Source organism: Coffea arabica, chromosome 2e, assembly GCF_036785885.1.
Source record: "Coffea arabica cultivar ET-39 chromosome 2e, Coffea Arabica ET-39 HiFi, whole genome shotgun sequence".
Taxonomy (NCBI): domain Eukaryota; kingdom Viridiplantae; phylum Streptophyta; class Magnoliopsida; order Gentianales; family Rubiaceae; genus Coffea; species Coffea arabica.
Genome location: NC_092313.1, coordinates 57498513 through 57570162, shown reverse-complemented (window position 1 = coordinate 57570162; position 71650 = coordinate 57498513). Strand labels below are relative to the sequence as shown.

The following is a 71650-nucleotide window of genomic DNA, read 5'->3' as shown; positions in this document are numbered from 1 at the left end:
AGGTTTATGGAGAACCCTTGAGATCAGGGTTTGAAGCTGCCATTTTGATATAAAAGGAAAAAAAGGGGAGAACCGAGGGTTTTAGAAAAAAAAGAGGAGAGAAAAGGGTGGCGGCTGAGTGAAAAGAAATCTAGCAAGAAAAGGGGCTGAAAAACGGGAAAACGAAGTGGAGGAACAAGAAAACATAGAAAACCGAGAGCTGAGAGAAAAAAAAAAAGGGTGACAGCTAGGAAGGAACAAAACAGATAGAAAAAGAGGTTGGCGGTGGAGTTAGAGAGAAAAACCAAAGGGAAAAGAGGAAACGAGATTGAAAGAAAAAACTGAGAAAAAGTGAAACGATAGACCGAGAGAACGAGAGAAAGAAGAGCTACGGGTTGGAGAGAAACATCAAAGGTTTTGGAAGGGAAGATAAGGAGAGAAGCTGCGAAAAGGAGGAGGCTGAAGGGAAGAAACAGCATTGGAAAGGCACTGCTTTGGGCGTCAACTTAGTCTGCTGCCAGTTTTTTCCTTTCTTTCGGTAAAAGTTCTTACCTTTCCCTGGTATTTATGCCTTAATATTGAGATGTGATTTGTGATTTCTGTTTTGGTGAGAGGAGCTTCGATCAGCCTCAAGCTGTTCGAAGTCCGTGAATGTATCCTCCATCATCCCGTGGCTTGCTGTTTGCTGTTATCTTTGCGTTGGTTTGTGTTTTACAGCCCCAAAGTCGTTGCCTTTTGCTGTTTTGCATGTTAGGTATGTTAAGGCTTGGAATTTGTTTGGTGAATTTGTTATTAGGCTGTGGTTTAGTAGTAAGATACTTTCTGTGAAAAGGGAAGTGATGTTTACATGGGCCGCCTGTTTGACAATGCATGTGAGTTTATGTGTTGGATAAGATTGAAGAAATTTTCTATCTTTGCATGTTTTGTTTTATTCTGAATGATTGGCATGTGTAAGTGTAGAGTTGGCTTTGTTCAAACTGGAGTTGTTTCAACTAGAGTTGTTTTTCACCAATCATACGAACCCGTTCCCCTCCCCTGTCGGTTATCCTCGTTTTGTTGTGGTTCGAGCAATATGTGTCTTCATCAGTGAAGTTGGGTTAAGATTTTCTGGTTTTTGAAGGGAGGGATTTTGAATTTTTAATTCTGTATCATTACATGGTATCTTGTTGGGTTGAGTCTTGTGAAATTAGTTTTATTGGAGTTCATGCATGCCGAATTGTAGAAATGAAGTTGCCACAGGGTTGATTAGTCATTTTGGGTTGCTCAAGTTCTTAGTTTGTTTAAAACACTTGGTTTCATTGCTGTTTTATCCTTTGTTCGTTAATTTTGGGTATGAGATTTTAGAAATGAAAAGCATAAGTTCATCAGTTGGGAATGGATGAAGGAAACCTTGGATTCTGAGTTGTTTCCTTTTCATTTTTTTGTTGCCTTATGTATCTTCTCATAGTTTAATACATGCTTGAGGTTGTTCAAAACGCAAGGTTTTAGAAAATTGTTAGATTTGCATGGTTTTTCTCCAGATTCTTTCAAAACGCATTTGGTATTCATTTTCCTGTCTAGGTTTGATGTCTTGAAGAGCTGAAGTTTTTATTTATAGGCAATAGCTTTGGGGTCATTGGTTAGTTGAAGTGTTCAGTGTTGTTAAGAGGTGTTGAGCAACGGTTTTAATTGGATTTGGTTCAAAGTCTTGTATGAAATTTGTTGTCGAAAGCTTGTATACAATTGCAGAAAGCTTCATCAGCTGGCTGCCGAAAGTTTTTCTTGTTGCAGAAATGTTTCGTAGAATTTGCATGAAATTTGCATGAAAATCTTCCAAGAATTTCATTTCAGCCCCTTAGCTTTTGGATAATGCTACTTTAGCCCAAATAATTGAATAATTTAATCAATTGTATCCCCTTAACATGTCTTTTTTCTGTAATATGTTTTAACATAATTGTTGGACAGATTTTAGTGGGATTTTAGGATAAAATTTGAAACTTTAATAAATTTTGATGAATTTATAGTTTTGATTTCAATTTTCCTTAAAATTTTTAGCTAGTTTTGTTATTTAATTATAATAAATGGGTTTTCATTCATTTTGTGAAGTTTAGCATTTAATTTTGATATGTTTCATCTTAAGTCATTAATTTTAATTTCCTTTTTTTTCTAGACCCCTAGTATTTTAATAATAATAAATTGATCTCTCGAACTTCTTTAATTCTTTCAAATGGATCCTTGTTTGTTTCAATTTGATGAATAGGGGTTGTTTAGTTCATTTGAATGCTTTGAATGATTCAATTTGGTGTTTATTTCCATTTCATGTGATTATTTATTAATTAAAGTGATGCCTTGACCTTTTCTTGGTTTTTGGAGGGTAAATAAGTAACTTCACTTCATTAGGGCACCAATTCAAGGGAGGTACACTCTACCCCTTATTTTGATTTTTACTTGACCCTATGTGCCCCTATGTGACTTTATGTGCTTAATTACATGCCTTTTGAATGTTTTCATTTCATTTATTTATTTAGTCGCTTTATTTTTTTAAATTTTATATATTTATTTTAGGTCAATTTTAATTATTTGGAAGGCATTTAAATGCCAAGTTGTAATAGTTAGGTTTTTATGCTGTTTTATTTTATTTTTCCCCTTAGATTGTAGTAGGCCCCCCTAATGTAATAGTTAGGTTCCTATTGCTTTTATTTACATTGTGTGCCTTGCATGCTTGTGTGTTACGTGTTATTCGCTTTCCTAGGGTCTTTCATCTAGATATCATGCTTATGTGTTATGTGTTTTATATGATTTATGTGTTTATTTACTTTATTATGTTTTACATGATTTATTTGATTATAATAAATGTGTGACATCACCACACTAGTCCAATGTTAGTTGTGGCCCCTTTTTCGATTCCACACTAGTCCAACGCTAGTTGTGGACTTTTGTTCCGATTTCCCACTAGTCCAACGCTAGTGAGGATTCATAAATGTGGGCTAGTCCAACGCTAGACCCTTAGGGACCATCTATGCGTTAGAACATGTTTGTGTGACAATCACTACACTTTCATGCATATTTGCTACATTTTAGGGTTTTTATCATTTTTGCATGACATTTCCCATGTATGCACATCCCTTATCCCATATTTCCTGTGAGACCCCGTAAATTTGCCTATTTTTTTTTTAGGGTTTAATTTATTTAATTGCATGCTTTTCTGCATTTTCTTTATTAGGAAAATTTTCTAAATAATTTTTATGAGTAAATATAGTTTTTAGATAATTTTTCTAGTATCGGTTAGTTTTTGAGAAATTAAGAGCGTATACCGGACGTGGGACCGCTAGTGCGGAAAGTTCGGAAAAATTCGGCCAGTTAGGTTAAGTTTTGGATACAGGGTTTCCTTTAGCAGGTGTTAAGAGATAACTAGAGGTTACTAAATGGATTGGTGTGAGAGGACAAAAGGATAGCCATGTATTAATTATAGTGACAAGTGTCACTTGGAGAATTGTTCTTACTTTTTGACCACTATTCATTACTTTACCAATTAAATCAAAAAATTGCCCAAAAATCATCCAAAATTGCAAGTTCTTGGCTGGCCATCTTTCAAGAGAAAAGAAGAAAAACCTCTCCACTTTCTTACTTCTAATCTTGCTCAATCTTTCATTCCAACCGATTAATCTTCAAATTACTCCATAAAATCTCTTAGTTTAGTGGTATTAAGGTTGGTTGTGAAGTGGTTTGGAGGAGCAAGGTGCTAAATTGGGTCTTTTCTTGGGTTTGCAAGGTATGTGACCAAGGAACCTTCCCTTTGATCCTAATAATGTTCCATTTGTACCTTATGTGAGTTAAAGAGATAATTTTAGGTGTTATTTTGTGACTTTTGGTTGAATTGGTGAAGTTTTATATTTATTTGTGATTTTTCTGTTTTCATATGATTAATATTGTGTGACCATGGATGACGGTTGGGAATGGTTTAGAATGAACCCTTAGTGTGTAAATTGTAGCTATTTGCGGAAAATTTCCGCTTTGAACCGAAATTTCCAGGTTAGGGTTCCAATTTCTCACTATTCTGCCCGGCACTGTTGGACCTATTTAGAGGCCGAATTAGCCTTGGATTAAAACATGAAAGTTGTAGGGAATGATATTTTATAGATGCCTACAAAATTTCAGGCCAATCGGAGCAACGTAGCATGTGAAAAGACTGAAATACCCCTGCTGCCCTGTTTCTGTCCGAAACTGATAATCCGCTTCTGTAATTGGTTAGTTTGACTGGGAATACTACTGATTTCGTTGTTGATGTCTTCTTAATAAATATAGCTTGGTATCTTAGCTTTCGGATGGCTTTGGAATCACTTGAATTGGACTTTGGTAGCCTGAATTATGGTTATTTAACCAGAATGCGGTTCGCTAACCTGCTTATGCGGTTCTGGGTTGGTACATTGCAATTTTGACTTAGTTTCACTACAAACTGGACTGAGTGTCCTTCTTCAACATTATAGCCCTTTCTGTTAGCTTCGAAACAGTATATATTACACCTCCATCCGATAATCGTAGTGCCGGTTGTGTCCAATACGCTAAACAACATCAAAACTGTTTTTGGGTTTTAGGGCTTAACTTTCATTTCCGGATTTTCCCTAGCTTACTTTGGTACTTATACGTTCTAATGGAGCCTTATTTTTGGTAGTATGTGGATTTGGTTTATGACTCGTATTCGAGTCTCATTGTGCTTGTTTGGATGTTTTAGGGCGTGACGGTGGTTCAAGACGCTCTTTCGGCGGCAGTGTATGAAATATCATTTACTTGCTTGGTGAGTGTACTACTCACTTGTTTGCTACTATGTGGCTTGGTTACACTTGAAATTGATGTCTTGAATGTTATGTATACCGTTGACATTGATTGAAGTGAGAGTGTACTTGATCACTCTCACCTTTATGTTCAATATGACTGTTTCCTGTGATACTTAAATGGTACATGAAATACTAGTTTTGGTGTCGTTTGGACGAGTATCCAACGGCCATTACTGTTACTACTGAGCTCAACCCCATTGGTAGTTGTTTGAATCGAGCCGGCAAGGGCTTGGTCGTGAAAATCGACGAGCCATGGGGACTGTTATATGGAATCTTGTAGTATGAGACTCTCGATTCCGGTATACTCGAGTATTACCAATTTTAAACTGTTTGCAGTTCGGATCCGGTAGGGGTATGTTGGGTGGAAGGAATGGAAGTAAAGTGGAGCCTACGGTTGGTTACTCTTTAAACATTGACGGAGGGTCAATGAGGTCCGATCAAGTATACAAGCGAGGAAAGGGGCTCTTGAGAGCCGTCCGTATCCTTTTACCAATTTTATTAATGTGTGATCTTGGTTTACTTCTTTATTGAATGAATTGGGGTGAAAAGTCTTATGCTTATATGCACTTGGTTGCTTGAGTGATAGTATCTCACTGGGCGTAAGCTCACTCTATTCCTTTTGTTTTCCTTACAGGAATTTGAATACTTTTGGAATGGCTTTGATAGTTGGTTGCCGAGTTGAGCTAGATGTAGATACATTTTTTGTAGCTCCTCAATGAATGAAACCCTAAATGTATTTTCATCCGTTTCCTCTTTTGACTTGTAATTTGCAAACCGTACATGTATAAACTGGTAGGATCCCGTTTGTAAGCTATTTTGGCTTGTAAATGCTTAATGCAAGATGTACATGTTTGATTGATGTTTGGATGGTTCTTGGACAGATTCGGCTTTCATGTCGACTCCGATTTTCATGTTTTCTTATTTTGTGATTTTGGCTTGTCTGAGCGCGCTTATATATTCCGAACCGTTTTAGACCGCATTAAACTGTCTCGTTAGTCCTGGCGAGAGCTGGGCAGGCAGTCCGTTAACCCCTTTGGTTCGCCTTAAGGGAAGGTGGGGCTGTCACAGGTGGTATCAGAGCCTAGGTTTGAATTGGCCTGGGTGTATTAGAAATGCTCGACTTGAGGATTATTTTGCTTTTGTCCCTTAAGGTTATTTACGTTTACTTACCCTTTTGGTGTAGGATGGACGGACACAGTGGGCCTAGTGGTAGCCCTGCTGGTGAGCGACCCCGGGGACCGCTTCCAGTGATTAAGTATCAGATCCGGTCGAGAGGGGCCGTTGTGCGTTGGAGCCCGGCTAACCGCCTCCGACGGTGTGAGTGTCGCCACACCTACGCCTACCCTAATGCCGTCGTGTTGGTCGTGGTCGAGGAGCGAAAGGAGTTAGCAAAAGATAACGCTAGGCTCGAGGCTGAGGTGAACCAATTGAGGGCGGCTAACGAGAAACAAGCCAAGCAAATCAAGGATTTAGAGTACGATGTGATCGAGTGTGAAGATAGGGTAGACGACCTCTGCGCTCAGCTTAGGGAGGCACGCGAGCGTTTGGCTAAGCGAGCTCGGAAAGTTAGGGTTCGAGCCGATTCGATCCTGAACCTCTGCGACGACTTTTTCGAGGAGGAGAGCGACGAGGCGTCGTGCACAGGGGCCGGGGCAGGAGGTGAATCCACCCCGTCGGGTGGGTCCACTAGCCCGACGGCGGATTAGGTCGTACTTTTAGGGTCTCTTGGAGGTTTTTGACTATTGTATATAGGGCGGATAGGGACGGGTAGACCTGGGAAAGACCGTTAGCTAGCCGTTTTTGTATGCTTGGACTAGCGATGTGTCTATTACTTTTGATGATGTCTTTCCCTTGTGGACTGTTTTGTTGTACCTGACTTGACTGCTTGATGATATGTGCTTTGTTTGACTTGCTTGGAATGTATATATATGCTTTGTTATTAAAATTTTGGGTTCTTATTTACCGGTATGGTTACTTAGTGCTCTAGTTACGTTTGCCTAGATTAATAGATTTCATGGAAGGCACACGTAGTGGACGGGGACGTGGGCGTGGGAGTAAGCAACCTACGTCAGCCCGGGATGCTGGGGAAACCTCATCTGGACCTAATCCTGAACCGAGGGTTGACCCCAACGTGCAAATAGCTGCCGCTATGCAGCAAATGACCAACCTGCTGGCACAAGTGGTGCAGCAACAGGGCCAAAACCCGAACCCTAATCCTGGAAACCCTGGCAATCACGTCGAGAGCGACGATAGGGCTCTTGAGAGATTCCAAAAGTTTGCCCCACCGAAGTTCATTGGGGGGCCCGACCCGGATGTCGCCGAAAGGTGGCTCGAGAAAATGGTAGATATTTTTGCTGCCTTGCACTATACCGAGGAGAGGCAGGTAACCTTTGCCGTCTTTTAGCTAGAAGGGGCGACCCGTTCCTGGTGGAATGTTATTCCGCAAAAATGGGAACGGGAACAAACGCCCAGGATTTGGGTGAATTTTATGCGAGAGTTCAACGCTAAATTCTTTCCTCCTCTAGTCCAGGAGAGGAAGGAAGACGAGTTTATCCGACTCCGTCAAGGGGCCCAGTCTGTAATGGAGTACGAGAGCCAATTCACCCGCCTATCCAAGTTTGCCCCTGAGCTGATAATGACCGAGCAACGGCGGATCAGGCGTTTTATCCAAGGCCTGAACGTAGAAATTCAGAAGGACCTCGCGGTGGCTTAGATTAATGCTTTTAGCGAGGCCGTGGAAAAGGCCCAATGGGTAGAGAGTGCTAGGGTACAAGTACGGAACTTCCAGGCAAAGAAGCAAGGCTTTCCTGGAAGCAGTTCAGGGCAAGGGGATACCCCTCCAAGTTCGGACGGGGAGCTGGAGGTGGACGACAGTCGGGTTTCGGCAGAGGGGCTCAGTCCAGGGGCGGCTCGGCCGGGAGAGGCCAAGACGGAAATTTCCAGAGGGGTGCAGGTTCGGCGTCCCGTGGGCCTTGTGGGTACTGCGGAAAGCCGAATCACTCCGAAGATAATTACTGGAAGAAAGAAGGCAAATGTCTGCGTTGCGGAAGCGCAGACCACCAGCTTGCTACCTGCCCAATCTTAAAGCAAGATGGAAAAGGAGCTCAACCAGCACCAAAGACCAATGTGGGACCAGCTAAGGGAGATGGGATGAAACCTAAGGTCGCGACTCGCGTATACTCATTGGAGCCACAGCAGGTCCCAGACTCCTCTGAGGTCGTAGAAGGTACGATCCCTGTATTCCACCGCTTTGTAAAAGTTTTAGTAGATCCTGGTGCCACTCATTCCTTTGTTAACCCTAATTTCATGTGTGGCATTGACCTCAAACCTGCTAGTTTACCTTACGACCAAGAAGTTAGTACGCCTACGGGAAATCATTGTCTGGTTACTAGTTTGGTTTATAAGGATTGCGAAGTTTGGGTAGGAGAGAGAAAATTGTTAGAGGACTTGATTAGCCTGTCCATCAAGGGGTATAACGTGATCTTGGGCATGGACTGGTTAGCCAGTTATAACGCCCAACTAGATTGTAAGAAGAAGGTGGTAGAATTCTGCATTCCTGGGGAGGCGACCCTAAGGTTAGATATAAGGGGAAGGTTAGCCTCATCCGTCCTGATTTCGGGCATTCGGGCTAGAAAACTGTTAAATAGAGGGGCGCAAGGATTTTTAGCCTTTCTAATCAACACCCCTACGGATAAATGGAAGGTGAAGGACGTGCCTATAGTAAGGGAATATCCGGATGTGTTTCCTGACGAGTTGGTATCCTTGCCTCCGGAGAGAGAAATAGAATTTAAGATCGACTTGCTACCGGGAATCTCGCCTATCTCAAAAACTCCGTATCGAATGGCCCCTGCTGAACTTAAGGAACTGAAATTGCAATTACAAGATCTTTTGGATCGGGGTTTCATTCATGAGAGTGGGTCTCCGTGGGGAGCTCCTGTACTGTTCGTGAAGAAAAAGGACGGCAGTTTGCGAATGTGTATTGATTATCGGAGCCTGAACAATATTACGGTTAAAAATAAGTATCCATTGCCCCATATTGATGAGTTGTTCTACCAGTTGCAAGGAGCGGTGGTCTTCTCGAAATTGGACCTCCGCCAAGGGTATTACCAGTTATTAATCAGGAAGGAGGATATCCCGAAAACCGTTTTCAATTCGAGATACGAGCATTATGAGTTCGCAGTTATGCCTTTTGGACTAACCAATGCTCCTGCCGCCTTCATGGATTTAATGCATAGGGTTTTTAAGCCCTACCTGGATCGATTTGTCGTAGTCTTCATCGACGACATTCTGGTCTATTCCAAGACACGTGAAGAGCATGAGCAGCACCTGAAGGTTGTCTTACAAACCTTAAGGGACCATCAACTGTACGCCAAGTTCAGCAAGTGTGAATTTTGGTTGGAGAAAATGTCCTTTCTAGGGCACGTGATTTCTCAAGAAGGCATCTCGATTGACCCGGCGAAAGTAGAGGCCGTGACCAATTGGAAGAGGCCCAAAATCCCCACCGAGATCCGCAGCTTTCTAGGGCTGGCTGGGTACTACTGGCGATTCATTAAAAACTTTTCTAAGTTAGCCGGTCCTTTAACTGACTTGACAAAGAAACATGGTCGTTTCGTATGGAATGCCCGATGTGAGACAAGTTTCCAAGAGTTAAAGAAAAGATTGACCATGGCTCCAGTTCTAGTCTTGCCTAATGGAGTAGACGGGTTTACCGTTTATACCGATGCGTCGCGAGAAGACCTGGGATGCGTTTTAATGCAAGATCGGAAGGTGATATCTTTTGCCTCTAGAAAGTTAAAACTCCACGAGCAGAATTACCCGACCCACGATCTGGAGTTAGCCGCCGTTGTTTTCGCTCTGAAAAAGTGGAGACACTACCTATATGGAGTGACTTTCGAGGTTTATTCGGACCACAAGAGTCTTAGATACCTTTTCTCGCAAAAGGAATTGAATATGAGGCAGCGACGGTGGATGGAATTTCTGGAGGATTACGACTGCACTATCAATTACCATCCGGGAAAGGCGAATGTAGTGGCCGATGCTTTAAGTCGCAAGGCTCAGGTAGCAGGGTTAATGATTAAAGAGTGGGATTTGTTAGAATCCGTTTGCGAGTGGAAACCCTGCCTTGGGAGTCATAAGGTGATTTTTGGCAACATTAAGGTAACTTCCACCCTCTTGGAGCGGATTAAAGGAGCTCAAAAGGAGGATTCAATGGTGCGAAAATGGGGAGAGAAAGTGGAAAAGGGGGAATCAACTGACTTCAACTTTAGTCCTGCGGGTATTTTAAGATACCGGAACAGAGTGGTGGTACCCAAAGATGAAGCGTTAAGGACTGAGATCTTAGAGGAGGCTCATCGATCCAAGTATACAATCCATCCGGGTAGTAGCAAGATGTATCGGGATCTAAAAGGAGCCTACTTGTGGGACAATATGAAGAAGGAAATCGCCCTGTACGTGCAGAAATGTCTCATTTGCCAACAAGTTAAGGCGGATCATCAAAAACCATCGGGGTTACTACAACCTCTTGAGATACCTGAATGGAAATGGGAAAACATCACAATGGACTTCGTTTCTGGTTTGCCGCGACCGCAACGAGGACACGATGCCGTTTGGGTAATCGTCGATCGATTAACCAAGTCGGCCCATTTCTTGCCGGTAAACATGAAGTATTCCATAGACAAGTTGGCTCAAATGTATATGGACGAGATCGTAAGGTTATATGGCGTTCCTGTGAGCATCGTCTCCGATAGAGATCCCCGTTTCGTATCTAGGTTTTGGCAGAAATTCCAAGAAACTCTGGGGACTAAACTCAACTTGAGCACGACCTATCACCCTCAGACGGATGGACAATCGGAGCGAACAATCCAAACTCTCGAGGACATGCTACGAACCTGCATTCTGGATTTTGGAGGTAACTGGGGTCAACTCATGACCTTAGTGGAGTTTGCGTACAATAATAGCTACCATTCGTCCATTCAAATGGCTCCATACGAGGCACTATATGGACAGAAGTGCCGGTCACCAATCTACTGGGATGAAGTTGGCGAGAGGAAGGCGCTAGATCCAGCGACTATTCCATGGATGGAAGAGGCGCGAGAAAAGGTCAAATTGATACGACAACAACTCCAAACCGCTCAAAGCTGACAAAAGAGTTACGCGGACAATCGAAGGAAAGATTTGGAGTTTGAAGTTGGGGACCATGTATTCCTCAAAATCACACCATTACGGAGTATCACAACAGGTAAAGGAATGAAGCTTCAACCAAGGTTCGTTGGACCTTACAAGATTCTCCAAAGGGTTGGTAAGGTAGCATATCGCTTGGAACTACCGTCCAGTCTCTCCCGAATTCACGATGTCTTCCACGTTTCAATGCTTAAGAAGTACTATCCTGATCCATCCCATATCGTACAGCCAGAGGAAATCGAAATAGATGAATCACTCGCTTACGAAGAGAAACCTGTACAATTGCTTGACCGGAAAGTTAAAGAACTGAGAAACAAGCAGATTCCGTTGGTTAAGATCCTGTGGAGAAACCAGGGGATAGAGGAAGCTACCTGGGAAGTGGAAGAACAAATGCAAAAGAAATACCCTGACCTTTTCGTGAGTTAAAGTGAGAAATTTCGAGGGCGAAATTCTTTTAAGGGGGAGAAGGTGTGAGACCCCGTAAATTTGCCTATTTTTTTTTAGGGTTTAATTTATTTAATTGCATGCTTTTCTGCATTTTCTTTATTAGAAAAATTTTCTAAATAATTTTTATGAGTAAATATAGTTTTTAGATGATTTTTCTAGTATCGGTTAGTTTTTGAGAAATTAAGAGCGTATACCGGACGTGGGACCGCTAGTGCGGAAAGTTCGGAAAAATTCGGCCAGTTAGGTTAAGTTTTGGATACAGGGTTTCCTTTAGCAGGTGTTAAGAGATAACTAGAGGTTACTAAATGGATTGGTGCGAGAGGACAAAAGGATAGCCATGTATTAATTATAGTGACAAGTGTCACTTGGAGAATTGTTCTTACTTTTTGACCACTATTCATTACTTTACCAATTAAATCAAAAAATTGCCCAAAAATCATCCAAAATTGCAAGTTCTTGGCTGGCCATCTTTCAAGAGAAAAGAAGAAAAACCTCTCCACTTTCTTACTTCTAATCTTGCTCAATCTTTCATTCCAACCGATTAATCTTCAAATTACTCCATAAAATCTCTTAGTTTAGTGGTATTAAGGTTGGTTGTGAAGTGGTTTGGAGGAGCAAGGTGCTAAATTGGGTCTTTTCTTGGGTTTGCAAGGTATGTGACCAAGGAACCTTCCCTTTGATCCTAATAATGTTCCATTTGTACCTTATGTGAGTTAAAGAGATAATTTTAGGTGTTATTTTGTGACTTTTGGTTGAATTGGTGAAGTTTTATATTTATTTGTGATTTTTCTGTTTTCATATGATTAATATTGTGTGACCATGGATGACGGTTGGGAATGGTTTAGAATGAACCCTTAGTGTGTAAATTGTAGCTATTTGCGGAAAATTTCCGCTTTGAACCAAAATTTCCAGGTTAGGGTTCCAATTTCTCACTATTCTGCCCGGCACTGTTGGACCTAGTTAGAGGCCGAATTAGCCTTGGATTAAAACATAAAAGTTGTAGGGAATGATATTTTATAGATGCCTACAAAATTTCAGGCCAATCGGAGCAACGTAGCATGTGAAAAAACTGAAATACCCCCGCTGCCCTGTTTCTGTCCGAAACTGATAATCCGCTTCTGTAATTGGTTAGTTTGACCGGGAATACTACTGATTTGGTTGTTGATGTTCTTAATAAATATAGCTTGGTATCTTAGCTTTCGGATGGCTTTGGAATCACTTGAATTGGACTTTGGTAGCCTGAATTATGGTTATTTAACCAGAATGCGGTTCGCTAACCTGCTTATGCGGTTCTGGGTTGGTACATTGCAATTTTGACTTAGTTGCACTACAAACTGGACTGAGTGTCCTTCTTCAACATTGTAGCCCTTTCTGTTAGCTTAGAAACAGTGTATATTACACCTCCATCCGATAATCGTAGTGCCGGTTGTGTCCAATACGCTAAACAACGTCAAAACTGTTTTTGGATTTTAGGGCTTAACTTTCATTTCCGGATTTTCCCTAGCTTACTTTGGTACTTATACGTTCTAATGGAGCCTTATTTTTGGTAGTATGTGGATTTGGTTTATGACTCGTATTCGAGTCTCATTGTGCTTGTTTGGATGTTTTAGGGCGTGACGGTGGTTCAAGACGCTCTTTGGGCGGCAGTGTATGAAATATCATTTACTTGCTTGGTGAGTGTACTACTCACTTGTTTGCTACTATGTGGCTTGGTTACACTTGAAATTGATGCCTTGAATGTTATGTGCACCGTTGACATTGATTGAAGTGAGAGTGTACTTGATCACTCTCACATTTATGTTCAATATGACTGTTTCCTGTGATACTTAAATGGTACATGAAATACTGGTTTTGGTGTCGTTTGGACGAGTATCCAACGGCCATTACTGTTACTACTGAGCTCAACCCCATTGGTAGTTGATTGAATCGAGCCGACAAGGGCTTGGTCGTGAAAATCGACGAGCCATGGGGACTGTTATATGGAATCTTGTAGTATGAGACTCTCGATTCCGGTATACTCGAGTATTACCAATTTTAAACTGTTTGGAGTTCGGATCCGGTAGGGGTATGTTGGGTGGAAGGAATGGAAGTAAAGTGGATCCTACGGTTGGTTACTCTTTAAACATTGACGGAGGGTCAATGAGATCCGATCAAGTATACAAGCGAGGAAAGGGGCTCTTGAGAGCCGTCTGTATCCTTTTACCAATTTTATTAATGTGTGATCTTGGTTTACTTCTTTATTGAATGAATTGGGGTGAAAAGTCTTATGCTTATATGCACTTGGTTGCTTGAGTGATAGTATCTCACTGGGCGTAAGCTCACTCTATTCCTTTTGTTTTCCTTACAGGAATTTGAATACTTTTGGAATGGCTTTGATAGTTGGTTGCCGAGTTGAGCTAGATGTAGATACATTTTGTGTAGCTCCTCAATGAATGAAACCCTAAATGTATTTTGATCTGTTTCCTCTTTTGACTTGTAATTTGCAAACCGTACATGTATAAACTGGTAGGATCCCGTTTGTATGCTATTTTGGCTTGTAAATGCTTAATGCAAGATGTACATGTTTGATTGATGTTTGGATGGTTCTTGGACAGATTCGGTTTTCATGTCGACTCTGATTTTCATGTTTTCTTATTTTGTGATTTTGGCTTGTCTGAGCGCGCTTATATATTCCGAACCGTTTTAGACCGCATTAAACTGTCTCGTTAGTCCTGGCGAGAGCTGGGCAGGCAGTCCGCTAATCCCTTTGATTCGCCTTAGGGGAAGGTGGGACTGTCACATTTCCCCTATATATACCCCTTATCCCATATTTCCCTCTATATAACCCCATGTGTGGCACATGACATTAGACTTACATTTCATATAAGAAAAATTAGAGATAGGCTAGTACACTTGCTTGCTTAGATTAGGAAATACCCCTCGAATATGGGATATGGACGAGTTTGGCTTTCTAACCTTAGCACGCTCGTATTCCCTCTATAAAAGGGAAAATTGAAGTCACGAATCTTAGTTCCCCGCACTCGTTATGATGCATTCCTTTAGGTCATGTATATTTGTATATTTATATATTATTATTTTCTTTTCTTTTCTTAGAGTCTCATATTTTTGCATATTCGTGACCTCTTCAAAAAGTCAGTCTTGGGCATCACAATTAATGTGATTGGCACCAATTAAGTTTTGAAGAGATATTCTGACCCCCCGATACCCTCTTAGGTCTAGGTTTTGCATCCATATAGTAACTTCCAAATGTGATAAATTTTTAGGTTAAAATAAGAAAATTTTTGACTAAATCACGCAACTAGCCTTGGTTAGATTGAAGGGGTGCCTTGGATTTTTATCCTTGCCTTCCCTTTTTTCAAATGTGACTCCCGAACACTTTTCTTTGATTTGCTTAGATTTAGAGTCGTTTAAAAAGGGTTTTCTCTATTTTTTTCTTTAAAAATTCATTTTTAGGCGACTTGGTACACTTTAACTCAATACCAAGTGGCGACTCCTATTTTATTAAAAAACCCTTTTTAAACTATTTTGGGTCAAAATCGTCGCAATTTTAAGTCCCATTTAGACCCATATTTCTTTACTTTATTCTCTAATAAATAAAAATTCATTTTTATTCAAAAATTAATCAAAATTCACTTTTCATTGAATAAACTTGTTAATTTTATTTTTCATTTAAAAATGGGGCGCGACAGTTTGGCAACTCCACTGGGGATTTTGAGAGTCCGAGCATTTGATTTAGTCAATCTTTTTCTTTTTCTAACCTTCTTATATATCACATTAGGAGGTTTTAGATTGCATTCTTCTTTTTATTTTTCTTTTCTTACCCTTTTTCCTCATTTTTTAGGGTTCTTACATTTTCACGCGCGCGTAATCACCCCTCGTGCACCGTGTATGTGATGAATGGATGGTTTATTTATTTATTTGCTTTTTACTTGTATCGCGCTTGCATCCTGGGGGGCGTAGCTACCTTAGAACCATCGATCGCATTTGTTGGCATTATAATCCCTCCCCTCAAAAGAAAAGCACTCCATACGTGCATGCATTACTTTTTACCCTATTTTTTTCTTTTTCGTGGGCGTTTCCCACACTTCCCTGTAGGATTAGGATCGATTTCCTTAGGTAGACGGATGGTGTGCTCTACGCCCATAGCGATGCCTAAGGGATCACTCGAGCCACCGACCAAAGGCCCTGGGATTGATGACCTTTCGCCTTTTGGTCTGAAGGCTTGGGAACCTGAAGCATCATCGAGTCTAGATGCATTAGTAAGTCAAACCTCATGCATCCATATTAGAAATACCTTAGGATAGAGTCAACCTTACCTAACTAGGAACATTAGGCACGAGGGGAGGGATTCCACCCCTCTTTCCTTATTTTTCCTATTGCTTTTTGTATCATTTAATTGCTACAACGTGTTATGTGTTAAACTAACATTTCCTTGTTTTCTTGCCTTTTGCATCCACAAACACTAGAAAATAAGAGTTCTGGCATGATACTCTTTTAGAACCAACCCTCTTAGATAGGTTATTGCACGTTTAAATTCCAATAAATTGCATTTGTAGATTGATAAGTGCACATCATTTTAAGCCTACCCTGGCATATAAAGGGTTCCTTAGGTCATGTTTCATTTCAAATTGTATATTTGATTACTTTGATAAATTGGCATCATGCATAAACCTTAGAAGAAATGCCACTTAGGGAATCCCATGTTAGGAATAAGCCACCTTGTGTCTCGGATACGTAATCCAATGAGACTTGCACGTTTATATTTCTTGTACCATCCAAAGGGGTAGTGCACAAGGTAAAGTAGGATCTGATCTTTCCCATGATAATCGAGCAACTTTTGCACATTAGAATATGAGCATCTAACAATCATCTTTTGGCTGGCAAAGTCTACACAAGAATGCCGGCTCACACGGTCAGCCATGACTACGTCAAAAAATATTTATCTGCCATTGCAAAAATGAAGAACCTTTCTCTAAGCGATCAGCGTAATTTTTACCAACAAGCAAACGTCCATTGCGTGTATTGTGACGAAGGGTACTCTCAATCAGGCTTTCCAGACAAAAAATTGGACGTTCATAACTCATGGCTATTTTTTCCGTGGCACAGATGGTTGCTTTATTTCTTTGAAAGAATTTGTAAAAACTTGCTCGATGATGACACGTTTACTTTGCCATTTTGGCAATGGGACGATTCTTCAGGCATGCAAATTCCACCCATGTTTAACGACAGCAAATTTTCCTTATGCGATTGCTTGCGCAACCCAAAACACTTGCCTCCTAAAGTGGTGGATTTAGCTTACAATTACAAAGGCACCGATTCGGGCATCGACCCCAAGACTCAAATCCAGTACAATTGTTGCACAATGTACACTCAAATGATCACTCACTCGTCCACGGCTCCGCTTTTCTTCGGACAGCCACTGTTGGGGGGTGGTGATCCCGATCCAGGAGCTGGTTCCATAGAAACTGAACCCCACAATAATGTGCACGATTGGGTTGGCGACCCTTCCCAGCCTAACAACGAGGACATGGGCGTCTTATATGCAGCCGGCCGAGACCCTATATTCTATGCTCACCATGCCAACGTTGATAGAATGTGGTACATTTATGACAATGTTTTGAAACGCAAAAATATTAAAGACCCAGATTGGTTAAATTCCTCTTTTATTTTCTTCAACGAGGCGGCGAGACCCGTTAGAGTGACGGTTAAAGATTCCACAAACCTGGCCAAGCTTGGATATACCTATCCTGACTTGCCACTTTCTTGGTTAGATTGTAAGCCAAAAGCGCATAGAAAGGGCCTGAACCTGACAAAGGTGTCCGCACCTAAGGCTAGTGAAGTGCTACCAATAAAATTAGAGAAACCCATCAGCTTCGTGGTTGAGCGGCCTAAGAAGTCAGGGGGTGGACAAGAGAAATCAGAGGCAGAAGAGGTGCTGAAGATTAAGGGAATCGAATTTGATAAAGGAGAAACTGTGGTGTTCGATGTGTTTGTGAACGAAGACGATACGAGTAAGTGTAATCCGTGCAAGGCTAAGTCTCTAGGAAGCTTCCGCACCTTGGCCCACGGACATGGCAAGAAATCTACCACTTCCCGTAGTTTTGCGATTTCAGAGGTGTTGGAGGAATTGGGAGCTGATGATTTTGACAGCATTTTGGTCACTTTGGTCCCCAGAAGAGGTGTTGTGACCATAGGTGGTATCGAAATTACCTTTGTTCCTAAACCTTAAATGCATTAATAGCATTGCAAATACTACGTGTACAATGTTGTGTGTTTGTGTAATATTGTAATCAATCGCAAGTACTACAAACTTTGAGAAGATGTTTTACTAAATAATTTCAACAACGATAACTGGTGTCCTCGTAAACTTTCAATAGACCTTTACAATTGACTTTCAATTGGGGGTCTAAATTCATCATTCCTAACTCTCTCTCTCTCTCCCGCTTTTTGTGGGAATAGCAACACTAGTATCACATTAAAGAAAGAAAGGGCCGACTTTGAAAACGAGGGCCCTTTCTTTCTTTTCCTGGTTCAGGGCCGACTTACTTCGTTCGGGCCGATGGAAAAGATTTTGGATGGAAAATGACTACAAGAAATTGTCTTCTTCTTCATGCCAACGGCTCTTTGTGCAGTTGTTCAATGGGCTTGGGTTTACAATTTTAGCAAACAAATTATTTGCTTGACTACTACACATGTGAACAAATCCTAATAGAATTTTCTTTTTGTTTGTGATGGATGGAAGAAATCTTAAAAAGCTTTGTAAAATAATCTTGCTTGCGATTATATACAATTAACAAACCCCTCATTGCTTCCTAGAGTTTCAATTTATTTAATTTTGCCAGTTGTTTGGGAATTACAGAGAGAATTTTGAAATGCTTACCAGGAGTAAGGACATTAAAAATATATGTTTATATATTCGGCCTTTAGCTTTAGCAAGGCAACCAGATCGTGGGGATGGCTTAGGATTTGTGTGGGCTCATATACGTGCAGCCCGTATTCCCTCCACCTAGTTGTGAGATTGTAAGCTGACTAGATGAAGTAAGTTTGCCCTAAACCGGCAAAAGAAAGAAAAGGCCCTCATTTTCAAAGATGGCCCTCTAGTGTAGAACCTCTAAAAAGAATTAGGAATGACAGTGGATCAACTATCTCCTTCAAAATCTCTCTTAATAAATCTTAATTTTTAACATGCTTATCTAAGTGTGCGTTTGATAAAATTGAAGTTTGAAAACTGAAATCTAAAATTTGAAATTTGAAAACTGAAATCTGAATCCATTAAATTATTGAATTGTTAAGTACTAAATCTAATACATTTAAGTGTATATCACATTCAGTGATAAGTGAATAGTTTGTCACTTAATTTTGAGAGCAAGTTTTGCCTAGAAAATTCAGTGTCATCTAATTAATTCAGATGTTTAATTTTTGGTTATCAAACAGTCTGAATATGTTAAGATCTGAATCCATTAAATTTAGGTGCTGAATTAAGTTATCAAACAAGACCTAATACTGTCTATGGTTGTTTTCTTAGGGTTCGTTTGGATTGTTTTCTTGGGTCTCTTCCCGCTGAGTAGAAGGAGCCCATGTCCTCTTCATGAGATTCATTAGGGTCGCCAGTCCAACGGCGCACATTCGTATGAGGACTAGTTTCAATTGAACCATCCCCTGGATCAGAGGTTTCACCAGCACGAAACGCTTTTCCGAAAAAACCGCATGGAGTTGTGGACTGAGCAACCATTTGCCTGTACATGTGGCAAAGATGGTTTCTTATCACTTTTATGGTATTATCCGTTGAATCGGTGCCTTCCCAGCACATATCAATAACTGTATTTAGGTGAGTGGGGTTGCGTTTGCTATCATAGAGTGGGGATGGGGAGTCTTTGAAAATGGCTGGCAGAAACATCGCAGGCGGGTTATCCCAGTTCCAAAAGGGAAGTGCAAAAGTATCGTCATTGATCAGGTTTTGGCAGATCTTCTCGAAGAAATACAAGTACCATCTGTGAAAGGGAAAGAAAAGCCATGAGCCGTGAACGTCCAATAGAAGTTTAGAATCTGCATAGCCATTTTGATAGTATCCACCGTTCCAATATGCACAATGCGCCTTTACTTGTGCAGTGAAACTACGTGGATCATCCGAACTTAGATTCTTCATTTTCTCTATGGCCTTCTTGTACTTTTTCAAATAAGTCGACTAGGTGCGCCGCAGGTCTAGTTGCGATGACAGAAGGAGCAGTAGGAACAAAATCAGTGATATCCGCAGCCGTGGCCGAGGGTGGACAATAGTCGATTTCTTTGTTGTCGGGGTCACTGGCATCGTGACAGGCTGTGAATGTTGGAGATAGTGGTGCTGCAAAGGCTGATGGATTGCCACCAAAAGTAGAGGCACCATAGAGCCCTCCTCCAATGTCCAATGCCAAGTAGCACATTTCTTCTATCAAGCTTCAGTAAAGAAGTTTCTCCATTTTTGGAGCCTGCAGTGTCATGATCACTGGAGTTTTGGTCACCTTTTGTGGCATTGCATGTAAGTTTTGGGCCTGTTTTGCGATTTGGGTGAGTGGATTTTGCAAGTGAGATGAAATGAGCTATGGCGAAGGAATAGGCAAGGTTGGAGGAGAGAGTTGGCATGGTAAGAGAAGCCATGACTTAGATATTGAGCAAGTTATGCTGTGTGTATTGTGCATCCTGTGTTGCATCAACCTATGCTTTATATAGTGGACTTGAGCTTGGTAGCTTGATCAGATTTACGTAAAAACCTATCATATCTAATTGGTAGATTCATGAAACTAAGCTTCAAGGTTTATAAATTTTTGGGTCTTTAGGGTTATACAATTTTCTATACACGAGAAAGTTGGCAATTAAAAATCGAATTACATCTTAAACGTGAATATATAGTACCAATGTTAATTTGCTCTTTTGCACACTGTTGTTGTGTCGCATCCAGGGCCCCATGCCTTGTTGCATTTTTCTACTGGCTGTTTACATAGGGGACATGCCTCCACGTGAATGGGCTGGTGGTTGGCGCCTCCTCCTCGGGACCGTTAGGTCCTGGGGTCGAATCTCCGCAGCAACATCAGTTCGCCGTGCATTTAACGTGCTAGGTCTGGTTGGGGCGCTGGGCCGGGCCGGAGTGGGGATTAGTCGGGCCGCCTTTACGGACTTGACCCGGACACTCCACTCCGTCGACAAAAAAAAAAAAAAAAAAAGTTTACATAGGGGACATGGAATGGTGGGATCAATACCCATTGAGGCAGAAACCTAGTAGCCTAGTACTGTATTTGGCTGGCGTCATGGCAATACCCCCTACCTAGGGTATCCAAACAATGTCCAAAATGAAAGTGATTTTTACTCGGAATATATTGGAAATTAGTTAAATTTTTAGATTTAAATCTTAACAACAACATATAATCTACTAGTTGTTGTGCCATGTTTGATAGGACTTTAGCTTGTAATTGGATTTTTAGTTTGATATGTTTTTATCTTTTGTAACAAGTATATTCGTAGGGAACTTTTATATAAACATTCATCAATGTCAATGATATTGGTACACCAAGAATAAAGGTACTCTTTTCTAAAATTTATCAGAATACTTTTCCACTCAAAATAGTTAGGAAAAAATGATGATGTCACTATTTGTTATACAAGTCATAATGAAATATTCATTTATTTTTTTAATTTGTATATATAATCATTATTTAGATGTTAGAATAGAATAAAATTTGCACAAAATTGACTTCGTTTCCTTGAATTATTTTACAGAGCATAACATGTTATTATGCTTGTTTTTTTTTTTTTTTAAATTTTTGGTATGCTATATGTGTGTCCATAAATGAGTTGAAATTTTCACTTCAAAGAATAATTGAGAGTTTTTATCAAAATATTTTAATCTTAATATTTGGTTAATTCCACCATACTTACATAAGTACATATGTATATGTATGTATACATATGTATGGATACACACACATATATATTTATTTCAAAATTTTGTATAATTAGCAGCATAAACAATAAATTACATGAAATCAGACATTCATATTCTCTATCTATCCTACTTATACTGTTTATCTGAAATTCATGTGAATTCTTATATACCCACTTGTTCATGAGAAAGGTGTCTAAAATCGGACCATATCTTATACGTGAAACAATTTCTAATTTTGCTACAAAAATTCCAGCGAATTATTCTTAACTAGATTGCTCCTTTGTACTCTGTAGCGTAGCATTTAAGGCCGCATGTTTTCTTGTATTTCTCTTAATTATCTACCCATTTCACTTTCTTTATCAAAGAATCTGAGCCTTTCCTCCCAGTTGAGAATTAACTTGGCAAAGGTTGAGAAAACTTTATCAGTCAGACCTTGAATATTAGCATAAAGATTTGTAGCAGTATAATTGGATGATTCTATACTTGTAGTCTATGACCACTTCAAATGCATGTGGAAGATGACTGGCAAGAACTGAATTAGCTATCTTAGCTTTTGTTTTGAACCAGCGTTGTTCAGTTACCAGGAAGAACTAAAAGTACAAAGAAAAAATGCGCCTATAGTAGAAGTTCAATTAATCTGGTCAGTGAAATAATTATATGCATGAAATCTAGGTTGTAATTGGATTTCTTTTATTTCGAGAACACCTTTTTTTTCCCTAAACAAATTCTATTTTTTTCAAATAATGAGAAAAAACAACAAATTCTCTTAAGCTTCATTTGGATTGAGAGATTCGATGAAAAATTTTAAATCATCTTAAATCGTTCTAATTGTTTAGATTATTTAAGATGTATTTGAACTTGTGAATCACAAAGTATTATAGTGTTTAAAATGTGTTTTGATAATTGGTTTATTATAAATTCAAATGCTTCTTAAATAATTTAAACAACTACAACGATTTGGGTAAATTTTAAATCTTTCGTCAAATTCCTCTGGTCCAAACTAAATAATACATTTGTACAGTTTTCTGAGATATAGGCATTGAGTGTGGATTAGGGAATTTTCCAAAAGATATAGCTTCGGTTGCTATTCTCTTATCAATAAAATATGGACATAAAAACAAAAAGGGAACAAAATTGCGCTTCAGAAGAACGCTGGAAAATACTCTCCCTTTGTTCGTACAGTCTAATAATACTTGAAAACTGTCCTCAAGGTGTCCTAGACTTTTATTATCTAAAGCATTCTTCTCCTAAAATCTGTGTTATTATTAAGTTCAAAACAACACAAAATGAGTAAAAATTTGTTATGCTTTTCCTCTTTTTATTTTCCCTAGCTATGTATGTATGTACAGCAAAATAAATGTAAGGAAAAAAAAGGGGCCGGAAAAGTACCGTTATTAATATTTTGAGCAACTCCAAGGACGTCTCAATAAATTCAGACATTTGAATAAGGATCAGAAAGGAAAACGTTCACATTAATGTTTGCGTGTTTGAAATGAAAATAAAACTAATCACGAAACTGAATCACTATCAGATCAGATAGATGTATCACGCATTCGCATGAATTTAGAATAATCCTTATATAAAGATATATTAATAAAAAATAAAATTTAAACTATTGACCTTTCGTCCCAAAATTAATGTGATGACTAACTCTAGAAGAGAGTTGGTTAAATGAAAATAGAATTGACTAGACTATATTCAAAGTTAACTGAAGTTGGCCGCCACAAATTAAATTGCATCGAGTGGACATATGGTACAATCAAGATTGAAGAAGTATGCGTAGTATTGAAGGCACGATTCCCACCTGAAAAGTGGGGTGTACGTGTCATTTCATTTCCGGACTAATTAAATCAATAATTCAACTGCCGCATTACTGTATTTTTGCCCCAATTCACTCTTTGACATTTCAATGTGCAACTCGATTGGCACTAGAACATCAATTTTCCTGGCTACAGTCCTATGTTGTTTTTTCTTTCTGAAAATATGACAAGGGATTCTTTTAAAGTCTGCTAAGGACTGTTATTAGGAGTTTTCTAAGATAAATATTACTCCCTTCATTCCAATTATTTAGTCATTTTTTCAAAATTTAATTTTTTAAAAACAGTAATTTGATTGTGATGTTTGTACCTTTCTTTCTAATTTTACCTCTATAAATTTAAAATTTAAATTTTAATGGTAATATGAACATAATTAGAAAGAATGGCTATATTGGAAATAAAAACTAAAAGATATTTTGACTTTTTCATCTTGACAAATGTTTTGGAACATCCCAAAATGAAATGAATAATATTTTCAATGGGACGGAAGGAGCACTGCTTCTGCTTATTAATATCCTCTTTTGTCTAAAAAGTGAAGTATGATGCTCTATCAAATCTAAAGTAATTACTAGAACCTTTGCACTTATTTAAATTATCTTAGAATGAAATTAAGTGTTTGAGAGCAATCACCTTTTCCTCTCTCTCTCTCTCTCATATTTATTTCTTTTTTTTAAATAAGAGAGTGAAATTTAAGAAGTAGAAAGAGAGCAAAGGAGAACTGAAACCACTGCCTCTAACTCTTGAAATTTCAATTTTTCCTCACGAGGAATCACCTTTCACCAAGAGGATTTTCGACTAAAAGTGTCACTCTTTCAGTCTTTTCCGAGCATTTTAATGTACCAAAACTACATTCTTCTATATAGGATTACACACAATTGAATGGCACAAAGGGATAAAAATGACGGTCGTAATCTCCACGATGACTCTCGTTATCTTGCTATTTCATTAGTTTTTTCTTTTGAACCTAAATTAAAATCCTAATCTTTGCTTAGCCCCAATTCAACGAGCCAATTTAAGATAATATCTATTCTCTCGAGTCTTGATTTTCACATTATTGCTGCAAATCCAACATTTCCTCGGTTGACGAACTAAAGTTAATGCTACATTTCAAGTACCCAAGATCCTTAATTTTATGTTGTAGGAAACAAAACCAGATTTTTTGTAAAGATATGATGGCTGATATAAAAAAGACGATAGCATCAGAAAAGGGCCACCGATTGGTTTTTGGACAAAAAGGTCGTTGATCATCAAGAATAATAAATAACCAACTAGTAAAAGAACTTTTAATTGGGTGTAGGTCAGGAATGAAATCTCTTTCCAGCACGGTCAGAAATGAAATTGCGTCTAATTCTTTCCAGCACGGTTTGTGTGCCGTGCATCTAATTCTTTCCGGCACGATTTCTGTAGGAAATTCATTGGGCTCTTACCAGTGGGCCTCTTTCCTATCCAAATCAATTTGTACAAGATTATTGGTGGACTTTGAGATTTGGACATTGTTAGATTGTCCAAGCCCAAGGATACAGTGCTTCTGGAACGGTTCAAAATTAACAAGCTCAACCCTTGATATATCTGCAAGAATGCCCTACCCTTGATATATGTGCAACAAAGCCCGTGTTTCGGAAATTTTCTGATGGTCCATTAGACCCAATAAGGCAGTAACCGCAGATTTTTAAGGCAAACATTGAGAAATTATGCACCATTATACGAATCCGTAGGATGAACTATATGATGTATTGCATACATCATATAGTACTTAGCCCTTTTTTTTTTTCCCAAAAGCGGCAAATGACTTAGCCCATTTGAATTGCTATTTTCTAGAATTTTTGTAAAAAAATGTGTTGTAGTAATGTAATGTGTGTAAGATAAAATGTGATTGAAAAATTTATTCATAAGCAACATAAAATTTTTTTTTTATAAAAATGGCAATCCAAATAAAGTTACTTTTTTTTTCTTAATATCAAGTAACCTTATTTTATTCTAAATAAGGTTACTTAATATACCACATGATATACAAAGGACTAAACCTACAATAGATCGAAATTGTCAGAGTCCCGTATTCATTCTTCCTCTTTATTTTTCCTTCTAAAATATCCTCTGGCTTACCAAATCTGCTCGACACTCCTTTGGAGTCTGGAACATCCCTAGTCTTTCTGATAATACTTCAAGCAAAATATGACCTAATAAATTAAACTCTGTTTAGAGATAGGATCCCATGCATGATGGACAATGACATGTTTGGCAAAGATAGGTGATTCTTTGCTTTATTATATATTGACTAGTTTTTCAGCCCTGACGCCATGCGTTAGGTAGCTAAGACTCGTTATTTTGCTGTTATGTTTGTTTATTTTTTTTCTTTGTTAGATATGGTAGACATGTGTGTGAGTGTGTGTTTTTTCCTAATTGCACAGATAAACATGACCTTAAAATCAAGTTATCTAACATTCTTAATGTAGCATTAATCAATAAGTAATGCCTAAAATTAGGCAGAACTAAAAGGCATGATTAACATTCTTAATGTAGCATTAATTAGTAAGTAATCCTAAAAATTAGGTAGAACTAAAAGGTATAAAGCTATACATGTAATGTGTAGCCTTGCTTATTAGTCACATTACTTCTCTAAAATAAGCAATTTGACAATTTCCATTTTTTTTTTTGACAATTTCTGTTTGCTAGTACTTCAAAATTAACAATCTGATAGAAGAAAGAAATAAAGAAAGACAATTATAAAATGGGTTTGTCATTTTCTTTTGTTTGACTTGAATGAGCATTCAAACATATTTAAAAATATTTTCAAACCAGGTTAAAATTGAATTAATCTTTTGTGTATATTCAGTGGCCTTTTTGTTTTATATTAATAGGTCTAGATTCTTGACACATAATTTTTATTCAACTCTAGCCCACCATCACTTTGGTTTATACATACTACCATTTCTCCTAATCAAGGTTTCATATTGGATCCTATTCTTTTTGTTGCAATTCAAATGATTGTTTGATTGATAGATTAAAAGTGTTCAAGAATGGAGGGAGCAACAATGGTTTTTTTTGGACAAGACATCATCTATTGAAAATGAGTCTCGAACTCTCAATATTGAACAACTTCAACTTGCAAGGGTGAATATACATATTTTCTTATTTTTCTTTCTTTCTTCCCTCTTTTTGGCTGTCTATCTCTTTGCTTTTTTTTTTTTTTTGAGATTTTGATGATTTTGGTTCTGATAATTTGTATAGGAGGCAACACTTTATGTGGTGTGTATGACGAGCATGGAAGAAGCTCTTTGAATTTTTACTAAGATAATGGGCTAGATATATACAATATCTAACGATTTCTTGAACTTAAAATTTTTCTTTTCTACTTTCTAGGTTCTTTGGATTTATAATTCTTACTTATTTGATGATTCTTTCTGTTACTTGGTTGATGATTTTTTTCGTAATCTGTATCATAAGTTGCAAAATTATAGGTTATTTTGTGTTCTTAAACCATGTGCAAAAAAAAGGTGAGTTTCTCTTTTTCTTTTTCTTTTTTAATAAAAGTGGTATTCAAAATTAGGAGATAGTTGGAATCTTTAAATGGTGAATTCCAAATCAACTTGTGTTTAAGGATAGGTTAGAATAAAATGATAAGAAATAACTGGTGGAGATATTCTACAAATGGGGTAACAAACTCATGTTTAAGGTTAGAAAATACGTATTTATTAAATCATTTTTTCATGCTCAAAAGAAAAAAGTTGGGCCTACTGTAAAAGTTCAGAAACGATAATCCATTTCTTAAATTGCAATTTTTTTAATGATGAAAGTTTATCCTTTTGCCAAAAAAAAAATGTTTACATGGGAATCCCTATATATTTTTCAAGTTTTATGCAAAATGGAAGGACCCTCTAACCATTCTAACTCAAAAAACAACTGGGTAGCCGCTTGCAGCAGAGTGCAAGGTTCCCTTGAACTCTATTCGGGTGGCTGCAATCGGTGGTGGGATAGCCAAAAGACCAAAACACCACCAAATAAGTCAGCCGAAAGACCAAAATACCCCTCAATTGCAAACTTGTTTCTGTCCAAGAACAAAACGTGGAGAACAGTGAATTTCCAGCAAAACCACTCCCACCCAACCGCAAAAGACCACAACACCCTTAAGGCTCACAAAAATCACAGTATAACCGAACCATCGGCACTGTTGACAAGCATTCCCTCTTTATATATGTAAGATAAGATAAGATATAGGTAATATAAACGTATAGGAAGCCAACGTTGTAACTTGTTTCTGGGGTTTTATAGCTGCTCCACTCATCAAGAAACGTCCGCTTAAGCCAAGCTATCAGCTAAGATGACTTTGAACTCACATTATAGAAGCACCCCATACGTCACAGAGATAAAGCTAAGATGACTTTGAACTCACTATTGGAAGCAGCTCAATCGGAGATAGCAATATAAACTTTGCTTTCTTTTCATCTATTTGGGTTCAAACTATTGGAAAAAAAATAAGTTGATTCTGTTGTAGTTTACTCAAAAACTCTCTCTAAACCTCTGCATTAATGACTTTCAATCGAGTGTACAATTTCTGTTGGACTTGTGTTGTGGGCCAGCCCACTTATGCTAGTGCTTGAGGGTTTCTCAAGCTTAAATACAAGCAGCAGCCACAAGGTTCATCTGTAGCGAGAGAAAAATTGTCACTACAACAAAAAAGGCCTTTAGCGGCATTTAAAGGTGTCAGTATATAATATCTAACCTGACACTTTCTCTATCCTGACACCCAGGGCGAGTGTTGTCCCTTCCAATGTGGGGATAGCCTCAAATCTTTAGCAGCATTCAAATGTGTCAGGCAAACCATGCTACTATATCTTTACCTCTGCCAACAAAATCCTTTTTTTGTGATAATAGAAAGTGTCTGTATAGCGTAGCACATCAGTAGGGAATCAGTTGGATATCAAATTTATGAAGGCATCTTGAGTTGTCTTAATATATGGCTTTAAGGACACATAGCCATGTGAATCTACAATGTGTTGGACGACATGCCCATTTGTTGTTAGTGTATTTCGGATCTTAAGCTATGCTGACACTTTTAATTGTCAGGAGAATTTTCTCTGTTTTTTTTTTTTTTTTTTATAGAAGCAACCTGCAATTAGTCCTCCCTGCTATACATTCCATCAACCAGAATCCCAAGGGACTTGTAAATTTATCCCAAAGAGCAGAATGCATATAGCAATGTAAAAGAAGAAGTCGCTACTGAAATATAATTCATTGAATTAAAAGTCGATAACAAGTACTAAAATCGCAAACAAGTGCTAAAAGCAAGTACTAAAATTCCAAACAAGTACCAAAAGATTGTCATTTACAATAACTTGAAAGACTTTCTTGTGCACAAACTAAAAGACTCTCATCCCTAACAAGTTGAAAGAAGTAGAAGTAGCTTCCAAATTTTCCATTTTGTTGAGACTCCTCAGTCATAACCATGAAGTCCCCATCATTCTTCAGCTGTTTCCACCTGTGCACAAAAGACCAAGGGGATCATTAGATCATCATAGCTAGAACTAAAATTCCAGAAAATCTGCTATGTATTTAAGTGCATATCTCACCAAATGACAAGGCCAAGCAACTGGTGCACCAAGTGCATCTTGAATTGTTTGCTGCAAATCATACGGTCTAATCAATTGCTCACGTGGACTCATTGCAACTTGTATCTGTATTTCACACCAGTTTGGCCCAAGAGCTTGTCCCCCGACCTCATCCAATGGATTCAGACTCCGTAAATATCCCTTTGCCACGCTTTTTGTTGGGTCAAACAAACTTTTTAGTGAAACCATATTCCCTACCTAGCAAACATCCAACAAGTACAAGAATCAAACTCATGCCAAATTCCAGATTACAAATACAAAAGTTTAGAAGTTGTAAATATTTACTCGAATAGGTCGTGTGGCTCGCGATGGAGCATGGCTTGACACATTGTTAGATGATGATGAAGGATGTCTCAGGCTGTCAATTGGAGAGCCCCTTCCGTGTTGAACTAAAACCATTTTCTTCAAGCTGGCTATTTCATCATCTTGTCGCTGAAGCCTTTCCTCCAAACGGACCAATGATGACTGTTGTTGAACACTTATACGGTAGCATGTGTTACGACTAGGAATGTCTTCCCATAAGTCCGTTGGATTCACACCGTCACTAAACAAGCGAACATGACCATGTTTGTCTTGCCCAACCACCTGGGCAAATATATCATCACGACCAACTGGATCTTGCGAATCCGATGGAAGCTGATTTTTCAGCTCAGTCATTTTTTCCTACATAATAAAGGAAAACACTTGTTATTGCAAAAGACTGTCTGAAAACATCCATGGTAGAATTGATAGGCTTGTGTTCTGGGATCCTTACCAAATTCTCACCAACTATGGTACTTGATGGAGTTCCATCAGCATGGGTATAAAACTTATTGAACATTTCTACTCTAGTAGGAGGTCTTCCCAACTGTTTGGACTATAAGAAATTGAATCGTTTTAATTATAGTTTTAGCATTTAGCATATAATTAAAAAACAAGCTAACATAATGAAACATGTACGAGCAAAAAGATTAGCAACTAAAAAGTTGATGAGGTATCACCAAGTGGTTCCGAAGATGAGCAAATGATTTTTTTCCGGTTGTGTGGTTCATCTTCTTCTCCCCTCTAGCTTTCTTGTTCCTCTCACTTAGTTTCTAAATTTCAAAATCAAAAGCAAGATTACAGCATTGAATAAACACAACTTTATGAAGAATGTTGTAACTGATTTGTACCTTTGCTTCTTCACTTTTCCAATAAGCCCAAAGTTTGATCCATTGCTCTTCCCGTACCCTTATGTCCTTTTGAAACCGAGCTTCAGCATTTGGCACGGCAGGATCAAAATAGTTAGCCTTTAAATCTGCCTTCCAGCTTCTCCATTTTTTGCCAATAGATCTTAAGGTCCAAGCTTCCAGTCCCATAGGCAAAGCAAACCTTTCCTGAAACGTAGTTAGCAACAAGAAAATCAACACAACTTCACAGTAATTTTTGTACAAAGCATACATAATACAAAAGCTACCATTACCTTTATCACTTCTAACATGTCCATTTTAAGTTTCCTTGGCATCTTAAGCCATGTTTCAACATCTACTGGACAATACATACCATTCCTAGCCAAACTGCCCAAGAATTCAGAGAAAGAGGTTTTCTCACTTATTGGGATCCCATTGTCATCGAGTTTAATCTCAATCCGTGGAAGTTCCTTAGGCCGACCCCAAATTTCTTTCATAAATGTAGGGCCTCGGGTTTTCTAATGTACTTCACTTGAATCATTTGTAGTTTCTTTTCCTGTATAAAATAAGAAAAAGGTGCAAGTTATGAACATAACAAAATGCACTTCTGGAATTGGTTCAAAACAGTTAGTAATACCTGCATTGTCTGAGTTGCATGACATGAAGGTGGTGTCACTGGAATGTGGACCTCGAGAGTCCTGATTTGGACTTTGTTCAGTTGCTTCATGCCTTGTTCCAAGTGGAGATTGTTGAATTGGAGAGTTCTGGCAGTGCTCATGCGACTTGGAACCTCCATCAGCTTGTTGAGTGACTTGGTCACCTGATTCATGTATTATTCCCAATGTAGAATTCTGAATTGCAGATTGAGGTGCCCGAGCAGCTTCTCCTTGCACTTGTTCAATTACATTTTCATGGCTTGTTCCAAGTGGAGGCTGCTGCCTTGTTTCATGACATGAGGGAGGTTGCTCAATTGGTTCATCTCTCAATCCATTTGCAGCGCGCTTACATTTTCGACCTCTACGGGCCATACCTGCATAATATTTGAGTGAAGAAAGGGACAAATGTAAATGTTTAAAATTTATTGGAGCAAACACTCTACCTATAGTTTCTTTAACTTACAAATGCTATTATAAAGAAGTACTACTTAAACAATAAACTGGCATGACAAGTAACAAATGGCATTCTTCAAGAATAAACCAGGGGAAGACTATGGAGCTGTCAACAGAACAGAGAAACAAATGGGGAATATACGATTCAGTGCAGCAACTAAGTTGCCTATCATCTGAGATATGTAAATTTTCTTTTTTATTTAATACCAATTTTTCTACAAAATTGAGTAGGTAAACTCTGAATTTAAGGATTTGAGGCACTTAAGTAGTTATAATTGAGGGTTGTTTCAACCTCTGCAGCTTAAGGATTTAAGGATAATGTATTCTACCAACAAATACACACACACACCAAACTTAAAGTCTTGTGAGATATATAAACTAAGATTAAATCATTTCCAACCCAACTCAAAGAGTAAAGCTGGTTAAACTTTTCATTTCTTCCTTCTCGGCCAACTCAACTTTTATTCACCTTTGTTGTTTAATTTCTCTCAAAATTCACTAGCTTTTCAGGCCTCAAGTTTACTAAAATGAATCATGAATGACAGGGTCAAGATGTTATATACCAGATTGCCTTAGAGTTTCCAAATACACCATATCAAACCCAACTCATTGTCACTTCAGCGAGCAAACAAAATTCCAGCAATATACCTCCTAAGTTTCATTAACATTTCATCTTTTATTGGATGAAAACACTAAGCACTCAGTATTTATTCTATCCTTGCTTAATTTGGATCAAACAATATGTACCTTCAACACATAATTCCAGCAAAAGCAACAGTAATTCAGTCCTCAGCTAAATGCAGATTTTCAGTAGCTAAACAGTCAAGTACAAGACTGTTTTCCTCCCCCCCCCAACTTCCTTACTTTCCTCCTCCTAACTCAACATGCAGGGAGTAATTATCCAACTAGTTTTGCAAGTAAATATTCTATAAGATCAGAGATAAACATATTCCATGCAATCCTAGCATAATTCTCCATAGAAAATTCAGATAACAAGCTGTAACTCAAGTAACAACTCTCGGTTATCACAGTTTTCTTTTCCCTTCAACTTTTAATCATTTTAAATTTCAGTTCCAGCCACAAATCACACCCACAGGCTCATAACAGACAAAATAAGTATAAAACCAGCATTTTCCAGCAAACTTTATACCAAAATATCCACTCAACTCCAAGAAATTCCATCGGTTAAGTTGGAAAGTGTTATGACAGTCATGCGATTTCCTACTCAAAACTCCATCCATTAAAATTAGATTTTTCACCATGAATTTCACATGCAATTCCAGATAATGAATATACCACCACCACCCCTCAAAGCAAACACTCTACCTAGAAATGTGCTTCTCAGAAATGGAGAAGATGCTTGTCAGAGATGGGAATCGAATAGCCTAAAAACTAAATCTACCATGCAATGCAAGAACATGTCTACCATGTAATGCAAAATTAGACACAAAATACTGAAATTACCTCAAACTATGGCTTGAATCCCTAACTTCTCGGTTTCCCCAAGCTTCAAGATCTGAACTCCACCCACCACCCAAGCTTTGAAGCCCTAATTTCTGATTTGTTGCCACCAAGCCAACACAACAGCCGAATTAGGGATTTGCCTGGTGCGAGCTCAACCAAGTTACCCAAATGGGTGCGAGTTCATGGACGGCAATTGACTCAAATTGGTGGTGCGAGCTTGAAACAGAGAGAGAGGACAAAGACAGAGGACAACAAGAGAGGGAGAAGATGTCTGAAATAAAGGCGGTACTAATGACGCCAAAGTAAATTAGTCAAGCCTCTTGAATTTTTCAATTTGCCGCGCTACTACTAGCAATTTTTGTGTGCTTGGGCAAAATTTCGTTAAAGCTATATAACAGCTAAAAATCTTGTTACAGCTATATACAATATAATATAACAGCTAAAAATTTTGTTAAAGCTATATAACAACTAAAAATGTAACAAATAAAAATTTTGCAAGAGCTATATACAATATAATATAACAATCAAAAAATTTGTTACAGCTATATAACAACTAAAAATATAACAAATAAAAATTTTGTTAAAGCTATATACAGTGTAATATAACAACTAAAAATATAAAAATAATTAAAAATTCAAGAGAAGCTAACAAAAAACATTCTTTTAATCAAAATGTTTTCGCTTACTCAATTTATTTTATGCTGCTAGCAATTATGTATGGCTTGTAGTCTAACAAGCCATTGGAAGGATCGAATTAGTTTATGAAACAAGAAAATTAACTTGTGAATACATGAAGTTTCCATTGACAAACATTGGGATTAGAATTGATTGAACATAAACATTGAATATATATATATGGATTATCTTCCTTCTCTCTAGGAAAAAACTCTCTTCCTTCTCTCTATTCTTATTCTCTCTAATTTCTTAACTAGTTCATGGCTGCCCTTCAGCCGTCGGCTGAGGGGCAAGGATTATCACCTACCAAAAAAAAATCTTTCTCTCAATTATTTTCTCAGCCGGCAATATCTCCTATCCACATTCAGCAGGCTTCTGTCTACAAGGGAGAAGCTGCGGTAGTTTTTTCTAAAGCAGATGCAGACAAACTTGCAGCGCCGTTTCAATGGGCTTTGGTGGGAAAATTTTCACACGGCCGACCTTCTTTGGAAGATATTCGAAAGTTTTTTGCTTCTTTAAACCTGAAGGATCATGTTTCTATTGGATTGATGGATTATAGGCATGTTCTCATTAAGTGCATGGCTGAAGCTGACTTCAACAGAATTTGGATGCGAGGGATTTGGCAACTGGGTAAATATCCGATGCGTGTGTTTAGATGGACAAGGGAGTTTCATGTGCTTAGGGAATCATCTCTGGCTCCGGTTTGGGTAGTTCTTCCAGCTCTGCCTATTCATTATTTCGACAAACATTCATTATTCTCCATACTTTCTCCAGTAGGAAGACCACTCTTCCTAGATTCGGCAACCGCAGTTGGGACTCGACCAAGTTTGGCCAGGGTATGTGTGGAACTCGATGTAGCGAAATCTTTTACACAAAGAGTTTGGGTGGCTGTTGAAGGTGAGTCTGGATTCTGGCAACGTATTGTGCCAGAGAATATGCCATTATATTATTCATCTTGTTCACGTTTGGGTCATTCCCAAGAGCAATGCAAGAAGAATGTAACTGAGGTTGGGTCTCGGTATCTATATAAGCAAAACATGAAGCTGCAGAGGGATTTACCATTAGAAGTTAATAATATTCAAGTGTCAAATTTAGACCTTGTAAACAACCCAGATGCTAACTTGAACAAAACAACAGATGCCGTGACTGATTCCGACGAAGTGCAGCATCCTGAGATGGGCAATTATGCTGAAAAACTCAAAGGTGCAGTGGTGGAGGAAGTCTGTACTGCCACAAAGGTTCAGGAAGTTAATCAGCCTGATGATCACCTTAGTAAGCTTGGAGTATCTAAGTTGTCGTCCAATGCTGAATTTGAACAACCACACAATGATCTTGCATTGGAGCTGCCGATACGTGAGGATCGAAGGGAAATGGAAAACCAGCTGGACAAGGCCCACGGGAATGAATACCAAGGGACCCGTTCTGAAACTAATATAATTCCCACAGACAAACTTCTTTGTAAGGCTGACAGAAATTCTCTTCATCATCTATCTGATCACCAAGTGGTGATAGTTGCTGCATCCAAGCCGACAACATCTGATGTGCAAGGGAATTTTAATACGACTCATATGAGGGAGCAAACACTTGTTGGGGAACAATTGACTATGCAAAAGCAGTTAGAACAGGTCCACGAAAATGATGAAGGGACCCAAGCTACATCGTCTGAGGCATCAAAAGTGAAACTTCAGTCCACTGCCGACAATAACTCTTTGGAGCATCTCTATGTTGAGTTGCGAGGAGTGGAGAATTACGGTCCTACAGAGCATGGGATAGTGGAGGTTAATTCACCAACTGTTGCAGGAAATTTGTCTCCCAGACCGGGTGTCCCACAAGAAAATTTGCCGGAATCATCAGGTCCTTCTTTAACTATTCATCAATCAGGGGTGGCTGACCGTAATCCCAAACAAAAAAGGACAAAAGGTTTGAGGGCTAATTTGCAAACCGACAGAATTTTGCGCTCACGGTCAGAGACATCTTCCAACAACTCATTCCAGGTTCTTTCTCATGATTAATGGCATTTTTTGGAATATTAGAGGAGTAGCTAAAGCACCTAATCTACGAAGATTAATCAATTTAGTACGGACACATCATTTCCAATTTGTTGTGATTTGTGAGCCAAAGTTAGACGTATCTAAAATACAGACCATTCGTCTACGTCTATTATTTGATTACGTGCTTGTTAATTGTTCAAGTGATATTTGGGTGTTCTACAATAATCCTTTCCTTTGCTCGATTGTTGGTAATTCTGATCAGCATATTTCTCTACATGTACAAAGTCCCCTAATTCCTTCTCCAATAATTATGTCCTTTGTCCATGCTAAATGCTCAGTTGACGAGCGGCGTGACTTATGGTCCTCATTGTTAGCTGATAAGCCTAGTTTTCTTCCTTGGTGTATTGGGGGTGATTTTAATGTTATTGTGGCACCTCATGAAAAAAGGGGAGGTCGTCCATTTGCTATAACAGAAGGAGTGGAATTTCTGTCTTTCATGGAGGAGGCTGGAGTATTTGATGTTGGCTTCTCAGGACCCAATTTTACATGGTCAAACAATCGACGAAGTAGAGCTCGGATTTCAAAGAGGTTAGACAGGTTCTTAGTCAACGGGGCATGTCTGGATCTTTCTTATAACATTTCTGTCCTTCACTTGGCTAGACATCCATCTGACCATTCACCGTTAAAGCTCTCATTTGTTGCTCAATCAGATGCTAAGCCGCGTCCATTTCGATTTTTGAATGTGTGGACGACTAAACCACAACTCTTGGAGGTGATAAGCCAGGCTTGGAATCAAGATGTCAATGGATCTCCGATGCGTGCTCTATGTTCTAAATTATTAGCAACAAGAAAAGCTATTCAGACATGGAACAAAGAACACTTTGGAAACGTGATCGATAATATGCGATCTGCGGAAATGGCGGTGCAACGGGCAGAAGAAGTAGTAGATCAAGATGATTCCGAGGAGTGCCAGATTGAACTCAAAAAGGCTCAGGCGGAGCTGAGACATGCATTATCAATTGAAGAACAATTTTGGAGGCAAAAGGCCAGGGTGAAATGGCTTCGACAGGGAGATACCAATTCAAAGTATTTTCATGCGATAGTAAGACAAAGACGGGCTCAAGCTATGATTTATCGTATCAAAAAAGCCAATGGTGTTTGGGTGGACAATGAAGCTGATATAGCAAGTGAAGCAACCACCTATTTCTCTAAACTTTTCTCGGATTCTTTGGGATCATCTGCAGATATGCTACACCTAATTCCACCTATGATTTCGGGAGAGGATAATGTGAAGTTGGAAGAAATCCCTTCAATTGAAGAGGTTTTTAGAGTCCTGAAGGCAATGGATGAAGAAAGTGTTGCTGGCCCAGATGGATTCACGGGAAAATTTTTTACTTTTGCATGGCCAGTCATCGCCCAAGATGTCTACAAGGCGGTACTCAGTTTTTTCTGTGGAGCAGAACTTCCTCATTTCATCACCTCTACTTCAATTGTTCTAATTCCAAAGGTGCCAAATCCTCAAGATTTTTCTCAATTTAGACCCATCAGCCTATGTAACTTCTTCAACAAGCTATTATCAAGGATCTTGGCAGACAGAGTGGCGGAAATATTGCCAAAAATTATTTCTCCCCAGCAGACAGGATTTGTGAAGGGTCGTAATATAACCGAAAACTTCCTACTTGCACAGGAGGTGATATCGGGTATGGCGAAAAAGAATAGAGGTGGTAATGTGGTTATGAAACTAGACATGTCTAAGGCATATGACAGAGTGGCATGGGGTCATATTATCAATGTTCTGAGAAGGTTCGGTTTTGGTGAGAGATTCATTGATATGGTTTGGCGACTGATTTCTAATGTCTGGTTTTCCGTCATTATAAATGGATCCTTATATGGTTTTTTCAAATCTTCGAGAGGACTCCGTCAGGGTGACCCATTATCACCAGCATTATTTATTATAGGGGCAGAGGTGTTATCTAGAGCACTGAATAATCTTGTCATGCAACCAAGATTTGTGGGTTTCAAAGTTCCATATGGATGCCCGTCTATTACTCACTTGGCATTTGCGGATGATGTTCTTATTTTTGCAAATGGATCCTCATTTTCCCTGAAGGCTATCATGAAAGTGTTAGATGATTATCAAAGATGTTCGGGCCAATTAATAAATGTACAAAAAAGCTGTTATCTAGTTCATCCATCTGTATCAATGGCAAGACGACGGCTGCTTGATCGCATTTCTAGGTTTGCCCGCAAGTCATTTCCAGTACGCTATTTAGGGTTTCCGCTCTACATTGGAAGATGCAAATCATCTTATTTTGGAGAAGTTTGTCACGCAATACTAGCAAGGATTCTGTCTTGGAAATCAAGGTTACTTTCCTTTGGAGGAAAAATTATTCTAATCAAGCATGTATTATCTTCAATACCAGTTCACCTAATGTCAGCTGCAGTTATTCCCAGTTCGGTGTTAAAAACTATAGAAAAGGCATGCTCGGCATTCCTGTGGGGATCCTCACCCGAGGAGTCGAAGCTTCATTGGATAAGTTGGCCTCAATTGTGCTATCCAGTTGAGGAAGGGGGAATTGGATTTCGGAGATTATGTGACGTCTACATAGCCTTTTCCTCCAAGTTATGGTGGAAATTCCGAACAGAATCATCACTGTGGTCAACCTTCATGAAAGCAAAGTATTGTAAATGTCTGCATCCTTGTCAGGTAGAACTCAGGCCAACGGATTCGGCAATTTGGCGAAGGATGATCAATGTGAGCAGACAAGTGGAACTCTCAATATTATGGGTGGCCAAATATGGGGCGTGTCATTTTTGGTACGATAACTGGTTGGGGAGTGGTGCATTGTTTCTAAAGGTTCCGGTTATCCCAAATTTGACGTTCCGAAACTTCGTAAGCAACGGCCATTGGGATTTGAACCTTCTTTACCATACATTGCCAAAGGAAATTGCTTATTCCATTTCAGAACAAATGGCCCCAGAAGAAGGAAGTATAGCTGAAGTCATTTGGATGCCCACAACAACTGGAAATTTCTCTCTACACTCAGCTTTTGGGGATATTAGGCAGGCCCGACCCACGTCTATGGTATTTGCTTCCATTTGGCACCCTCGGATACCTGTGAAAGTTTCATTTTTCATGATGAGACTTCTTCTGAGGAGAATACCGACACCGGATAAGCTTCGTAAATTTGGTTTCCATTTGCCGTCAAAGTGCTTTTGCTGCACTGAGGCTTCTGAGGAGTCTATTGAGCATTTATTCTCCAATGGACACATTGCATCATTACTTTGGAATTATTTTGGAGGGTTATGTGGAATAAAATTCTCAGGATCTTTTCTACGAGCACGCATAGTAGATTGGTGGTTGTTTTCACAGGATTCTGAGTTACGAAGGCTTATTTGTCGTATTCTTCCTAGTGTAATTTGCTGGCAGATTTGGAAGGCAAGGAACAAAGCAATGTTTGAGGGTGTCCAGATGCAATCATCAGCCATTCGCCAAGCCATCTTCTCAGAAGTCCAATCCATGGTAGGAATACATTTTAAACAACTGATAAGACTACAATCTTTTTGTCAATTGTATGATTGGTCAAATGCACCTGGAGGTACAGTTGTATATCAAGGTATCCGCTGGGAAACCAAAGAGACAGGGAGGTATACTCTTAACACGGATGGATGTGCTAAGGGTAATCCAGGAATAGGTGGAGGTGGGGGCATACTCCGGGATTCCACTGGATTGCCAATGATTGGTTTTTCGGCATATCTGGGAGAAACTACATGTCTCCGTGCAGAGGCTTGTGCTCTTCTTATTGGTCTTCAGATCTGTATACATAAGGGTTTTGGAAACATATGTGTACAATCAGATTCATTGGTTTTAATTGGGATCATTCAACGTCGTACTCAATGTCCGTGGAAAATTCGAAGATACGTCAACCAGATTTGGCAGTTATTAGATGATCCATCTAGATTCACGCACTGCTATCGGGAGGCTAACACAGTTGCTGATGCTTTATCTAATGTGGGTATATCTCATCCAGATAAACAAATTGAGATTTATGACACCTTCAGTACATTTCCAAGGTTGCCTCGTGGGGCAATCCGTTTGGACAGAATAGGGATACCTTCAATTAGAAAAATGAGGATTATGTAAGAGGAATATTTTGTTATATTTTCCATGAATAAATAAATAAAAAAAAAATTTGATAAAAAAAAAAAAAAAAATCAATGCAAAATTATATTTATAGGTAAGAAAGTTATAGAATTTATCAAAAAATTAAGCTTGTGAGCTTGATTGAGTTTGATTAGCTCATGTTCAAGAATGATAAAATAATTTCAAACTCAAGGTTGATCTGTAACGTGTTTACTCAAGTAATGACTCGACTTGATAGCAATCCTAGTTTTAGTATTGGAGTCGAGTATTTTGCAGGATTTTTCTTTGATATTATTTTTGTTCATTATATATAAAAAAAACTTATTTTTAAAAAAAAAAAAAAGAATATATATATATATATATATTCAATGTTTTCAATTCCAAAGCAATTGCCATTGAATTTTGTGTTAATTAGAAACTTCCTATCACTTACAAGATCTTAATATTGAACTTTTCAATAATTAACCTTAGGCTTACACTTACAACGCATTGATTGAACATAAACATATATATATATATTCAATGTTTTCAATTCCTAAGCAATTGCCATTGAACTTTGTGTTAATTAGAAACTTCCTATCACTTACAAGATCTTAATATTGAACTTTTCAATAATTAACCTTAGACTTACACATACAATGCATTGATTGAACATAAACATATATATATATATATATATATATTCAATGTTTTCAATTCCTAAGCAATTGCCATTGAACTTTGTGTTAATTAGAAACTTCCTATCACTTACAAGATCTTAATATTGAACTTTTCAATAATTAACCTTAGACTTACACTTACAATGCATTGATTGAACATAAACATATATATATATATATATATATTCAATGTTTTCAATTCCTAAGCAATTGCCATTGAACTTTGTATTAATTAGAAACTTCCTATCACTTACAAGATCTTAATATTGAACTTTTCAATAATTAACCTTAGACTTACACTTACAATGCATTGATTGAACATAAACATATATATATATATATATATATATATTCAATGTTTTCAATTCCTAAGCAATTGCCATTGAACTTTGTATTAATTAGAAACTTCCTATCACTTACAAGATCTTAATATGGAGATAACACAAAGATGCCTTTCACTGCATTTTTACCATCTAGAATGTGAATTATCATATGATCTCCATGTGTCATGCCAAGATCGCCCGCTTCTGCTTCTTTCAAACGAATTGGAAAAATTAGATTGCCTCCCAGACCAGTGCCCTCTATCATATGGAGAACTGTAAGAATTCCTAATTTCCTATCACTTACAAGATCTTAATATTGAACTTTTCAATAATTAACCTTAGGCTTACACTTACAACGCATTGATTGAACATAAACATATATATATATATATATATTCAATGTTTTCAATTTTCCTAAGCAATTGCCATTGAACTTTGTGTTAACGTATTGATCGGTTTGATCGATTTGATCGTGCTTGATCGGTTCGATCGTGTCTCCTTTTCACTGTGAAGGATAATCTAAAATTGTGACTAAACCGATTAAATTCGATCAAAGACTATATACAGTGTAATATAACAACTAAAAATATAAAAATAATTAAAAATTCAAGAGAAGCTAACAAAAAACATTCTTTTAATCAAAATGTTTTCGCTTACTCAATTTATTTTATGCTGCTAGCAATTATGTATGGCTTGTAGTCTAACAAGCCATTGGAAGGATCGAATTAGTTTATGAAACAAGAAAATTAACTTGTGAATACATGAAGTTTCCATTGACAAACATTGGGATTAGAATTGATTGAACATAAACATTGAATATATATATATATATATATTCAATGTTTTCAATTCCAAAGCAATTGCCATTGAATTTTGTGTTAATTAGAAACTTCCTATCACTTACAAGATCTTAATATTGAACTTTTCAATAATTAACCTTAGGCTTACACTTACAACGCATTGATTGAACATAAACATATATATATATATATATATATATATATATATATTCAATGTTTTCAATTCCTAAGCAATTGCCATTGAACTTTGTGTTAATTAGAAACTTCCTATCACTTACAAGATCTTAATATTGAACTTTTCAATAATTAACCTTAGACTTACACTTACAATGCATTGATTGAACATAAACATATATATATATATATATATATATATATATATATATATATATATTCAATGTTTTCAATTCCTAAGCAATTGCCATTGAACTTTGTGTTAATTAGAAACTTCCTATCACTTACAAGATCTTAATATTGAACTTTTCAATAATTAACCTTAGACTTACACTTACAATGCATTGATTGAACATAAACATATATATATATATATATATATATATTCAATGTTTTCAATTCCTAAGCAATTGCCATTGAACTTTGTGTTAATTAGAAACTTCCTATCACTTACAAGATCTTAATATTGAACTTTTCAATAATTAACCTTAGACTTACACTTACAATGCATTGATTGAACATAAACATATATATATATATATATATATATATTCAATGTTTTCAATTCCTAAGCAATTGCCATTGAACTTTGTATTAATTAGAAACTTCCTATCACTTACAAGATCTTAATATTGAACTTTTCAATAATTAACCTTAGACTTACACTTACAATGCATTGATTGAACATAAACATCTATATATATATATATATATATATTCAATGTTTTCAATTCCTAAGCAATTGCCATTGAACTTTGTATTAATTAGAAACTTCCTATCACTTACAAGATCTTAATATAGAGATAACACAAAGATGCCTTTCACTGCATTTTTACCATCTAGAATGTGAATTATCATATGATCTCCATGTGTCATGCCAAGATCGCCCGCTTCTGCTTCTTTCAAACGAACTGGAAAAATTAGATTGCCTCCCAGACCAGTGCCCTCTATCATATGGAGAACTGTAAGAATTCCTAATTTCCTATCACTTACAAGATCTTAATATTGAACTTTTCAATAATTAACCTTAGGCTTACACTTACAACGCATTGATTGAACATAAACATATATATATATATATATATATTCAATGTTTTCAATTTTCCTAAGCAATTGCCATTGAACTTTGTGTTAACGTATTGATCGGTTTGATCGATTTGATCGTGCTTGATCGGTTCGATCGTGTCTCCTTTTCACTGTGAAGGATAATCTAAAATTGTGACTAAACCGATTAAATTCGATCAAAGATCAGTTGGACTAGAAAGCTCTATCGGAATTAACTTTTTGTATTGTTATTGGTTTAAAAAATAATTTTTTCATGGTATTAAAAAATTATTTAAGAAATTTATAGATTAAAGTTTCAAAATATTTCTATTGATAAAAAATTAGACCTTGGGTTATTGGGAAAAAGAATTGGCCATAATATAATGATTCACAAATGTAATATTACAGCTTACAATTAATGGAATTGCTTATAAAATAATGACCAGTATTTATGCAGCCCATTGGGCTCTTAAAATGAGTAATGGGTTCCTTGGAAAGTTGGATAGTTTTATGTTTGGTCTGAAATGATTTGCACATTCCGTACGTTGCCAATTGTTCTCCCCAAACCATAGGAGTATCAATGAAAGAAAGTCCACTTCTGTAAGCAAAACTAATCACAATACAAAGCCAAAACACTTACTGAACTAACACCTTACATGGGAAACAATGAAACAATGTCCAGGTCCAAATTTCATCTGTTCCTATGGAAGATAAATTCTAACGTTTAACTTTCAAAGAACAATACAAGACCAACGAAACATAGGCAACTAATTGGCGCTGACCTTCAAAAAATTTTAAAAATAATACCAACTGTTATAACTAAGTTGTACTCCCTGAATTGCAAATTGAAATAAATGATAGCCACTAGTAGACCCCTAGCAATTGAAACAGAGAAGAATAGGGCCAGCAAGCTTAGCAACTATAAAAGATACTAAATCAGATTATATTGGGACAAATCAACTTCAATCCCGAGTCCATCCTCACGAACCCAACTAATTTCCTCATTTTCATTCTCAACAACAGGATTGCCAACATCACTTTGCAAATATGTCTCAACATCCATGATTGTTCCCATGTTATATCCAGCTCTTGCAGTGGTAGAGATAACAACTTGCCAATCCTTATCAGTTGGATCTGCCACATAAAAAACCTGTGATGCTTGTGAAGCGAGTATAAATGGCTCAACATGAGGCCTCACGTTTGCAAAATTGACTAAAGTAAACCCATCAGCATCTTGTTTCATTCTCGAACCATTTGATATCCAATCACATTCGAATAACACCACCCGATGACCTCCGTAAATTAATTCAATCATATTTTTCAAGACGCCGAAGTAAACTAGTTCACTCAAAACTGGATTTTGATCCCTTATACTTGCAAAACTGGATGTTGTTGCATTGACTGTAACACCACTATTCTGCGTTTTTCTTTTCTTCTCAACTTCTTTGGTGTGAAACCGAAATCCATTAACAACAAACCTGTCATGTTGGATTCCAACAACATCTGGACCTTTAGCAAGGAACCTCAACTCTCTCAACACCGAAACATTTTGAGGAAGTTCTAACTTGTCAATCTGTAAAAAAAAAAAAAGTAAATAAATAAAAAAAAAGAAGATGAAACTATATTTGAAGTCCTACAACTCAAATTGTACTTAATATTTAGAATTTTACTTACATTTTCAGCAAACCAACATGCAAAATTTTCGCTGTGCAAGCGCTCTTTTAGATGCTGTGGAATTTGAGGATGTCCTTCTTCTATCAATATACGATGCTGCCTAGAAGTACATGAGTCAAAATTGTAATCATGCATTGAATTCTACAATAAAATTTTAATGCATCAAGTTGTAGTTGAACTCACTCTATGTAAGGTGTGACAGCATCACAATTAAATAAAATATACTGATGTGCTTTACTCAAGATATGAGCATCAAAGACTATTGGCTTGCCCCTCCCCAAAGGATGTCCTGATTCAGAGAATATATCTAAACCATCTTCAATTTCCTTATGTACTTCTTCATTTCATGCTTGGACGATTGAATTTTGTCTCAACATAGTCCGCAAGATACAATGAGCAAAAGTTAATGCATTCTTCTGCCAAGTAGCCTTGAGCAATCGAACCTTCAGGCCTACTTTTATTTCGAACATAAGATTTTAATGTTCCTAAGTACCTAAAGTATCATCATTCCAACCTCTCTAATTAGTTCCACAAATCAAAGAAAGCAAAAAAGGAATAAACATTTAAGGCATAATGAGAATTACAAGCAGTACCTCTCTATAGGATACATCCAACGATAATACACCGGGCCACCTAATTTCACTTCAGTTGCCAAATGAACAGCTAAATGCACCATGACATCGAAGAAGGTTGGTGGGAAGCATTTCTCAAGATCGCAGAGTATGACGGCAATTTCACTTTCCAAACGAACCACATCTTGAGGACAAATAACTTTAGAACAAAGCTGCCTGAAATATCTACTCAATCGAATCAAAGGATAGCGCACTGATTTTGGCAAAGTCTTTCTCAAAGCTATAGGCATCAATTGCTGCATTAGGATATGATTATCATGACTTTTAAGCCCTGAAATTCTTGGTGGTTTTACTCGAACGCATCTTGAGACATTAGCTGCATAACCATCTGGAACTTTCACTTTTTTTAGCACATTGCAAAACATAGTTTTCTGTTTTTTATCCATTGCAAAGGAAGATGGAGGTAAGTACACCTTTCCAGGTTCTGTCTCAATGGGATGCAGCTCTTTTCTTATTCCCATTTCTCTCAAATCACGGCGGGAATTATAATGGTCCTTTGCTTTATCCTCAATATCCAGCAATGTCCCCCAAATATTTTCACAAACATTCTTCTCAATGTGCATGAAGTCAAGATTGTGTCTTAAGACATTATCTTTCCAATATGGCAAGTCAAAGAAAATACTCCTCTTTTTCCAATTGAAAGGCAGCTTCGGATTACCTTTCACAAGTTTTCCAAATTTAATTTGCAAGTCTCCCAATTCACTCACAATCATATCCCCGGTTTGCAAAGGTGGTCGCTTTCCATGTTCTTCGGTGCCATCAAAGAATTGGGCTTGCTTTCTAAATTTATGCTTACTATCTAAGAATCTCCGATGACCCATATAGCAATATTTGAAACTATGAGTCAACCGTCGTGCATGAGTGAACTTGTGACAAACAGGACAAGCATATTCACCTTTAGTGCTCCAGCCAGATAACATTGCATATCCAGGGAAATCACTAATGGTCCACAACAGAGCTGCATGCAATTGAAAATTTTCTTTTTGGGATGCATCATAAGTTTGAATGCCAAAATCCCACAATTCGGTCAATTCTTTAACTAGAGGCTATAGATAAACATCAATATTATTCCCAGGAGAGGATGGTCCGGGTATTAACAAGGACAACATGAAGTACGGTTGCTTCATACACATCCACGGAGGTAAGTTATATGGTATTAAAACTACAGGCCAAGTACTGTGTGTAGAACTCATGTTGTTGAATGGATTAAACCCGTCAGATGCCAACCCCGATCTAACATTTCGACAATCCTTAGCAAATTCTGGATGTAGATGGTCAAAAGTTTGCCAAGCTGGAGAATCAGCTGGATGTCTCATACAACCATCTTTTGTACGTTTTTCCTCATGCCATCTCATTTGAGATGCAATTTTAGAAGACATAAATAGTCTTTGTAATCTAGGTTTTAAGGGAAAATGCCACAACACTTTTTGAGGAATTTTCCTTTTTTCCCCAGTTGGATCATTTTCTGAAGCAACCCACCTAAGCTCGTTACATGTTTCGCATGAAGTCCTTTTCTCAGCACTACCCCAATAAAGAGAACAATCATTAGGACATGCATCGATCTTTTCATAACCCAACCCCAATGTATTCATCAATTTCTCAGCCTCATAGTAAGAAGACGGCAAATTAGTCATGGCCTCTGGAAATGCTTCTCTCAACAGCTCAACAAGCATATTAAAAATCTTGTTACTCATCTTACCCAGGCATTTTAGGTGAAGCAAACGAATAATGAAAGACAATTTCGAGAAATTTTTGCAACCCCTGTACAAATCCTGTTGAGAATCATCAATCAATTTGTAAAATTTTTCAGCCTCTGAAACAGGAATGTCCCCTTCTCTATTCAATTCATTTGTTCCATGTGGTATCCCAAATACATCATGGACCAAGTCTTGCATGTCATTAGTCCCATTTGAAACCCCAGTTGATGTATTTTCAGAATTAGATGTGGCTTCATTGTAGTTTGAAAGTTCTCCATGTGCTATCCAATTATTATAACCCTTGATAAATCCTACCACTTTCAAATGATCATATGCTTCCATTTTTGTCACACAAACACCCATGCCGCAATCTTTGCAAGGACACAAAATCTTTCCGTCACAACTTGATCTAGAAAATGCAAAGTTTAGAAACATTTGAAGTCCTGTCTCGTACTTTTCACTTGTTCTTGGAAAATCCATCCATCTTTTATCCATACTTTGAATATAAATAAATGTCCTCCAACAAGCTTCCAAGAGCATGCAAACAACAACTACACATTAGTACTTAGAAAACTAGACAAATCCCATAAAATCATTGAGAATAACAAGCGCCCTGATTTTTTAAACTCAGGCCATGGCTTACAAGTCCCTAATTTCAAGTTCAAGAATTTACAGTCTACTAAATAAAGCAGCCCAGCAAATAAAGGAAATCAACAAAATGCAAAATTTCTCAACAATCTGTAAAAACAGAATTTGCAAGCAAGCGGATAGAAATTTTATTTACCTAATACCAGAACAAAGCCCTTCGTACCAACTCCTGCACTCGCGTCTTCGCAAAACTCCTAACTTCAATCTGAAATGTCAAAGGTTAAACAAACACATGAGCATGAAGACTAAAGGTGAAATTCAAGAATCTTACTAAATTTCCATCAAAGTATAGATACATCTCTGGTGTGTAGTGAAATGTGAAAGAAAGAAGAGAATCTATCTAGCTTTTTATTTTATACTCATAATCTTTTTTTGGTCCCAGGAGTACAATTTCATGCACATAATCATAAAAATCAAGTCAACTGTGGGAGCAGAAAAGGAAATTAAACATTCTCCTCATTGTTGATTCATTCCCTGATCAGCTGACTACATACAAGAAATAGAAGTCATGAAAACTTTGCCCAGCTCTTCCTCTTGATTATTGAGTGGAGTGCAAAATTTTTAGGACTTCTGGATTGAGGACTTTCCCGTATCAAAATTTGAAATTATCCTTCAGGTAACATCAATGAACATTACTGGAGGTAAAGAGAGAAGCAGGAAGAAACAGAGCTATGCCATTACTGGAATGCAGAAGCTCAAGCTATTTGTAGCAAAATGGAGCTATCGATTTCTATATGCAATGCACATTGGCTGCTAAGAGAAACCGTTAATGCACTTTGAACACCACAGAAAAGAAAATCATTTGGATGATAGGAAGAAAGAAACTTACAATTAAACATAAGAGAATGCATGCAGCAGCCCCAGGGAACAAAGCGTACCAAAAGTTGAGGCGATGCAGTTTAGGAGCATCAATGAACAACAGAGGTAAGCCGGCAGCTGCCATTAGTACATATGATGTCCCATTTTAGTACAAGAACAAGATTTGGCAGGCAAAGGCTACTGAGATTCATGAGTGTTTAGTTAGATACCAGGTGGATGTACTGCACGAGTGCAGATCATGAATGCTATGTCATCCTGAACTGGGAGGGGTGGAAGTTCAACAAGAAAATGGATAGGGGAAGAAAAAAAAGAAAAAAGACTAAAAAATACAATACAGTTTTACAACTATGTTTCATATATTAACATTAAAAGAGATTCACAGAAAAAAATGAAAAACAGGGGGGAATTGACATTTGATCGAACAGGTTATGGGCAACAGCTTCATTGTGTTTACCACTTCAATTTTGGAACAAGATATGCGCGCCTGAAGTATCTTCCCGCTTTCCCAATGTAGAGCTCCGTTCTTCAGCTTTTACTTCCTGCCTGCCCTTCCAGATGTCTTAGCCGAGGGATTTAAAGTTGAGGTTAGAAAAGATGAAGATGGTTGTTTGCGGAGATAGCTTCGATTGCTACCAACATTCTGGACTGGCCGAGAATGCTTGTATGCTGAGAGGTGAGAGAGATGAGAAGAAGAAAATTTTCACCAAGTCCTTTTGCCGGCAAAATGAAACTTCACAGTACTTCAGCAAGTGTTTTGGAGCCAAAATAAAACGATGTCGTTTTCTGTGTTTTTTCGTTTTTTTTTTTTTGGTTCATCTCACAGTTTCCAGAGTGTCATCATAGGTAGCCTAAAGGCACATTATTATTTGTATATCATGATAAAATAAAAAAATTATAGTACATATTATTAAATTTATTAATAAGTGTCATGATATGTTTACTATAATGGCAGAAACCAGCAAATGTCCTTATAGACATGTCAGAAAAGGTCATTTTTGTTGTAGTGTGTTAGCCGCCATTCTTTCATTTTTGGCGGAGAACGACGAAGAGAGAAAATGGCAGAGAGAGAGAAACAACTTTGAAGCCTCGATTGGAAGGTGATTTGAAGTCCGATTGAGACGAAATTTTACACACGGGATCCTCTCGTCAAGCTCTACTTATCCACCGATTCAGATTTCGAATTTCCTCTTCGTTTGGTAACACCTTTCCAAACCCACTTCTTTGACAGTTATAGTTTTTGGGGGTGATTTTATAGCAGATTTGTTTGGTTGATATTGGTGCTATTATTGTCATCCGAATATTTCGGATAGACCTGTGCATTCTCATTATTGTGATAGTGGAGATTTTTTGACTGGACTAGGTCCCGTGATTTTTTCCAATTTGGATTTTTCACGTAAAAATTTTGGTGTCCTGTGCCTTTTATTTTTCTTGTATTTTATTATCACTGCTGGTATTATTACTTGGTGATTTGGTTTATTCCTATTTTAACTGGTACTTGGGGAAAGAGAAATTTGTCTTGGGCTAACTCTGATATTGTATGCTTGTACCGGTACCCCCTTTCCCAACAAGTGGTATCGGAGCAGTCAGGTTAGGCTGCTCAGTTGTACTAGTTAAAAATGGATGATTTGGATAGTGGTTGTATGATAAAATTAAATGCAACTAATTATTCGATTTGAAAGTCTAGAATGAAAGATTACTTGTATTGTAGAGATTTGTTTGAACCTGTTCTAGGGGATAAATGTAGACTAAGTGATATGAGTGATGAAAAATGGGCTAATATGCACAGGAAAACTGTTGGTAATATTAAAAAATGGATTGGTCAAAATATTTTTCAACATTTTGCTAATGACACCAGAGCTAATATATTATGGAAAAAGCTTGAGAGTATGTATGAAAGAAAGACCGGTTTAAACAAGGCTAGTTGTCTGAAGCAGATTACTCGAATGAGATATAAGGATGGGGAAAATATGACTGAACACTTGAGTAATTTTCAAGGATTGATAAACCAGACAACTACATTAAATTTGAATCTGGATGATAAAGTGCAGGCTTTATTATTATTTAGTTCACTACCGGATATTTGAGAAACCATGGTGGTCTCCATCAGCAATTTAGCTCCGAATGGTGTGTTGACCATGGCTATTGCAAAAGAGGTCATGATGAATGAAGAGTTCAGGAGGAAGGAACAAGGAATTATCTATGAGACCCAGGCCTTGGTGACAGAAAAGAAAGAAAGAAGAGGGAGAAGCAAAAGTAAAGGACCTCACAACAGGAATGACAAATCTAGAGGCAAGTCTGAGTTGCGGAAAAATATTGCATGTTATTATTGTAAGAAGAATGGGCATTATATGAAAGAATGCAGAATCCTAAAACGGGAACAAGCTGAGAAAAAGGGTAAGGCGAAGGAAAAAGGTAATGAAGAGACTACAACAGTTGTAGCAGCTCATGATGACATGTTTGTATTCTGTGATGATGGTCAGGTGAATATTATTTATTATGACAGTGATTGGGTAGTTGATTCGGGTGCATCCTACCATGTTACTCCTCACAGGCATTTCTTCTCAACCTACACCGAAGGAGATTTTGGATATGTTAGAATGGGAAATGAGGTCTCATGCAAAGTTGTTGGCATGTGAGACATATACTTGGACACAGATACCGGGTGCCAGCTGATATTGAGAAATATTCGACGTATCCCTGATATTTGCCTTAATCTTATCTCTACAGGAAAACTTGACAATGAGGGCAATTATAGTTCGCAAGGTGGAGGCAAATGGAAACTCAGCAAAGGAAATCTCGTTGTTGCCAGAGGAAAGAAGCATAGTACCCTCTACGTGATGCAAGCTAAGTTGAGGAAGGGAGAAGTGAATACAGTTCGTGATTCCTCAATTGACCTTTGGCATAGGTGACTTGGGCACATGGGTGAAAAAGGGATTCAGACACTTGTTCGCAAACAACTCCTACCTGAAATTAGAGGTAGTGCACTTAAAACCCTATGTTGACTGCATTTATGGAAAACAACACAGAGTTGCATTTCAAAATTTTTCTCCATCTAGAAAATTGAATCCGTTAGAATTGGTGCACACTGATGTTTGTTATATGAAAGATAAGTCTCTTGGTGGTGTTGTTTATTTTGTAACTTTTATTGATGACTTTGCTAGAAAGGTTTGATGTTTTGCTTTGAAATCCAAAGATCAGGTTTTGAATGTGTTTAAAGACTTTCATAGCAAAGTCCAAAGAGAAACTAGTAAACAGTTAAAGTGTGTACGTGCTGATAATGTGGTGAGTACAGAGGACCATTTGAAATCTATTGCAAGTCCCATGGGATCAGATTGGAGAAGAGTGTGCCAAAAACTCCTCAAGAGAATGGAGTGGCAGAGAGGATGAACAGATCCATCACTGAATGGGTCAAATGTATGCTCTCTAATGCTAAATTGCCAAAATCTTTTTGGGGTGAGGCAATAAGGACTGCAGTTGATTTGATTAATCTTTCTCCATTAGTTCCTCTAGATGGTGATATCCCAGAGAGGGTATGGATGGGAAAAGATGTGTCCTTTAAGCACTTGAGAGTTTTTGGTTGTCGGGCATTTGTTCATATCCCCAAAGATGAAAGGTCAAAACTTGATGTAAAATCAAAGCAGTGCATTTTCTTGGGTTATGGACATGAAAATTTTGGTTACAGGTTGTATGATCCTATTGAGAAGAAGGTGATCAGGAGCAGAGATGTTGTTTTCTTTGAAGATCAAACCATTGAAGACATTGATAAATGTGACAATTCAAAATCCTCAGATGACATTCCTGCAAGCTCAAATTCAGATCCAGATCCAATTCCAGTACCTGTTGATTTTAATCAAGGGGGAGCTGAGACAGAGCAGAGAGAGGATATTGATGATGGTAATAATCCTACTGCTGATGAACTTGAACATGAGGCGCCACCTACTCCACCACCACCACCACAGGATGAGCTTAGGAGATCTACCAGAGGGAGGAGTGCTTCTAGCAGATATAATCCTCATGAATATTTGTTGTTAACAGATGGAGGAGGGCCAGAGTCATACTGTGAAGCTTTAGAGCATGAGAACAAAAAAGATTGGTTGTGAGCCATGCAATAGGAGATGATGTCCTTGCATGAGAATCACACTTATGAGTTAGTGAAACTGTCTAAGGACAAGAGAGCTCTAAAGAATAATAGGTTTACAGGTTGAAGACTCAGGAGCACAGCTCACAACCAAAGTACAAAGCAAGATTGGTTGTGAAGGAATTTAGTCAAAAGAAGGGTATAGATTTTGAAAAAATCTTCTCTCCTGTGGTAAAAATGCCATCAATTCGAGTTGTTCTTGGTATTGCAGCTAGCTTGAATTTGAAGATTGAACAACTTGATGTGAAGACAGCCTTCCTACATGGCGACTTGGAAGAGAAGATCTACATGGAGCAACCGGAGGGGTTCAAAGAAAGTGGCAAGGAAAATCTTGTATGCCGTTTCAAGAAGAGTTTGTATGGGTTGAAACAGGCACCGAGACAGTGGTATAAGAAATTTGACTCTTTCATGACAGACCATGGGTATCACAGGTGTGACGTCCGAAAGAAGAAGAAAAGGAAAAATTCTGGTGAACAGTGACTTTTGCAGAATCCGGCCGCAAATCCGGCCAGTTCTTGGCCGGATTGCTGGTCGGATTGGGTTGGCCGTTTGAAAAAAAATTGATTTGCCACTGCCTTGAATCCGGCCTGGAATTCGGCCGGATTGCGACGTGTCGTCTCAGCAGCCAGGTTTGACCAGCTGTTTTTCCTTCATTCTTATCTTGTTTTGGCTGAAGTTGGTCTTCATTTTTGCTCCCTCTTGCCCGGCTCTCTAGAGAGGAAAAACAAGAGAGATTTTTTCATTTTTGCTAGCTTCAATCTTTGCTCAAATCTTGAGATTTCACCGATGGTTTTGGAAACTACTCCATACAAGTGTGTACTAAGGAGGTTTAAATCTATTGGTGGAGAGTTTTGAGAGGACAAGGGTTTGCTTTGCTTGTTTCAAGGTGATTGGAAGGTATCTTGTCATGAACTTCCTTTTTACTTCAATAAATTGTGTATTAGTGGATTGGAAAAGTTAAATATGTTGTTTTGTGGATAAGTTTAAGGTTTGAGATAGTATTATGGAATTTTCGATTTTGTTGGGAATTTTTTTCTGAATTAATATGATGAGTAATGGTTGGCCATGATTTACTAGCTTTGATGTATGGAAAATCTTGTGTTTAGGTGTTAATTTTATTTGCCTAAAGAAATTTCTGGTTTGTGTGCATAAATTCCAGATTAGGGTTTTCAATATTTGAGATGTGCATTGTAATTTATTTGAGGACTGTAGGTAGTGAGTGAGTCTCGGCGAGAGTTGGGCAGGTGGTCCGCCGAACCCTTGGGTTCGCCTTACGGGGAGGTGGGGCTATCACAGTTGGTATCAGAGCTTAGGTTTCAGATCTCTGTAGTGTATCCTAGGCTAAAGTTTAGGATGCCGAACTGTGGGACTGGTTTGAAAGTGGTAAGCGTAAGGTATGACTTGGTTGCTCCCAACTGTACATCAACCAATTCTGGTACTAGCGTACGGCCTGAGTTGTACAGTTGCTTAGTTTTAGATTCTTGTACTTGAGTACTCGATACTTTTTCTGAGGAAATACTTGTGAATTTGGAAGGAACATGGTCTAGTATATGATGATGTGAATAGGAATCATAAATGAATTTGAGATAAATTGTAATGGCACAGGTTGGAGTACAGAGGATTTCGTATTGTACCCGAGACTTAACCGAATGAGGAGATTGAAATGTTAAATGTTATCTAGAACTTGTCCAATAAGATTTTGGCTAGGGTTTTGATAGATTATGGTGGTGTCCGGATTTGTTGAGAAACTTCTGGTTTTTGCATCCTTCTTCTAGTCTTCTTATTTGATTAAGGTTTGCACCACTCGATTTATAAGTGTTGAGATTTGAAATACTTGAACTGCCTGAGACCTACTAGGCTGAGTTCACTTGAGACTTGAACCTATTTAGGCGAGTGTGCTCTTACGTACACTTAATGAACCTGATTAGACTAAATATATGGTATTTCATTTACGCTTGAGCAAGTAACTTGATTTGTATATGACCTATATGTGGACTTGACTTCTGTGACTGCTTGAGAATGTGAATTGCTGGGCATAGGCTAGGTGAGTGAGTTCTTATTCGTACCTGTGCTCTATGAACCTGAAGTATTTGGCTCTGCTTTTGAACTTATATGTTTGACCATACTTTTGAACTTATTCGTACTCGTGTGGTTGTAGACCAGCTACTATTCCTCTGTAGCGGTTGAACTGAACCTCTCTGGTGAGGCATTGCCTGTTGTGTTTTCAAGCACCGCCATTCTTCTGGCGAGGCATACCTGTTGTGTTTTCAAGCACCACCAGGGATGAAAATTTTGAACTGAGCCTCTCTGGTGGGGCATTGCCTGTTGCGTTTTTAAGCACCGCCATTCTTCTGGTGAGGCATGCCTGTTGTGTTGTCCAGCACCGCCAAGGATGAAATTCTTGAACTGAGACTCTCTGGTGAAGCATAGCTGTCGTGCTAGCTTGTTGTGTTTTCAAGCACCACCAGGGACAAATTCCTACACTGAGGCTCTCTGGTGAAGTTTAGCTGTTGTGCTAACTTGTTGTGTTTTCAAGCACCACCAGGGACAATTTCTTCAAACTGAGACTCTTTGGTGAAGTATAGCCGTTGTACTAGCTTGTTGTGTTGTCCAGCACCGCCAGGGGTACAATTTCTGACTTGAAAAGTTTCCGACTTGAGAAATTTCTGACTTGAGGCTAAGCCATGTTCTGAATTTTTCGAATATCTGAGACTTTATTTCCAACTCAGGGCCAGTTGTTTGAACCGAGACCTTTTGCATGTTCTATTTGGTTACCTGTTTAGCTATCTGTTGGCTCGTTGCTAAGTGATAAATGCGATTGGAGTGATTCTTGGCACTTGACTGACTTTCGAGAACTATTTTGATTTGATTAGTACAAGTTGGATGTCGAGGATGACATTCTTTTAAGGGGGGAGTTTGTGACGCCTGAAAGAAGAAGAAAGGAAAAATTCTGGTGAACAGTGACTTTTGCAGAATCCGGCCAGTTCTTGGCCGGATTGGGTTGGCCGTTTGAAAAAAAATTGATTCGCCACTGCCTTGAATCCGGCTGGAAATCCGGCTGGATTGTGACGTGTCGCCTCAGCAGCCAGGTTTGACCGGCTGTTTTTCCTTCATTCTTATCTTGTTTTGGCTGAAGTTGGTCTTCATTTTTGCTCCCTCTTGCCCGGCTCTCTAGAGAGGAAAAACAAGAGAGATTTCTTCATTTTTGCTAGCTTCAATCTTTGCTCAAATCTTGAGATTTCACTGATGGTTTTGGAAACTACTCCATACAAGTGTGTACTAAGGAGGTTTAAAGCTATTGGTGGAGAGTTTTGAGAGGACAAGGGTTTGCTTTACTTGTTTCAAGGTGATTGGAGGATATCTTGTCATGAACTTCCTTTTTACTTCAATAAATTGTGTATTAGTGGATTGGAGAGGTTAAATATGTTGTTTTGTGGATAAGTTTAAGGTTTGAGGTGGTATTATGGAATTTTTGATTTTGTTGGGGATTTTTTTCTGCCTTAATATGATGAGTAATGGTTTGCCATGATTTACTAGTTTTGATGTATGGAAAATCTTGTGTTTAGGTGTTAATTTCATTTGCCTAAAGAAATTTCTGGTTTGTGTGCATAAATTCCAGATTAGGGTTTCCAATTTTGGTAGTAATCTGTCCTATTTTTGCACTGTATGTTTGACCTTGAGAGAGACTGAATCGAGCCTTGCTCAAAACATGAAAGTTGTAGATATATGAGTTAGCTAGCTACCTGAAAAATATCAGATCGATTGGAGTACTGTAGCATGTGAAATGACAGAAATACCCTTGACTTCCCTTAAGCCCTGTTTCGCGGACAGTTTCTCTTTTTCTCTAAGATTTCGGTTTTTGACCATGAATATGTATAATTTGGCTTTGGAGGTCTTCATAAGAAATGTTAGCGGAGGTATTAATTTCGTAACACCATAAGATTCGTTTCAATCGGATGAGTGTAGCTTCAATTGTGATTAACATGCCAAAATGTGATAGGAACTTGATGCTTTTAGAATTTCCTTAGCTTGACTTGATATGTGTGATCTAGGGCTTGGACTTGAACCAGGCACTGACTTATGATGGATGAGGTTCCTGAGCTATGGTTGGTGAGTAATCTCCAAACTATTTCCAAAGGTACTTATGAACTGTTTCTGCACTATTTACTCACTTGCATATCATGAGTGCTTGCATGTGGACCATGACATATTTTGGCTCAAATGAGTACTTGGAATTCGTGTGCTTAGAACCAACGTCTCTACCCATGATTATTTGGAGCAAATGGCTCCTTTGTACTGTTTGACTGACTGGATCCGTTTGAGCGTTGGAGTTCTAAGTACGATGATTTCACCGGCTCACGAGAGCAATAAACGTACATTTGATTACTGATTCATGACATCATCTAAATGCACTGTTGTGAAGCTTATTTGATTACTGATTTTACTGGACACTCGCTGAGCTTCTAGCTCACCCCAAAAATATATTTTCTCCCCACAGGGCTCGAGGCAAGGGAAGTGCTTGTATTAAGTTCTTCGTGTGACTGGATGGATTATCTCATGTACAGTTAGTTTTAGAATTCATCTTGTGTAATAGTTCCACGCTTGGAACTAGTATTTGCTTTGTTATGATATGTAAATTCATGGAGAATTTGATGTAATATTTGAGATGTGCATTGTAATTTATTTGACGACTGTAGTGAGTGAGTGAGTCCCGGCGAGAGTTGGGCAGGCGGTCCGCCGAACCCCTGGGTTCGCCTTAGGGAGAGGTGGGGCTGTTACAACAGGACTACATCTGATCACTGTATTTATGTGAAAATTTTTTCAGATGGTGATTTTTTTATTCTCTTGCTATATGTTGATGACATGTTGATTGTTGGCCGTGATACTATAAAAATTGACAGGTTGAAAATGAGTTAAGTAAATCCTTTGCAATGAATGATTTGGGTCCGGCTAGACAGATACTGGGGATGAAAATCTCACGTGACGGGCAAAATGGGAAGCTCTAGTTGTCTCAAGAAAAATACATTGAGAAAGTACTCAACAGGTTTAACATGAGCAAGGCTAAGGAAGTCTCAACTCCACTTGCAGGTCACTTTAAACTAAATATCAAGCAGTGTCCTACAAGTGAGAAAGATAAAGAAGACATGAAGAAGGTTCCTTATGCTTCGACTGTTGGTAGTTTGATGTATGCTATGGTTTGCACCAGACCAGATATTGCTCATGCAGTTGGAGTAGTCAGTCGGTATCTTTCTAATCCTGGTAAGGAGCATTGGAATGCTGTCAATGGATTCTCAGGTATCTCAAGGGAACTCCTAGATTGTGTCTATGTTTCGACAATGGTAAAACTATGCTAGATGGATACACTGATACGGATATGGTAGGTGATCTTGATAATAGGAAGTCCACATCTGGGTACTTGATGATTTTTTCAGGGGGAGCAGTGTCATGGTAAAGTAAGTTACAGAAGTGTATTGCCCTTTCTAGTACGGAGGCGGAGTACATCGCAACCACTGAAGCATGCAAGGAGACTCTTTAGTTGCAGAAATTCCTTCAAGAGTTGGGCATGAAACAAGAGAAGTATAGTTTTTACTGTGACAGTCAGAGCGCTATTCATTTGTATAAGAATTCTACATTTCACTCTCGATCCAAACACATTGATGTGAGGTATTATTGGATTCGGGAAGTACTGGATTCCAAACTGTTGACACTTGAGAAGGTGCATACAAATGATAATGGTGCTGACATGTTTACTAAAGCATTTCCTAAGGAGAAACTCTTATTTTGCAGACAAGAAGCAGGTCTAGTGGAGCCCCCCAAATGAGCTGGAGGGGGAGATTGTTGGACTTGTGTTGTGGGCCAGCCCATTTGTGAGCCAGCCCACTTATGCAAGTGCTTGAGGGTTTCTCAAGCTTAAATACAAGCAGCAGCCGCGAGGTTCATCTGTAGCGAGAGAAAAATTGTTAGCCGCCATTCTTTCATTTTTGGCGGAGAACGACAAAGAGAGAAAATGGCAGAGAGAGAGAAACAACTTTGAAGCCTCGATTGAAAGGTGATTTGAAGTCCGATTGAGACGAAATTTTACACACGGGATCCTCTCGTCAATCTCTACTTATCTACCGATTCAAATTTCGGATTTTTTCTTCGTTTGGTAACACCTTTCCAAACCCACTTCTTTGACAGTCGTAGTTTTTGGGGATGATTTTATAGCAGATTTGCTTGGTTGATATTGGTGCTATTATTGTCATCCGAATATTTCGGATAAACCTGTGTATTCTCATTATTGTGATAGTGGAGATTTTTTGACTGGACTAGGTCCCGTGGTTTTTCCCAATTTAGGTTTTCCACGTAAAAATCTTAGTGTTCTGTGCTTTTTATTTTTCTTGCATTTTATTATCACTGCTGGTATTATTACTTGGTGATTTGGTTTATTCTTATTTTAACTGGTACTTGGGGAAAGAGAAATTTGTCCTGGGCTAACTCTGATTTCGTGTGCCTGTACCGGTACCCCTTTCCCAACAATTTCATCATCAAATATCTCGTCTCTTTTCATCTCCGTCCAATGTTTCCATCCATATTATGCTGAAAAAAAAGTAGAGAACAAGAGGGAAAAAAGAAGGCCAAGGTTCACAAGTTGCGAGATGCATGGTTATTCGAAGTGATGACTATCAAACTAAATTCGAATCTCTACCAAGATTTAAAATAATTTTCCAAACCAACTTCCGGACCTCGTAATTTAATTTGTCTATATATATATATATATATATATATATATATATCAAAAGCAACAAATCAGATCTCATGTACCCAGATATTATGGCGAATATACAACAATGAAACTAATCAACTCTGGAAACCACCTTTACATGCCCCCGTTTACTCGATCTCTTGGACACCACTTCTTACGAAGATTAAGGATCTCAATCTAAAAAGACAGATACTAGGATCATTCATTCTCTAGAATCAATTTTCCTTTTTTCTCTAGGTAGTGGTGGTGGGTGGTGGCGTTTAAATTTTAAAATGGGTCTGTCTAACGGGTGTCCTATGCACTCGCTAAAATATATTTCAAGTGTCATATTTTTTAAAATGTAAGGTTAATTAGAAAACGTAAATAAATACAAGGTCGTGTAGGTAAGATTAAATAGGAAGAGTATATAAATACAAAAGAGGGTAATAATTGTTAGTATGTATATGATAATTTAAGTGAATATTAGATATGTTAACATGTGCCCTATAGGCAGCCGTTACAAAACCCCCTTTTAAAATGTATCTCAAAAAAATTTAAATTCTAAAAATACTTCAAAATGCATTCCTAGTCTTGAACCTCCAAAAGAATTAGGAATGACAATGGATTGGCTATCCTTCAAAATCTCTCTTAATAAATCCTAATTTTTAACCTGCTTATCTAAATACTCTCTATTGGGTGTCCTTTTAGTTTTTTCCACAGGATAGTTGAGAAATGCTTTACCTGGCAAGGGGTACTTTCCATCTCTATCATAGTTAAGTTGCTTGAAATCTCACTCTTGGCAATGATTACTCGAGTGTAAAATTTGAGAACATCTCAAACTTACTAATTGGCTAAATTTAATGTAATACTGTTGCCATTCCCACAAAAAAAGAGGGGGGGGAGAGAGATGAATTTAGAAGCCCGATTTAAAGTCACTTGTAAAGGTTTTATTGACAAGTTTGCAAGGACACCAGTTATCGTTGTTGAAATTATTTAGTAAAACATCTTCTCAAAGTTTGTAGTTGATTACAATATTATTACACAAACACCCAATATTGTACATGTAGCATTTGCAATGCTATTAATGCATTTAAGATTTAGGAACAAAGGTAATCTCGATACCTCCTATGGTCACAGCACCTCTTCTGGGGACCAAAGTGACCAAAATGCTGTCAAAATCATCAGCTCCCAATTCCTCCAGCACCTCTGAAATCGCAAAACACTGGGAAGTGGTAGATTTCATGCTATGTCCATGCGCCAAACTGTTGAAGCTTCCTAGAGACTCAGCCTTGCACGGATTACTCTGACTGGTATCATCTTCGTTCACAAACACATCGAACACCACAGTTTCTCCTTTATCAAATTGGATTCCCTTAATCTTCAGCACCTCTTCTGCCTCTGCTTTCTCTTTTCCACTCCTTGACTTCTTAGGCCGCTCAACCACGAAGCTGATGGGTTTCTCTAATTGCATTGGCATCACTTCACTAGCCTTAGGTGCGGACTTTGTCGGGTTCAGGCCCTTTCTCCGCGCTTTTGGTTTACAATCTAACCAAGAAAGTGGCAAGTCAGGATAGGTATATCCAAGCTTGGCGAGATTTGTGGAATCTTTAACCGTCACTCTAACGGGTCTCGCTGCCTCGTTGAAGAAAATAAAAGAGGAATTTAACCAATCTGGGTCTTCAATATTTTTGCGTTTCAAAACATTGTCATAAATGTACCACATTCTATCAATGTTGGCATGGTGAGCATAGAATATAGGGTCTCGGCCGGCTGCATATAAGACGCCCATGTCCTCGTTGTTAGGCTGGGAAGGGTCGCCAACCCAATCGTGCACACAATTGTGGGGTATATTTTCAATGGAGCCCGCTCCTGGATCGGGATCATTACCCCCCAAAAGTGGCTGTCCGAAAAAACAATCAGGCGTGGACGACTGAGTGATCATTTGAGTGTACATTGTGCAACAATTGTACTGGATTTGAATATTGGGGTCGATTGGCAAATCTGTGCCGTTGTAAGCTAAATCCACCACTTTAGGAGGCAAGTGTTTTGGGTTGCGGATGCAATCGTATAGGGACAATTTGCTGTCGTTAAACATGGATGGAATTTGCATGCCTGAAGAATCATCCCATTGCCAAAATGGCAAAGTAAACGTATCATCATCAAGCAAGTTCTTACAAATTCTTTCAAAGAAATAGAGGTACCATCTGTGCCACGGAAAAAATAGCCATGAGCTATGAATCTCCAATTTTTTGTCTGGAAAGCCCAATTGAGGGTACCCTTCGTCACAATACACGCAATGGACGTTTGCCTGTTGGTAAAAATTACGAGGATCGCTCATAGAAAGGTTCTTCATTTTTGTAATGGCAGATGAATATTTTTTGACATAGTCATGGCTGACCGCGTGAGCCGGCATTCTTGTGTAGACTTCACTAGCAGAAGGTGTATAATCATTGTAACCCGCGGCGGAGGGAGGGCAACAGTTGATAGGTATGCCATTTCGAGTCTCCGTGGCTTCGGTACAGTTGAAAATATCGGGTGAAACTGGCAGCGCAAGGCTTGATTGTTTGGTGCCGAGCGTGGTTGCAGCATATAGCCCGCCGAGGCCAAGAAGGACATCCCTTCTTTCAAATTTCCCTGCTGAAGTTTTACCACATTTGGATTTGGATGAACTAATACTGTCATCAGTACTAGGGTTTTGATGATGGTCTGCCTTTTGGGCTTTACATGTACTAGCTTCTGCATGGGATTTTTGGTTTGTTACACGAGTTGGGCGGAACGGGTGAGAAAAGAAGCCAGGGGAAGATGAGCAAATTAAAGGTTTTAAGGAGAAAGAGCTAACTGGGGTAGGATGGATAGGGTGAGTCAAGGAAGGAAGGGAAAAGAAAGCCATGGCTAGATTTGAAGTTTGGGTGCAGTTTGAGTAACTGGCCAGGTCCCTTGCGTCCTTTTATATAAGGTTTAATCGGTGTTTGCGTGAACAGACCATCTACATCCGTCCTTTTCTGTTTCTTGTACACATTTCCATGCACAAATATAATATGAATATAGCTTAGTCTAGTTTCTGAGATTTTTTTTTTATCCGTGTGGCCAGATTCCAAAAATTTCATCCTTATCTAAGGACGTGATGTAAGAACAATTGCACCAAAAAAAAGTGATGTAAGAATGATCCAGAAAAATTTCATTTTACCGTGAAAGAAAGATCAGCAATGATGGCAATGATTGAAAAATCTGGGTGCACAATGTCGGCAGGGTAATTAGCATCTACTGTAATATCACGTACAAACAAATGATAGAAGGAGGTTTCCTCTCGTCCGCTAGGGTTAGAAGCGAAGAAGATAACAAGTACGTGATACAATTTACCATAACCTTTTCCTTCATTTCCCAAAATTAACTACTGAGTCCAATGTTGTTGTATTCAGTAAAATCCTATTGGCACTAACAAAAGTTGGTGCGTCAACTTAGCCCTAACATCTATGCACTATTTTTCCCCACAAGAACGAGTTGCGTATTAAGGTTTTTTCGTAATCTCGTTTTATCTCATTTTTATTGATTTATCTCCTTAGTTACCACAAAACTACTTAAAATCCAAATTCAGGAAGTCAAACCGACCTTGTTTGGGCTTCAAATGCTATACTTATATTAATTTGCTATTAATTAGTTTATGATATCTTTGTCATTTGATCAAACTGATCCTTTAGACGAATTCATTTCTTTTGTGTCACCTCTAACATATTATCCACTATTAGAAGTTTTTGTTTTAGGCGTTCTAGATAATCTATCAATGATTTAAAATTTTTTACAATTTTGGGGTTTGTCAAGCTCAAACAAGAGGATCCTTGTGCACATTGGAATAGGATAACCTTCAATTTTTTCCTTCAGTTTATAAATCTCACGAATTAAAAATAAAAAATAACATTCAAGTGGCATTTCAAGTTTTCTGATTCCTTCTGCGTCTTCAAACAAATCAAATCTCTCCTTATATTTCAGCCTTAATACTTATTGTTCATTTGTTTCAGCTCGAACAACGGATTGAAAGCTTTAAGGACTGCTGCGAGAATATTCTCCCATTTCGCTTTAAATACCATTCTTCCATGTGCATTTTCATGCGGTAAATGATTATGATATTGATGATAGCCTTCAACAAACATGACAGAGTCAGTCCAAGAAACGAGGCTCCCTGGTTCATTATCAAACAGCTCTTTATCTGGAAATTTACGTTATTTTCCTCCGTCATCTGTGCTAAGAGCCCAACCCCCCAGGAGGGGGGGGGGAGGGGAGGAGGAGGGAAAAAGATATGAATTTAGATCCCATGCAAAAACATACATAAAACTGTGAAACTCTTCAAGTATAAAGGTAATTAATTGAACCCTAAATGCACACACAGATATTGAATAAAACACACATAAATAATAGTACTGCGAAACTCTTTAACTTCAACGGTAATTGAACCCCAAATGTACCTGCAGATATTGAATAACACAACACAAAAGTCATGGTATGAGATTGCTAGGATATTGAAGTAGTTAATTAAGACACACAATACAAAATATTAAGAAAAAGATGAACTAAATAACATTAAGAAGAAGAACACAAGGCTGTTGCTACAATTTTCTTTTCTTTCTTTTTTTTGTTGGTTTTTTTGACTTTTGCTCCAATGCAAAGATAAGGTTTTTGAAGGACCGAATCATGGTCAACCTTGGTTGGTGGTATCCTAGAGACAAAGGGATTCTACCTAATTCTTCGGGATAGATGTTTCTTTTGTCCTATATTCTACCTAATTCTTCGGGATATATAGATGTTTATTTTGTTCTATAATCCTATAGGACAAATTTCCATTCCAAGTCTCCTTCAATCTTTCTCATGGCTAAGTCTTTGTGGAAAAGGATGGTGCATGTGAAACACGTTTCCACGTTATTCACGGGAAACGTTATTCACGTTTCCTTCAATAGTAGATTGCGAATACCTGATCACCATGTTGGTGATCAGGAAGATCATGAATTCACAATATACTATTGTTTATCGGTTTGTTACAAGAAACGAATAGAAATCTAATAAATCAAGCCAAATTTAGCATTGACACTTCTTTTCTCCTAAGCAAATGCCATTTATGCAGCTTTTCCTACCTTACAAATGTTGCCAAAAATGTCTCAGATTATATTGACACTTAGTTTTTCCTCGTTCCAGAAGTATATTTCACAGTCTGAGCATGCTTCATTTTTTTATGTTTTTCCTGCAATGTCAATTATTTCATTTCTTGCTATCATTTGTTTATGATTTGAGAATCGATTCAAATCAGTTACATTACCAGGCATTTTTTTCCTGCTTTAGGAAGTACAGGACAGTTTATGAAGCCAGCATAGGAATCAGACCAGCAGAAAATCCATGATAAAGAGGAAAATATCCGCGAATGTGTCTAAAATTCAGAGGGTGAAAATACCTAAAATATAGAAATAAAGAAATAATATAATGATAGACTAGTGAGAGATACAAGAATATCACTTTTCCTTCATTACCATTTTAGGATTTTTCAACCGAATCGTTTATATGTAGGAATATCTTTCAGAATCACTTTTCCTTCATTACCATTTTAGAGGAAAAAGATCGAGAAGGAATTCATCTTCTCCTAGCAAGAAGTGTAAATGAATCTATCAGGAGTTTGAGGGTGGAAAATTGCACAAATATCCATTGCTTCGTTAGGTATATTTTGCAGTACAGATAGTTTAGCCATTCATTAACTTTTAATGCCATTGATTTCGCTTTGTGGATCCCCAAGTTGGTGAAGTTCATATTTCCTCAGCGTCTAAGTGATCAATTGATTTCAAGCCTTCGCAAAGGCTGCAATTTTGCCCGGGAATTTGGTTTCTCTGAGAAGAATGAAATTGCACATTTGAGTGCGCTGTCAAGAAATATGAGAGACATGGATGTCTTACTAAAGAGACGTAAACCTGATATATATAGCCTCAATTCAGTCCATGGAATCTGGATTGTCTTTTTTTTTTGGTAGGAAAGACTTGCATAAAATAAAAGGAAAGGTTACAACTTAGCAATGTATCTGGGGAAACAGACTTCCCTCAAATCATCAGACAAAATAGATCCTAAGCTGAGAGGACAGGAATCTAGAAGTGAAAAGGGACACAAAAGCTTTTCACCCAACTTTGCTAGTGCATCTGCTCCTCTGTTCGCCTCTCTGTAGATGTGCTTTACTTGCACTTGCTGGAAATTAGAGAGAAGGTACCTGCAATCATTTAAGATAGGGGCAAGGTCATGACCTTCAGGAATTGAAGTGTTTAGCATGTTAAGGACAACTTCACAGTCGCATTCAACAATCAAACGTTGGATATTCAATGATCTTGCGATTTCGAGTCCATCTCTGATGGCCCAACATTCTGCAATCAGATTGTTGGTGAGGCTGAGCTTTCGAATCGACCCATTAATCTAAGTACCAAGATGGTCTCTTATCAGGGTCCCGCATCTACCGAGACCAGGATTGGGTGAGCAGGATCCATCAGAATTCAGTTTAAGCCATCCTCTAGGTGGTGGAGTCCATCCAATGAGGGCCTGGCTTTTGGGTAGGGGAAGGGGAGAGCGGCTTGGACCAATAGCGACAAATTCAGCAGCCAGATTTAAACCCTGAATGTGAGGGAATTTCCATGCTCTAATGGGTTCGAACAAAAGTTTGTTTCTATTGTTCCAGAGTACACAACAAGAGAAAGCAAGAATGACGTTCCAAGAAATGGAACCGTAGGGGGAGAGGGAGGAATTTTTGCAGTTCTGAAGGAGCCAAATGTTAAAAGGTTTCCAAGGGTGGTGAAGGAAGGGAGGCTGGATTTTATCCCAGAACTCTAAGGCTCGGGGACATCCTCTCACCACATGTTCAGTATCTTCTGAGAAATGGTTACAGAAAGGACAAGAGGTGTCAGGGATGATATGCCGGTCGAAGAGGTGTTGCTTGGTGGGAATTCTCTGTTGGGCTAACAACCAAAGAAAGTGTTTAATTTTTGTGAGGACATGCAGAGACCAGATCCACGAGAGATTTGACGCGGTTGGGTCTGGGTATTTTTGGAGAAAAGCCAGGGAGTAGGCAGATTTGAAGGAGAAGCTACCATTAATGGAAGGTCCCCATCTAATGGTATCAGGGGTGGGGTTGTAATTCTGCCGTGGGATGGCAGAAATCCTTTGGCTTAGATCTTGAGGAAGTGCCATAGACAAGGCTTCCAGATTCCAGTCATGAAGGGAGTTGAAAAGGTCTTTCACAAGCATGGAATGGTCTTCCAAAGTTAAAGGCCCTTGGATCAAGGATCTGAGGGTACCTTGGGGAAGCCATTTATCATGCCAAACAAATGTATTTGCTCCACTTTTGATAACTTTAGAGCTGCCAGCTTTGAACAAGGGGAGGCCTTGTTGAATGCATTTAAAATTTACCGAGCCTCTACGTCTAACAGGATTCCAATCAAGGAATGGGGTGGTACGGAAGGTGGGTAGGTATTTGCGGGAGATGATTTGTGCCCAAGGTTTTGTGGTTTCTGTGTAAAACTACCAACAGAATATAGCATCGAAGCCTTATTAATTAAGGCAGTTTGCTTGACTCCCAATCCTCCCAGGTCTTTAGGTTTGGTAATTTTGTCCCAGGAGACTAGGTGAAGCTTCCTCTTTTGAGTAGTAGAGCCCCAAAGGAAGTTTCGTTGCTCCTTGTCAATGTCATTACAGAGAGAGGCAGGGAGGGGGGTGCATTGGGAGTAGTAAACAGGAATGGCAACTGTAGTTTGCTGCATTATGGCTTTCCTTTCAGCAAGAGAGAGGAGTCTTGCCTTCCATCCTGAGAGTTTTTTTTTTTACCTTGTCTAAAATGAAGTTTAGCTGGTTTCTGCTAACCCTATCCCCAGAAATGGGGAAACCAAGATATTTTCCAAACTCATGAGATTTAGAAAAGCCTAACTGATTGACTATAGAGAGTTTAAGATCAGGGGGGTATTAGGAGAAAAGAAAATTTTTGATTTCTAACGATTGATGGATAAACCAGATCGGAGGGAAAAATCTTCCAGGATGCTTTGGATGGAAAGTATGGATCCTGGGTTAGCTTTAGCAAACAAGGTAATGTCATCCGCAAAAATGCAGTGAGATAAAAGGGGAGTGTTGGGACCAAAAGAAAGTGGCTTCTATCTCTTTTCAGAGATAGCTTTGTTTATAGATAAGGAGAGATATTCCATGCACATAATAAATAAATAAGGGGAGATGGAATCTCCTTGCCTTATACCCCGTGAAGGGGAGATCCAATCAACAGGCTTACCGTTATGCAGGATGGCAAGTCTAGAAGAGGAAATGCATTGGAGGATAACTTGAGTGAGCGCTTCGGGAATGCCAAAGAAGACCAGGGCTTCCCTAATGAAGTGCCACTCTAGTTTGTCAAAAGCCTTTTCAAGGTCAATCTTAATAGCACAAAGACTCTTAGTGCCTTTTTTCGATTTAATCTTGAAAATGGCTTCCTGAACCAGTTTGACATTATCGGAGCAACTCCTACCAGGTAGGAAACTGGTTTGAAAAGGGGAGATAACCTTAGCCAGGTAAGGTCTGAGTCTGTTTACAATCACTTTAGAGAGAATTTTGTAAAATGAGTTGCACAAACTAATAGGCCTAAAACTTTGAATGTGCTCAGGGCAATCAGTTTTGGGGATTAAGCAAATGAAAGTATCATTGATACCTTGAGGAAAAGGTAAATGGTTGAAGGCATCTTGGATAAACTGAACAATAGAATTTTCCAGAAGGGTCCAGAATTTTTGGTAGAAATAGGCATGGAGTCCATCAGCTTCAGGAGCCTTGAAAGGCTTGAAATCTAAGCAGGCTTTCCTGATTTCTTGGCTGGAAGGGATACGACTAAAAAACTGGGCTTCATTGGGCGAGAGGGTAAGAGGGGATACAAGAAAAGGTTCAGGGTGAAGGCTGACTTCTACAAAGTCAGAGGTGAAAAGGTTGGTGAAAAAGGAGTGGATGTGACATTTGATAGCAGGATCCTCAGTGATCCAGTTACCAACATGATCTCTATTGGCAAGAATTCGATTTGTTTTCCTCTGCACAATGGTTGTGGTATGTAGAAATTTAACATTCAGGTCATCCCAGATGAGATGGTCAGTTCTTGACTTAAGAAGCTAGAGATCTTTTTCCATCCTTGAAGTGTCTTCTAACTGGGCTGTGAGAGAACTTTCCAAAGTGGATAGGTAGACAGATGGTTGATTTTGAAGAGATTTTGGATCCCAGCTAGTCTATTGAGGATTTTTTTTTTTTTTGTGGAAGATATTTTGCAAAGAGGCTCTACTCCAAACCCTGATGGCTTCTGTGAAACATTTAATGGACTCAGTAACAGGGGTTGGAGGGGAAGACTAGTTATTTCTGATGATATCTGGAAAAGAGGGGTGAGAAAGCCAAAATTTTTCCAAACGGAAAGGCTTTATAGAAAGGTCTGGAGGTTGAGGATAGAGGTTGACTAGGAGTGGGAAATGATCAGATCTAGTGCGGGCTAGGTGCTGAATCAAAGCTTCAGGAAAAAGGTTCCTCCAAAAAGGGTCGCAAAAGGCTCTATCTAATCTTTCATAGATGAAAGAATTATTTTTCTTACAGACCCAAGTGAATCATGGGCCCACAAAGCCCATATGTAAGAGATTGCAAGCTTCAATTACAGAGCAGAAAGCTGAGGCTCTAGATCTATTAATAGGATTGCCTCCTAATTTATCTTGTTGAGAAAGCAAATCATTAAAGTCACCAATACACATCCAAGGCAAATTATTTAAGGAAGACAGATTTTTAAGATGCTCCCATAGAAGCAAGCGTTCCTCATGTCTAGGACTAGCATAGATGCAACTAAGCAACCAGGGAGAGGTGTTAGGAGATACCTTAATAGTTGCATGGATGACTTGGAAAGTGCTAGAGATAGGCTCGACGTTGACCTCAGTCTCATTCCACAGGAGCCACAGTCCACCCTTAAAGGTATTTGCATCGTGAATCCGGAAGTTGGTGAACGGGAGGCTTTCACATACTTCCACAGCCCAGCTTCCGCTTAATCTAGTTTCCACTACCATGACAATGCCAGGTTTGTGAGTGTTAATGTGTTGAAGGAGATGGTCACGAAATGCGGAGCTACCCGCACCTCTCACATTCCACATTAATAGCTTCATTTCTTCCACACTAGGGTGAAGGGGCAACAGAGGGCTCTGAGGGAGTCTCCTTTCCGCTAGATTCGGGGTACAGCTCGCAAGGACGCGTTCTCCGTTTCTGTAGTACCTGGGTTGTATTTCCACTTTGAAGTCTAGACTTCCTGGTTTTGGACTCAGAAGGAGTTGATGAAAAGTCTGAATCCTGTGAGGTCTCTGGGTGGTGATAAGACCACCACGGACTCTTTTATGGCGAAGAGTCTTAGAGGCAGCGAGTATGGGGACAGACGCTTCAGGATTACTTCTATTGGTGGCTGGAGGAGATAAGCCAGCTTCGTGCCTCTTTCCATGTTGCCCTCCATAGGGTTTTTGGGGGGTAGGGGAGCCGGAGAGGCTGTCGGTCTCCCCATCATTGGTATTGGCGGGATCCAATGATCCAGGCGGGTGGGATACCTTAGACCCAGAAATGCTGCTAGGTCGAACTCCATTGTCGTTGCCATCCCTGATGGGTGGCTCCAGACTAGGAGGTTGCCCAAGATGTTGCAGTCTCTCAGACAGTTGAAGTCCTCTGAGGAAAGATGATTCTGATACTTGAGAAGGGGGTTGAAAATTTTGTGGGAGCTCACCTTCTTCCAAGCCAACGAAGTGGCCGGTAGAGTCGAAAGAGGGCTGCTCATGCTGGTCTGGTGCAGCTGGCGGGCAGTTTTGGAGTGGCGGGATGTCGATCTGGATCGATGCATTTGCGGGGTTGAGGAGGAGTTTCTGGAGCTTGGTGGAGACATGGGGGGACAGCTTTTGTTGTTTATGGGGGGATGGAGGATTTCTGGTGTGAGGATTAGGCTGCACGAGTTGAGAAATAGTGGGGGAAGGAGGCTCCATCATCCGAGGATCCAAAGAAACTGAGTGATGAGCATGAAGGTCATGGGTTGGTGCAGTTGTATTTTCTGGGTTCATTTTTTTAGGATTTTCCAATTTGGTGAAAGGAAGGGAGCCCAGAGAGCTGCCTTTGGAAAGCCGGTCCTGAGTTGTATGCAAAGGGGGAATTTGTTGACCTCGGGAGAAGTTCCCAGAGGAAGGAGGCTCAAGGTCAGCAAGGGGTTTAAAAGCATTTGTTCGAGGGTAACATTGAAGAGGAAGTTTTTGGGTGTTGGACTTTTTTTGGTGGTTGAGATGTGCCAGACAATTCTGAAAGGTTTGAATTTGAAAGTTTTTTTGAAGAGGGTTTGGGCTGTGATTGTCTGATGCTGTGATTTTGACCTGCTGCTGCTGAAATAATTCACATTGCAAAGACTATTGCACAATGAAAAAAAAAAACTGTGACTCAAATAATCCACTTAAATTTTGCTCTTCTTATCTCAATTACAAGTGCTCAATGTAATTGCATAGACAAAAAGGTAGTGACAACTGACAAGTTCCTGGGCAGTCACTTGAAAGGTAAAAAAATGTAAGAAGAACACGTACAAATATGTACAAAAGTGATGCATGGAAAAACGAAGCTTGTATTCTTTGACAAAAGGATCGGTGCCTAAATAAACTACTTTGCACAAGTGGTTGGTTTAGAGAAAACCACTGGTTTAGTACTCATAAGCAATTTCTTGTTCATATAATGTTCCCCCAAAACAAATAAAATTGTTCTTTGCTAAGTTCAAACTAGTGTAACACACATACTTTATCACATGCATTTTCTGCTGATTGCTTCATGTATTATAATTTATAGCATGCATAATTGATAAGTAATGGAGGGGAAAACAAAAGCAATATGAACCTCCATAGCAATGAAGCCGAAAAAACTTTGCATGCTAGCAAGGCTTTTACTAGAGCGTAGTATGTGGATAAAATCTGGGATTTATGCTTTTGTTTCTCAATATCTTAAATTCATAAAACTCTTTTGCTCAAAAAATAAATAAATAAATGAATTCATAATTAAATTCAGACACCAAACAAGATTCTTTGTTGTACTTTTGAGTTTGATGGACCCAAACCATCATCAACACAAACTCACAGGAAAATCTTCAAGAAATTACTCAACAACAAAAACCCACGAGAAAATCTTCAAGAAATTGATTAAGAGACAAAGTACAAAAAAAAACTTTTATTTCTTACTATGAAGATGAAGGCTGTGGCTTTTTTCTCATGAAACTGAGGCCATTGCACACTTTAGGAGAAACGGAGGGAACATAAGATGGAAGTCCCATGCGGCTTACTTGTCGCATACAACTACTGTACTGACTACTACGTACGAGGGACTGTATCTCATGTGGTCATCATACTAACCGAATAATAACTTACCCTACGAATGACACCTGGCCCTCTATTAACTTAACATATACTAATACTAAAGCATAAAAACGTAAAAGGCTTGATTTAATAATTTTTTTACAGAGTTTCAAACTAAAGTTTAATGTGTTCTTTTAATAAGTAATCATCTTGTGTTTGAATATAAATAGTATTAATCTTGTAGTTGGATATTAGAGCTGAGGTTTTGTTCTATAGAAAGGTGTGCTGTAAATTTAAGGAATTTTGTGAAATTAAAAAAAAAGGAAATTGATGAGAAAAGGCATAGGTAAAGTCCTGCAGGCAGAGGAGAGGATATCTTCTCTTCTTGCACATGCAAGCTACCTAGATACACTAAAAAAATAGATTAAAAAGGTTAAAAATTTTTATGAACAATTAAAAAGATGTATGAAATGTCGAACCTAGGGCCGTCCAAGAATCAAATGTGTAGTACCAACAAGCATTATAGTACGAAGTACAAACTGCATGAGAAATGCGTAGTACCAATTGTCTATTTTCTTATAAGTTTTCCGTCTGTGTAGTAGCGTAGTACAACCAAGTAGTACAAAAAATTGAAAGATAAAAGGCCCCAAGGATCAACAAGCCTACTTA

General features: G+C 38.4%; 6 protein-coding genes across 6 annotated transcripts; 2 read left to right on the top strand and 4 right to left on the bottom strand.

The window, feature by feature from the left end:
* Nucleotides 1-16317: 16317 nt before the first annotated feature.
* On the top strand, nt 16318-17649 carry LOC113729202 (polyphenol oxidase I, chloroplastic-like). The gene has a single exon (XM_027253524.1). It carries the CDS (start codon nt 16318-16320, stop codon nt 17647-17649), a length of 1332 nt encoding a protein of 443 aa, XP_027109325.1.
* A 1278-nt stretch (nt 17650-18927) lies between these two features.
* On the bottom strand, nt 18928-19840 carry LOC113729201 (polyphenol oxidase, chloroplastic-like). Its single transcript, XM_027253523.1, has 2 exons — nt 19554-19840; nt 18928-19411 (listed from the first exon to the last, which is right to left on the bottom strand). Exons 1-2 carry the CDS (start codon nt 19838-19840, stop codon nt 18928-18930), a joined length of 771 nt encoding a protein of 256 aa, XP_027109324.1.
* Nucleotides 19841-28472: 8632 nt separating this feature from the next.
* LOC113729199 (uncharacterized) lies at nt 28473-30404 on the bottom strand. Its single transcript, XM_027253522.1, has 6 exons — nt 30201-30404; nt 29911-30114; nt 29514-29615; nt 29045-29422; nt 28785-28957; nt 28473-28629 (listed from the first exon to the last, which is right to left on the bottom strand). Exons 1-6 carry the CDS (start codon nt 30402-30404, stop codon nt 28473-28475), a joined length of 1218 nt encoding a protein of 405 aa, XP_027109323.1.
* Nucleotides 30405-35456: 5052 nt separating this feature from the next.
* Nucleotides 35457-39290, top strand: LOC140036356 (uncharacterized). Its single transcript, XM_072077730.1, has one exon. It carries the CDS (start codon nt 35457-35459, stop codon nt 39288-39290), a length of 3834 nt encoding a protein of 1277 aa, XP_071933831.1.
* A 3931-nt stretch (nt 39291-43221) lies between these two features.
* On the bottom strand, nt 43222-46656 carry LOC113729197 (uncharacterized). The gene is made up of 4 exons (XM_072077729.1): nt 45763-46656; nt 44558-45642; nt 43965-44064; nt 43222-43863 (listed from the first exon to the last, which is right to left on the bottom strand). The coding sequence occupies exons 1-4, from the start codon at nt 46654-46656 to the stop codon at nt 43222-43224; spliced, it is 2721 nt and encodes a 906-aa protein (XP_071933830.1).
* A 13056-nt stretch (nt 46657-59712) lies between these two features.
* LOC113729196 (polyphenol oxidase I, chloroplastic-like) lies at nt 59713-61512 on the bottom strand. Its single transcript, XM_027253519.2, has one exon. It carries the CDS (start codon nt 61510-61512, stop codon nt 59713-59715), a length of 1800 nt encoding a protein of 599 aa, XP_027109320.1.
* Nucleotides 61513-71650: the final 10138 nt, after the last annotated feature.

Excerpts from the sequence above, each read along its gene's own strand:
- LOC113729202 (XM_027253524.1), top strand. The coding sequence starts at position 16,318 with ATGCCGGCTCACACGGTCAGCCATGACTACGTCAAAAAATATTTATCT.
- LOC113729201 (XM_027253523.1), bottom strand. The coding sequence starts at position 19,840 with ATGTGCTACTTGGCATTGGACATTGGAGGAGGGCTCTATGGTGCCTCT. Across the intron at positions 19,412-19,553 it reads AGAGAAAATGAAGAATCTAA|ATGGTACTTGTATTTCTTCG; the intron begins GTTCGGATGATC and ends TCCCTTTCACAG.
- LOC113729199 (XM_027253522.1), bottom strand. The coding sequence starts at position 30,404 with ATGAAAGAAATTTGGGGTCGGCCTAAGGAACTTCCACGGATTGAGATT. Across the intron at positions 29,423-29,513 it reads CCATAGTTGGTGAGAATTTG|GAAAAAATGACTGAGCTGAA; the intron begins GTAAGGATCCCA and ends TTTATTATGTAG. Across the intron at positions 28,630-28,784 it reads CGTGAGCAATTGATTAGACC|GTGGAAACAGCTGAAGAATG; the intron begins GTATGATTTGCA and ends TTTTGTGCACAG.
- LOC140036356 (XM_072077730.1), top strand. The coding sequence starts at position 35,457 with ATGTCCTTTGTCCATGCTAAATGCTCAGTTGACGAGCGGCGTGACTTA.
- LOC113729197 (XM_072077729.1), bottom strand. The coding sequence starts at position 46,656 with ATGGGTGTTTGTGTGACAAAAATGGAAGCATATGATCATTTGAAAGTG. Across the intron at positions 44,065-44,557 it reads TGGATGTATCCTATAGAGAG|GCAGCATCGTATATTGATAG; the intron begins GTACTGCTTGTA and ends ATGTACTTCTAG. Across the intron at positions 43,864-43,964 it reads CATGTTGGTTTGCTGAAAAT|ATTGACAAGTTAGAACTTCC; the intron begins GTAAGTAAAATT and ends TTTTTTTTACAG.
- LOC113729196 (XM_027253519.2), bottom strand. The coding sequence starts at position 61,512 with ATGGCTTTCTTTTCCCTTCCTTCCTTGACTCACCCTATCCATCCTACC.